Here is a 61,158-nt window from a genome sequence, read left to right as displayed (position 1 = left end):
TAAGTGAGTTAACAGTTGTGTTACTCCCCATTTGGCATCCACAGGTCTACATCGGCATTTTGTCACATTTAGCACATATGGTAATTCCACTACTGTAAATCGAGCAGTTTATGACCTTTAAATGGAGGGCTTACCTCCAGCAATATGCTGGAGGTCAGTCCTCCAATTAGATGCCAAACCTATAATATGGCATTGTGGTAAATCAATTCCCGGTCAGAAATGTGGCAGCATGAGAATTACTGCCACTTTTCTATGGCACAGCTAAACTCATATTTAGAACTATTGGGCCTTATTATGAGTTTGGCAGTCATTCCAGAGAAATTACCACCAATCTCGGTTACCATTATCTCCATGCGGGTCCGTAAATTTATTGCAGGATTATCAGTTGGTAGCAGGGCTGTTAGACCCCGTTTTCCATTGGACTCCATGGGGACTTATTTGGTTTACTGCGAGCGGTAATTCCGCCACAGTAAATCTGATGATTTTTTTATCTTGAAGTGAGAGATTTACCTCCAGAGTGTTTTTGGAGGTAAATCCTTCACTTCGCGTCAAACCTATAACTCGGCGGTGCGGTAATGGAAAATAGTGGCTTGGAACTGAAATACTGCCACTTTTTTACAGCAGCGCCAAAGGGTTGATGAGGCCTTTTTTTTCCTACCTCCCTGGGTTCCAAATGCCTTCCAAAGGCTTTGTCAGGAGTAAACCTGTGACAGTCCCTGTCTCAGATAGCTATGCTAAGACTGACTCCCTGCGCGGGAGAATGTTTGTGAACAGTGACGGGGCAACACTGCACCAGGAGGGATGGGGCACAGGGCACTCCCTACAACAGAAGCCCCCTGTCATAGGTGGCACTTGGCCTCTTCCCTGGACCAGTAAAGGAATCGTCAGATGTGTCTTCTCTCATCAGCTGCCAATAATTGTATCACCCTCTCTCCCTGCTCTCACTTAAGTAATACCCTTCATTGCCATAGGTCTCCCCCTTTCTGGATCACCACATCCAGCTACGGGAACAACCAAATTTACATTATTGCCTTCCTTACTTTTTTTTTAATGTTTAATTATTTTTATTAGAATGATAATACAATAGAATTTAAGAAAAACTTAAAATCATAAACATTCTTTTTATTCCTTTTTAACGGGAGCATCAGAATCTCCAGGCCGTTACCATGGGAATTATGTCATATATACTATTCGGGGTAATACTCACGAGGGTCACTCTTTACCATGCACCTCCCTGCAGTCCTGACCCTCAAATGTAAGTGGCAGAGCCCTGCAGCGGAATATATGCTTTAAACATTTACTTATAGTATCAAACGCCCTCAGTTATAACCCAAAAAAAAGTTAGTACCACGAGCCTCACAAGTTGAAAAAATTACTTCACTTTGATCTAATACCTGGTGTAAGAGATTTACTGTGCGTATATAATGACACTAGACCGCTGGAAAATGGGTGAGGGGATAGGCATCCTAAGCATGTCATCCAGATGAAAATTGAAATCAGTCATAGAATACATATGTTGCCTGCAGGCATCGAACTGGCACCCTCTGGCGGTGGCACCATATACAGCTGATTATTCATGAAGAGGTAACTGACCCACAAACACATGATCACAAGCACAGAGTCTTTTTTCTGGCCTATCAGACCTTTGGGCTGCTTTCAGGCATACATCACTAAGCCATTGTGATGCGTCTTCTCTCTTTCTATGCAACCTGGACCATGACCCTTTGCACCTCTGAATGTTATAGTCCGACAAACAAATCAGTTATTTTGGATTAAAAGAGCAGTGAAGAAACCTGGATCATTGTTTTTTTACCCTCATATTCATATCTCCTCCATAAATAATAGGTGTCTGGCCAAAGTTACACCATACCAAGTGGGCCTATGTTAAAAAGCCTGCACATTCTGGCGTCATAAATACTGTGTGGGGTGTCTTTAACTTTGTGCGCTTCGGCAGCACATGTACCAAATCGGAATGATACAAAGTAGATGAGCATGGCCCCTGCATAAGGATGACGTGCAAAATCGTGGAGTTCCGTACTTTTTATCACCTGCCAAGCGAGAATCATTCTTTACTTGTAAGTCTTATTGACCGAATAAACAGAACGCCATTCAATTCTATGTCTTGTGGCTCTAAAAAAGTAGTGTTTCAAAGGTATTTTTCTCTGATTATACCAAACTTAGTGCTATGGCCTTGTCTCCTTCTTGTTGCACATTTTCTATGTAGCACATCGCACTGCATTGCTGGCTGGCTTTAGGCAGTGTTATCAAACATTCCTTAATGCTACCTCTTTAAATAGTTCTAGGCCTTAATCCTGAATAAAGCTTAGCAATGTCTTGTATACTTTGCTTTTAGGTGTGTGATTTTCTTATTGATTTAACTATCCTTCAAACACTGCCTTATCAATTGCCACTTTCAAAACGCGCTTCAGGACTTAAAAGCTATGTGTAGCGCAGATGTCAGGCAGAGAGAGAGCATAGATACAATTAGGACATATGGGAACCCACATGCTTGCATGGAAAAGCTTTCAGGACGTTTTCTAAATGGAAAAAGGCTCAGTGTCTGGTGTCTGAGCATGGAAGTGATCCTTCACACGCATAGATTCTTGGATCTTGGTTGGTTGAGGAGGGGGGAGCTAGAAGCCCTGAAGTCATGTCAGTCACTGGCTCCATTCCTGAAGTTACTGAGACCCCACAGCCTTCCTCCCTGTGTCACAGTTTATGTGCCAGGGCCTGGGCTCTGCTGCTGCTTTGGTATGCAGCCAAGCACTACAGGTTTAGTTACTCAGAGTTGCCAGTTAACCATCCCACCTCCATCTCTATGCATTTGTAACAATCTTGCTATTGTAGAGTAAGCACGTCTAGGGCAGAGAGAGAGAGAGAGAGAGAGAGAGATGGGGCTCTGCCTATGCAAATCATTTGCCATTGTCTTCTGGGGAGCCCACTTTTTCAGCCGCTCGAAGCCCTGTTTGACTGCCAGCCTGTTGGAGAAGACCCAGATTCAGCCCACCAGCCAGAAAGATGAGGTTAAGCCTTTATCCGGTGTACAATTTGCCACCTGTCCATGAGTTACTGAGGTCCATAAAAAGCTCAACTGCAGCTCTCATAGAGAGGTCATTGGCCGATCAGGGACGTGAAGGGCAGAGGGCTAGAGAGAAGGGTGCTCATTGCCCTGCCCAGGGACAGACACATCAGCCCTGCTCGCTACCAGCTGTCAGGTGTGGCTGTGTATTTCAAAATGTTGCTGCCCTCGATGGCAGGATTTCTTTCCTGCCTGAATCATAGCCAAAAAATATTCTTTGCTATGCAGGTGGGGGCTGTGCCGGACAGTTGCCATAGTATATAAATGTGATATTTGTCTCCTGAACATAAGCCAAAGCCCAACTCGACTCCATTAGAGCACACATGCAGGGAAATAGAAACCATTTCTTACTTTTAGGGGCCATCTGGTGAGCCTTGATGTTGAGGCTTTAGAATGCTGCCTAGTCTTGCACTGCCATAGCATCAGCCCTGTTCATGAATGTTCACAGCATGTCCCACCCATATAATGAAGACTATATTGCAAACACTGAGATACACTGGACTAAACCTTAAAGCAATTAAACCAGAAGTCTGGAAAGATGTCAAATCGGATAGGGGTGCAAGATACAACCTCTAGTTTCACAGTCAGAGGAGGTTTACATTGCACCACTGGCTCCTGTACCTCTTGTGTAATCCTTCTACTGCCAGTTGAGGGACCCAAAGGTCTCCAAGGTGCCTTTCTTAAACAGGTGCTCTGATAATGTTTGCTGTACCTGATGTGGTAGCATACATGTGAAACCAACTTTTCCTGTTTCTAGGAGCTACCTCTGAAGTCTAACAGAAGGCTGGTTGCAGGGTTCATAACAGTGTTTTGATGCTAGCAAACTGCCCTCTCTGCTACCTAGTCACTGCCTATTGCAGGTGAACATATTTATGTGCTTCTCTTGATGAGTGCTTTGTGCTAGAGTGCCCTCACCCATGCCATTAATGTGGACAGCGGCCCATTAATGTAAATGGATGCATTGAATAGTCAGTTATATTAATTGCGTCAAATGAACCATGTAGTACATTAGACAAAGGCTTTATTGTGGTCACATTTTGTTTTTGTCCAGCTATAATTCTTACTACACAGGTTACTTAGAAGTGTACTTATCCCTCTGTCTTGCATATTGCTATAGGTCTCACCCTAGGGGAGACATCAATATTTTTTCCAACGCATGGTGTAGGGATCACCTTTATCCAAACCAAAGGATGTTTCAAATGTCAGGGAGAGATTTACCCTCCAGTCAGAAAAGTAAACCAGCAGTGTACAGACTTCTGTGGTAAGCTAAGGTGGACTGGCTCGAGGATCATGATGGGGAAATGGGCCAGGTGCATTCGGATCAGATTTGGCCTATCTACAACAGACTGTCCTTGGAAAGACGCAAAAGGGTCAATCAGTTCACTTCTCTCTATGTCTTACCATCCATTCTCCTTTCTCTATCTGGGATGGCATATATTACCAAACTAACCTGTTGGCCTTGCTGGGCTGCTGATTTCACTTTTAACAGTCTTCTGTTCATTCGTTGGGCCTTTACGAGTTTGGTGGTAATTCTTGAGGGATTACTGCCAAATTCTTTTACAGTTACCACCGCTCGGTCCCTCAAACTTATGGCAGGATTTTAAGTGAGTTAACAGTTGTGTTACTCCCCATTTGGCATCCACAGGTCTACATCGGCATTTTGTCACATTTAGCACATATGGTAATTCCACTACTGTAAATCGAGCAGTTTATGACCTTTAAATGGAGGGCTTACCTCCAGCAATATGCTGGAGGTCAGTCCTCCAATTAGATGCCAAACCTATAATATGGCATTGTGGTAAATCAATTCCCGGTCAGAAATGTGGCAGCATGAGAATTACTGCCACTTTTCTATGGCACAGCTAAACTCATATTTAGAACTATTGGGCCTTATTATGAGTTTGGCAGTCATTCCAGAGAAATTACCACCAATCTCGGTTACCATTATCTCCATGCGGGTCCGTAAATTTATTGCAGGATTATCAGTTGGTAGCAGGGCTGTTAGACCCCGTTTTCCATTGGACTCCATGGGGACTTATTTGGTTTACTGCGAGCGGTAATTCCGCCACAGTAAATCTGATGATTTTTTTATCTTGAAGTGAGAGATTTACCTCCAGAGTGTTTTTGGAGGTAAATCCTTCACTTCGCGTCAAACCTATAACTCGGCGGTGCGGTAATGGAAAATAGTGGCTTGGAACTGAAATACTGCCACTTGTTTACAGCAGCGCCAAAGGGTTTATGAGGCCTTTTTTTTCCTACCTCCCTGGGTTCCAAATGCCTTCCAAAGGCTTTGTCAGGAGTAAACCTGTGACAGTCCCTGTCTCAGATAGCTATGCTAAGACTGACTCCCTGCGCGGGAGAATGTTTGTGAACAGTGACGGGGCAACACTGCACCAGGAGGGATGGGGCACAGGGCACTCCCTACAACAGAAGCCCCCTGTCATAGGTGGCACTTGGCCTCTTACCTGGACCAGTAAAGGAATCGTCAGATGTGTCTTCTCTCATCAGCTGCCAATAATTGTATCACCCTCTCTCCCTGCTCTCACTTAAGTAATACCCTTCATTGCCATAGGTCTCCCCCTTTCTGGATCACCACATCCAGCTACGGGAACAACCAAATTTACATTATTGCCTTCCTTACTTTTTTTTTAATGTTTAATTATTTTTATTAGAATGATAATACAATAGAATTTAAGAAAAACTTAAAATCATAAACATTCTTTTTATTCCTTTTTAACGGGAGCATCAGAATCTCCAGGCCGTTACCATGGGAATTATGTCATATATACTATTCGGGGTAATACTCACGAGGGTCACTCTTTACCATGCGCCTCCCTGCAGTCCTGACCCTCAAATGTAAGTGGCAGAGCCCTGCAGCGGAATATATGCTTTAAACATTTACTTATAGTATCAAACGCCCTCAGTTATAACCCAAAAAAAAGTTAGTACCACGAGCCTCACAAGTTGAAAAAATTACTTCACTTTGATCTAATACCTGGTGTAAGAGATTTACTGTGCGTATATAATGACACTAGACCGCTGGAAAATGGGTGAGGGGATAGGCATCCTAAGCATGTCATCCAGATGAAAATTGAAATCAGTCATAGAATACATATGTTGCCTGCAGGCATCGAACTGGCACCCTCTGGCGGTGGCACCATATACAGCTGATTATTCATGAAGAGGTAACTGACCCACAAACACATGATCACAAGCACAGAGTCTTTTTTCTGGCCTATCAGACCTATGGGCTGCTTTCAGGCATACATCACTAAGCCATTGTGATGCGTCTTCTCTCTTTCTATGCAACCTGGACCATGACCCTTTGCACCTCTGAATGTTATAGTCCGACAAACAAATCAGTTATTTTGGATTAAAAGAGCAGTGAAGAAACCTGGATCATTGTTTTTTTACCCTCATATTCATATCTCCTCCATAAATAATAGGTGTCTGGCCAAAGTTACACCATACCAAGTGGGCCTATGTTAAAAAGCCTGCACATTCTGGCGTCATAAATACTGTGTGGGGTGTCTTTAACTTTGTGCGCTTCGGCAGCACATGTACCAAATCGGAATGATACAAAGTAGATGAGCATGGCCCCTGCATAAGGATGACGTGCAAAATCGTGGAGTTCCGTACTTTTTATCACCTGCCAAGCGAGAATCATTCTTTACTTGTAAGTCTTATTGACCGAATAAACAGAACGCCATTCAATTCTATGTCTTGAGGCTCTAAAAAAGTAGTGTTTCAAAGGTATTTTTCTCTGATTATACCAAACTTAGTGCTATGGCCTTGACTCCTTCTTGTTGCACATTTTCTATGTAGCACATCGCACTGCATTGCTGGCTGGCTTTAGGCAGTGTTATCAAACATTCCTTAATGCTACCTCTTTAAATAGTTCTAGGCCTTAATCCTGAATAAAGCTTAGCAATGTCTTGTAGACTTTGCTTTTAGGTGTGTGATTTTCTTATTGATTTAACTATCCTTCAAACACTGCCTTATCAATTGCCACTTTCAAAACGCGCTTCAGGACTTAAAAGCTATGTGTAGCGCAGAAGTCAGGCAGAGAGAGAGCATAGATACAATTAGGACATATGGGAACCCACGTGCTTGCATGGAAAAGCTTTCAGGACGTTTTCTAAATGGAAAAAGGCTCAGTGTCTGGTGTCTGAGCATGGAAGTGATCCTTCACACGCATAGATTCTTGGATCTTGGTTGGTTGAGGAGGGGGGAGCTAGAAGCCCTGAAGTCATGTCAGTCACTGGCTCCATTCCTGAAGTTACTGAGACCCCACAGCCTTCCTCCCTGTGTCACAGTTTATGTGCCAGGGCCTGGGCTCTGCTGCTGCTTTGGTATGCAGCCAAGCACTACAGGTTTAGTTACTCAGAGTTGCCAGTTAACCATCCCACCTCCATCTCTATGCATTTGTAACAATCTTGCTATTGTAGAGTAAGCACGTCTAGGGCAGAGAGAGAGAGAGAGAGAGAGAGAGAGAGAGAGAGAGAGAGAGAGAGAGATGGGGCTCTGCCTATGCAAATCATTTGCCATTGTCTTCTGGGGAGCCCACTTTTTCAGCCGCTCGAAGCCCTGTTTGACTGCCAGCCTGTTGGAGAAGACCCAGATTCAGCCCACCAGCCAGAAAGATGAGGTTAAGCCTTTATCCGGTGTACAATTTGCCACCTGTCCATGAGTTACTGAGGTCCATAAAAAGCTCAACTGCAGCTCTCATAGAGAGGTCATTGGCCGATCGTGGCCGATCAGGGACGTGAAGGGCAGAGGGCTAGAGAGAAGGGTGCTCATTGCCCTGCCCAGGGACAGACACATCAGCCCTGCTCGCTACCAGCTGTCAGGTGTGGCTGTGTATTTCAAAATGTTGCTGCCCTCGATGGCAGGATTTCTTTCCTGCCTGAATCATAGCCAAAATATATTCTTTGCTATGCAGGTGGGGGCTGTGCCGGACAGTTGCCATAGTATATAAATGTGATATTTGTCTCCTGAACATAAGCCAAAGCCCAACTCGACTCCATTAGAGCACACATGCAGGGAAATAGAAACCATTTCTTACTTTTAGGGGCCATCTGGTGAGCCTTGATGTTGAGGCTTTAGAATGCTGCCTAGTCTTGCACTGCCATAGAATCAGCCCTGTTCATGAATGTTCACAGCATGTCCCACCCATATAATGAAGACTATATTGCAAACACTGAGATACACTGGACTAAACCTTAAAGCAATTAAACCAGAAGTCTGGAAAGATGTCAAATCGGATAGGGGTGCAAGATACAACCTCTAGTTTCACAGTCAGAGGAGGTTTACATTGCACCACTGGCTCCTGTACCTCTTGTGTAATCCTTCTACTGCCAGTTGAGGGACCCAAAGGTCTCCAAGGTGCCTTTCTTAAACAGGTGCTCTGATAATGTTTGCTGTACCTGATGTGGTAGCATACATGTGAAACCAACTTTTCCTGTTTCTAGGAGCTACCTCTGAAGTCTAACAGAAGGCTGGTTGCAGGGTTCATAACAGTGTTTTGATGCTAGCAAACTGCCCTCTCTGCTACCTAGTCACTGCCTATTGCAGGTGAACATATTTATGTGCTTCTCTTGATGAGTGCTTTGTGCTAGAGTGCCCTCACCCATGCCATTAATGTGGACAGCGGCCCATTAATGTAAATGGATGCATTGAATAGTCAGTTATATTAATTGCGTCAAATGAACCATGTAGTACATTAGACAAAGGCTTTATTGTGGTCACATTTTGTTTTTGTCCAGCTATAATTCTTACTACACAGGTTACTTAGAAGTGTACTTATCCCTCTGTCTTGCATATTGCTATAGGTCTCACCCTAGGGGAGACATCAATATTTTTTCCAACGCATGGTGTAGGGATCACCTTTATCCAAACCAAAGGATGTTTCAAATGTCAGGGAGAGATTTACCCTCCAGTCAGAAAAGTAAACCAGCAGTGTACAGACTTCTGTGGTAAGCTAAGGTGGACTGGCTCGAGGATCATGATGGGGAAATGGGCCAGGTGCATTCGGATCAGATTTGGCCTATCTACAACAGACTGTCCTTGGAAAGACGCAAAAGGGTCAATCAGTTCACTTCTCTCTATGTCTTACCATCCATTCTCCTTTCTCTATCTGGGATGGCATATATTACCAAACTAACCTGTTGGCCTCGCTGGGCCGCTGATTTCACTTTTAACAGTCTTCTGTTCATTCGTTGGGCCTTTACGAGTTTGGTGGTAATTCTTGAGGGATTACTGCCAAATGCTTTTACAGTTACCACCGCTCGGTCCCTCAAACTTATGGCAGGATTTTAAGTGAGTTAACAGTTGTGTTACTCCCCATTTGGCATCCACAGGTCTACATCGGCATTTTGTCACATTTAGCACATATGGTAATTCCACTACTGTAAATCGAGCAGTTTATGACCTTTAAATGGAGGGCTTACCTCCAGCAATATGCTGGAGGTCAGTCCTCCAATTAGATGCCAAACCTATAATATGGCATTGTGGTAAATCAATTCCCGGTCAGAAATGTGGCAGCATGAGAATTACTGCCACTTTTCTATGGCACAGCTAAACTCATATTTAGAACTATTGGGCCTTATTATAAGTTTGGCAGTCATTCCAGAGAAATTACCACCAATCTCGGTTACCATTATCTCCATGCGGGTCCATAAATTTATTGCAGGATTATCAGTTGGTAGCAGGGCTGTTAGACCCCGTTTTCCATTGGACTCCATGGGGACTTATTTGGTTTACTGCGAGCGGTAATTCCGCCACAGTAAATCTGATGATTTTTTTATCTTGAAGTGAGAGATTTACCTCCAGAGTGTTTTTGGAGGTAAATCCTTCACTTCGCGTCAAACCTATAACTCGGCGGTGCGGTAATGGAAAATAGTGGCTTGGAACTGAAATACTGCCACTTTTTTACAGCAGCGCCAAAGGGTTGATGAGGCCTTTTTTTTCCTACCTCCCTGGGTTCCAAATGCCTTCCAAAGGCTTTGTCAGGAGTAAACCTGTGACAGTCCCTGTCTCAGATAGCTATGCTAAGACTGACTCCCTGCGCGGGAGAATGTTTGTGAACAGTGACGGGGCAACACTGCACCAGGAGGGATGGGGCACAGGGCACTCCCTACAACAGAAGCCCCCTGTCATAGGTGGCACTTGGCCTCTTACCTGGACCAGTAAAGGAATCGTCAGATGTGTCTTCTCTCATCAGCTGCCAATAATTGTATCACCCTCTCTCCCTGCTCTCACTTAAGTAATACCCTTCATTGCCATAGGTCTCCCCCTTTCTGGATCACCACATCCAGCTACGGGAACAACCAAATTTACATTATTGCCTTCCTTACTTTTTTTTTAATGTTTAATTATTTTTATTAGAATGATAATACAATAGAATTTAAGAAAAACTTAAAATCATAAACATTCTTTTTATTCCTTTTTAACGGGAGCATCAGAATCTCCAGGCCGTTACCATGGGAATTATGTCATATATACTATTCGGGGTAATACTCACGAGGGTCACTCTTTACCATGCGCCTCCCTGCAGTCCTGACCCTCAAATGTAAGTGGCAGAGCCCTGCAGCGGAATATATGCTTTAAACATTTACTTATAGTATCAAACGCCCTCAGTTATAACCCAAAAAAAAGTTAGTACCACGAGCCTCACAAGTTGAAAAAATTACTTCACTTTGATCTAATACCTGGTGTAAGAGATTTACTGTGCGTATATAATGACACTAGACCGCTGGAAAATGGGTGAGGGGATAGGCATCCTAAGCATGTCATCCAGATGAAAATTGAAATCAGTCATAGAATACATATGTTGCCTGCAGGCATCGAACTGGCACCCTCTGGCGGTGGCACCATATACAGCTGATTATTCATGAAGAGGTAACTGACCCACAAACACATGATCACAAGCACAGAGTCTTTTTTCTGGCCTATCAGACCTTTGGGCTGCTTTCAGGCATACATCACTAAGCCATTGTGATGCGTCTTCTCTCTTTCTATGCAACCTGGACCATGACCCTTTGCACCTCTGAATGTTATAGTCCGACAAACAAATCAGTTATTTTGGATTAAAAGAGCAGTGAAGAAACCTGGATCATTGTTTTTTTACCCTCATATTCATATCTCCTCCATAAATAATAGGTGTCTGGCCAAAGTTACACCATACCAAGTGGGCCTATGTTAAAAAGCCTGCACATTCTGGCGTCATAAATACTGTGTGGGGTGTCTTTAACTTTGTGCGCTTCGGCAGCACATGTACCAAATCGGAATGATACAAAGTAGATGAGCATGGCCCCTGCATAAGTCCGTACTTTTTATCACCTGCCAAGCGAGAATCATTCTTTACTTGTAAGTCTTATTGACCGAATAAACAGAACGCCATTCAATTCTATGTCTTGTGGCTCTAAAAAAGTAGTGTTTCAAAGGTATTTTTCTCTGATTATACCAAACTTAGTGCTATGGCCTTGTCTCCTTCTTGTTGCACATTTTCTATGTAGCACATCGCACTGCATTGCTGGCTGGCTTTAGGCAGTGTTATCAAACATTCCTTAATGCTACCTCTTTAAATAGTTCTAGGCCTTAATCCTGAATAAAGCTTAGCAATGTCTTGTATACTTTGCTTTTAGGTGTGTGATTTTCTTATTGATTTAACTATCCTTCAAACACTGCCTTATCAATTGCCACTTTCAAAACGCGCTTCAGGACTTAAAAGCTATGTGTAGCGCAGATGTCAGGCAGAGAGAGAGCATAGATACAATTAGGACATATGGGAACCCACGTGCTTGCATGGAAAAGCTTTCAGGACGTTTTCTAAATGGAAAAAGGCTCAGTGTCTGGTGTCTGAGCATGGAAGTGATCCTTCACACGCATAGATTCTTGGATCTTGGTTGGTTGAGGAGGGGGGAGCTAGAAGCCCTGAAGTCATGTCAGTCACTGGCTCCATTCCTGAAGTTACTGAGACCCCACAGCCTTCCTCCCTGTGTCACAGTTTATGTGCCAGGGCCTGGGCTCTGCTGCTGCTTTGGTATGCAGCCAAGCACTACAGGTTTAGTTACTCAGAGTTGCCAGTTAACCATCCCACCTCCATCTCTATGCATTTGTAACAATCTTGCTATTGTAGAGTAAGCACGTCTAGGGCAGAGAGAGAGAGAGAGAGAGAGAGAGAGAGAGAGATGGGGCTCTGCCTATGCAAATCATTTGCCATTGTCTTCTGGGGAGCCCACTTTTTCAGCCGCTCGAAGCCCTGTTTGACTGCCAGCCTGTTGGAGAAGACCCAGATTCAGCCCACCAGCCAGAAAGATGAGGTTAAGCCTTTATCCGGTGTACAATTTGCCACCTGTCCATGAGTTACTGAGGTCCATAAAAAGCTCAACTGCAGCTCTCATAGAGAGGTCATTGGCCGATCGTGGCCGATCAGGGACGTGAAGGGCAGAGGGCTAGAGAGAAGGGTGCTCATTGCCCTGTCCAGGGACAGACACATCAGCCCTGCTCGCTACCAGCTGTCAGGTGTGGCTGTGTATTTCAAAATGTTGCTGCCCTCGATGGCAGGATTTCTTTCCTGCCTGAATCATAGCCAAAAAATATTCTTTGCTATGCAGGTGGGGGCTGTGCCGGACAGTTGCCATAGTATATAAATGTGATATTTGTCTCCTGAACATAAGCCAAAGCCCAACTCGACTCCATTAGAGCACACATGCAGGGAAATAGAAACCATTTCTTACTTTTAGGGGCCATCTGGTGAGCCTTGATGTTGAGGCTTTAGAATGCTGCCTAGTCTTGCACTGCCATAGAATCAGCCCTGTTCATGAATGTTCACAGCATGTCCCACCCATATAATGAAGACTATATTGCAAACACTGAGATACACTGGACTAAACCTTAAAGCAATTAAACCAGAAGTCTGGAAAGATGTCAAATCGGATAGGGGTGCAAGATACAACCTCTAGTTTCACAGTCAGAGGAGGTTTACATTGCACCACTGGCTCCTGTACCTCTTGTGTAATCCTTCTACTGCCAGTTGAGGGACCCAAAGGTCTCCAAGGTGCCTTTCTTAAACAGGTGCTCTGATAATGTTTGCTGTACCTGATGTGGTAGCATACATGTGAAACCAACTTTTCCTGTTTCTAGGAGCTACCTCTGAAGTCTAACAGAAGGCTGGTTGCAGGGTTCATAACAGTGTTTTGATGCTAGCAAACTGCCCTCTCTGCTACCTAGTCACTGCCTATTGCAGGTGAACATATTTATGTGCTTCTCTTGATGAGTGCTTTGTGCTAGAGTGCCCTCACCCATGCCATTAATGTGGACAGCGGCCCATTAATGTAAATGGATGCATTGAATAGTCAGTTATATTAATTGCGTCAAATGAACCATGTAGTACATTAGACAAAGGCTTTATTGTGGTCACATTTTGTTTTTGTCCAGCTATAATTCTTACTACACAGGTTACTTAGAAGTGTACTTATCCCTCTGTCTTGCATATTGCTATAGGTCTCACCCTAGGGGAGACATCAATATTTTTTCCAACGCATGGTGTAGGGATCACCTTTATCCAAACCAAAGGATGTTTCAAATGTCAGGGAGAGATTTACCCTCCAGTCAGAAAAGTAAACCAGCAGTGTACAGACTTCTGTGGTAAGCTAAGGTGGACTGGCTCGAGGATCATGATGGGGAAATGGGCCAGGTGCATACGGATCAGATTTGGCCTATCTACAACAGACTGTCCTTGGAAAGACGCAAAAGGGTCAATCAGTTCACTTCTCTCTATGTCTTACCATCCATTCTCCTTTCTCTATCTGGGATGGCATATATTACCAAACTAACCTGTTGGCCTCGCTGGGCCGCTGATTTCACTTTTAACAGTCTTCTGTTCATTCGTTGGGCCTTTACGAGTTTGGTGGTAATTCTTGAGGGATTACTGCCAAATTCTTTTACAGTTACCACCGCTCGGTCCCTCAAACTTATGGCAGGATTTTAAGTGAGTTAACAGTTGTGTTACTCCCCATTTGGCATCCACAGGTCTACATCGGCATTTTGTCACATTTAGCACATATGGTAATTCCACTACTGTAAATCGAGCAGTTTATGACCTTTAAATGGAGGGCTTACCTCCAGCAATATGCTGGAGGTCAGTCCTCCAATTAGATGCCAAACCTATAATATGGCATTGTGGTAAATCAATTCCCGGTCAGAAATGTGGCAGCATGAGAATTACTGCCACTTTTCTATGGCACAGCTAAACTCATATTTAGAACTATTGGGCCTTATTATAAGTTTGGCAGTCATTCCAGAGAAATTACCACCAATCTCGGTTACCATTATCTCCATGCGGGTCCATAAATTTATTGCAGGATTATCAGTTGGTAGCAGGGCTGTTAGACCCCGTTTTCCATTGGACTCCATGGGGACTTATTTGGTTTACTGCGAGCGGTAATTCCGCCACAGTAAATCTGATGATTTTTTTATCTTGAAGTGAGAGATTTACCTCCAGAGTGTTTTTGGAGGTAAATCCTTCACTTCGCGTCAAACCTATAACTCGGCGGTGCGGTAATGGAAAATAGTGGCTTGGAACTGAAATACTGCCACTTTTTTACAGCAGCGCCAAAGGGTTGATGAGGCCTTTTTTTTCCTACCTCCCTGGGTTCCAAATGCCTTCCAAAGGCTTTGTCAGGAGTAAACCTGTGACAGTCACTGTCTCAGATAGCTATGCTAAGACTGACTCCCTGCGCGGGAGAATGTTTGTGAACAGTGACGGGGCAACACTGCACCAGGAGGGATGGGGCACAGGGCACTCCCTACAACAGAAGCCCCCTGTCATAGGTGGCACTTGGCCTCTTACCTGGACCAGTAAAGGAATCGTCAGATGTGTCTTCTCTCATCAGCTGCCAATAATTGTATCACCCTCTCTCCCTGCTCTCACTTAAGTAATACCCTTCATTGCCATAGGTCTCCCCCTTTCTGGATCACCACATCCAGCTACGGGAACAACCAAATTTACATTATTGCCTTCCTTACTTTTTTTTTAATGTTTAATTATTTTTATTAGAATGATAATACAATAGAATTTAAGAAAAACTTAAAATCATAAACATTCTTTTTATTCCTTTTTAACGGGAGCATCAGAATCTCCAGGCCGTTACCATGGGAATTATGTCATATATACTATTCGGGGTAATACTCACGAGGGTCACTCTTTACCATGCGCCTCCCTGCAGTCCTGACCCTCAAATGTAAGTGGCAGAGCCCTGCAGCGGAATATATGCTTTAAACATTTACTTATAGTATCAAACGCCCTCAGTTATAACCCAAAAAAAAGTTAGTACCACGAGCCTCACAAGTTGAAAAAATTACTTCACTTTGATCTAATACCTGGTGTAAGAGATTTACTGTGCGTATATAATGACACTAGACCGCTGGAAAATGGGTGAGGGGATAGGCATCCTAAGCATGTCATCCAGATGAAAATTGAAATCAGTCATAGAATACATATGTTGCCTGCAGGCATCGAACTGGCACCCTCTGGCGGTGGCACCATATACAGCTGATTATTCATGAAGAGGTAACTGACCCACAAACACATGATCACAAGCACAGAGTCTTTTTTCTGGCCTATCAGACCTTTGGGCTGCTTTCAGGCATACATCACTAAGCCATTGTGATGCGTCTTCTCTCTTTCTATGCAACCTGGACCATGACCCTTTGCACCTCTGAATGTTATATTCCGACAAACAAATCAGTTATTTTGGATTAAAAGAGCAGTGAAGAAACCTGGATCATTGTTTTTTTACCCTCATATTCATATCTCCTCCATAAATAATAGGTGTCTGGCCAAAGTTACACCATACCAAGTGGGCCTATGTTTAAAAGCCTGCACATTCTGGCGTCATAAATACTGTGTGGGGTGTCTTTAACTTTGTGCGCTTCGGCAGCACATGTACCAAATCGGAATGATACAAAGTAGATGAGCATGGCCCCTGCATAAGGATGACGTGCAAAATCGTGGAGTTCCGTACTTTTTATCACCTGCCAAGCGAGAATCATTCTTTACTTGTAAGTCTTATTGACCGAATAAACAGAACGCCATTCAATTCTATGTATTGAGGCTCTAAAAAAGTAGTGTTTCAAAGGTATTTTTCTCTGATTATACCAAACTTAGTGCTATGGCCTTGACTCCTTCTTGTTGCACATTTTCTATGTAGCACATCGCACTGCATTGCTGGCTGGCTTTAGGCAGTGTTATCAAACATTCCTTAATGCTACCTCTTTAAATAGTTCTAGGCCTTAATCCTGAATAAAGCTTAGCAATGTCTTGTAGACTTTGCTTTTAGGTGTGTGATTTTCTTATTGATTTAACTATCCTTCAAACACTGCCTTATCAATTGCCACTTTCAAAACGCGCTTCAGGACTTAAAAGCTATGTGTAGCGCAGAAGTCAGGCAGAGAGAGAGCATAGATACAATTAGGACATATGGGAACCCACGTGCTTGCATGGAAAAGCTTTCAGGACGTTTTCTAAATGGAAAAAGGCTCAGTGTCTGGTGTCTGAGCATGGAAGTGATCCTTCACACGCATAGATTCTTGGATCTTGGTTGGTTGAGGAGGGGGGAGCTAGAAGCCCTGAAGTCATGTCAGTCACTGGCTCCATTCCTGAAGTTACTGAGACCCCACAGCCTTCCTCCCTGTGTCACAGTTTATGTGCCAGGGCCTGGGCTCTGCTGCTGCTTTGGTACGCAGCCAAGCACTACAGGTTTAGTTACTCAGAGTTGCCAGTTAACCATCCCACCTCCATCTCTATGCATTTGTAACAATCTTGCTATTGTAGAGTAAGCACGTCTAGGGCAGAGAGAGAGAGAGAGAGAGAGAGAGAGAGAGAGAGAGAGAGAGAGAGAGAGAGAGAGAGAGAGATGGGGCTCTGCCTATGCAAATCATTTGCCATTGTCTTCTGGGGAGCCCACTTTTTCAGCCGCTCGAAGCCCTGTTTGACTGCCAGCCTGTTGGAGAAGACCCAGATTCAGCCCACCAGCCAGAAAGATGAGGTTAAGCCTTTATCCGGTGTACAATTTGCCACCTGTCCATGAGTTACTGAGGTCCATAAAAAGCTCAACTGCAGCTCTCATAGAGAGGTCATTGGCCGATCGTGGCCGATCAGGGACGTGAAGGGCAGAGGGCTAGAGAGAAGGGTGCTCATTGCCCTGCCCAGGGACAGACACATCAGCCCTGCTCGCTACCAGATGTCAGGTGTGGCTGTGTATTTCAAAATGTTGCTGCCCTCGATGGCAGGATTTCTTTCCTGCCTGAATCATAGCCAAAAAATATTCTTTGCTATGCAGGTGGGGGCTGTGCCGGACAGTTGCCATAGTATATAAATGTGATATTTGTCTCCTGAACATAAGCCAAAGCCCAACTCGACTCCATTAGAGCACACATGCAGGGAAATAGAAACCATTTCTTACTTTTAGGGGCCATCTGGTGAGCCTTGATGTTGAGGCTTTAGAACGCTGCCTAGTCTTGCACTGCCATAGAATCAGCCCTGTTCATGAATGTTCACAGCATGTCCCACCCATATAATGAAGACTATATTGCAAACACTGAGATGCACTGGACTAAACCTTAAAGCAATTAAACCAGAAGTCTGGAAAGATGTCAAATCGGATAGGGGTGCAAGATACAACCTCTAGTTTCACAGTCAGAGGAGGTTTACATTGCACCACTGGCTCCTGTACCTCTTGTGTAATCCTTCTACTGCCAGTTGAGGGACCCAAAGGTCTCCAAGGTGCCTTTCTTAAACAGGTGCTCTGATAATGTTTGCTGTACCTGATGTGGTAGCATACATGTGAAACCAACTTTTCCTGTTTCTAGGAGCTACCTCTGAAGTCTAACAGAAGGCTGGTTGCAGGGTTCATAACAGTGTTTTGGTGCTAGCAAACTGCCCTCTCTGCTACCTAGTCACTGCCTATTGCAGGTGAACATATTTATGTGCTTCTCTTGATGAGTGCTTTGTGCTAGAGTGCCCTCACCCATGCCATTAATGTGGACAGCGACCCATTAATGTAAATGGATGCATTGAATAGTCAGTTATATTAATTGCGTCAAATGAACCATGTAGTACATTAGACAAAGGCTTTATTGTGGTCACATTTTGTTTTTGTCCAGCTATAATTCTTACTACACAGGTTACTTAGAAGTGTACTTATCCCTCTGTCTTGCATATTGCTATAGGTCTCACCCTAGGGGAGACATCAATATTTTTTCCAACGCATGGTGTAGGGATCACCTTTATCCAAACCAAAGGATGTTTCAAATGTCAGGGAGAGATTTACCCTCCAGTCAGAAAAGTAAACCAGCAGTGTACAGACTTCTGTGGTAAGCTAAGGTGGACTGGCTCGAGGATCATGATGGGGAAATGGGCCAGGTGCATTTGGATCAGATTTGGCCTATCTACAACAGACTGTCCTTGGAAAGACGCAAAAGGGTCAATCAGTTCACTTCTCTCTATGTCTTACCATCCATTCTCCTTTCTCTATCTGGGATGGCATATATTACCAAACTAACCTGTTGGCCTCGCTGGGCCGCTGATTTCACTTTTAACAGTCTTCTGTTCATTCATTGGGCCTTTACGAGTTTGGTGGTAATTCTTGAGGGATTACTGCCAAATTCTTTTACAGTTACCACCGCTCGGTCCCTCAAACTTATGGCAGGATTTTAAGTGAGTTAACAGTTGTGTTACTCCCCATTTGGCATCCACAGGTCTACATCGGCATTTTGTCACATTTAGCACATATGGTAATTCCACTACTGTAAATCGAGCAGTTTATGACCTTTAAATGGAGGGCTTACCTCCAGCAATATGCTGGAGGTCAGTCCTCCAATTAGATGCCAAACCTATAATATGGCATTGTGGTAAATCAATTCCCGGTCAGAAATGTGGCAGCATGAGAATTACTGCCACTTTTCTATGGCACAGCTAAACTCATATTTAGAACTATTGGGCCTTATTATGAGTTTGGCAGTCATTCCAGAGAAATTACCACCAATCTCGGTTACCATTATCTCCATGCAGGTCCGTAAATTTATTGCAGGATTATCAGTTGGTAGCAGGGCTGTTAGACCCCGTTTTCCATTGGACTCCATGGGGACTTATTTGGTTTACTGCGAGCGGTAATTCCGCCACAGTAAATCTGATGATTTTTTTATCTTGAAGTGAGAGATTTACCTCCAGAGTGTTTTTGGAGGTAAATCCTTCACTTCGCGTCAAACCTATAACTCGGCGGTGCGGTAATGGAAAATAGTGGCTTGGAACTGAAATACTGCCACTTTTTTACAGCAGCGCCAAAGGGTTGATGAGGCCTTTTTTTTCCTACCTCCCTGGGTTCCAAATGCCTTCCAAAGGCTTTGTCAGGAGTAAACCTGTGACAGTCCCTGTCTCAGATAGCTATGCTAAGACTGACTCCCTGCGCGGGAGAATGTTTGTGAACAGTGACGGGGCAACACTGCACCAGGTGGGATGGGGCACAGGGCACTCCCTACAACAGAAGCCCCCTGTCATAGGTGGCACTTGGCCTCTTACCTGGACCAGTAAAGGAATCGTCAGATGTGTCTTCTCTCATCAGCTGCCAATAATTGTATCACCCTCTCTCCCTGCTCTCACTTAAGTAATACCCTTCATTGCCATAGGTCTCCCCCTTTCTGGATCACCACATCCAGCTACGGGAACAACCAAATTTACATTATTGCCTTCCTTACTTTTTTTTTAATGTTTAATTATTTTTATTAGAATGATAATACAATAGAATTTAAGAAAAACTTAAAATCATAAACATTCTTTTTATTCCTTTTTAACGGGAGCATCAGAATCTCCAGGCCGTTACCATGGGAATTATGTCATATATACTATTCGGGGTAATACTCACGAGGGTCACTCTTTACCATGCGCCTCCCTGCAGTCCTGACCCTCAAATGTAAGTGGCAGAGCCCTGCAGCGGAATATATGCTTTAAACATTTACTTATAGTATCAAACGCCCTCAGTTATAACCCAAAAAAAAGTTAGTACCACGAGCCTCACAAGTTGAAAAAATTACTTCACTTTGATCTAATACCTGGTGTAAGAGATTTACTGTGCGTATATAATGACACTAGACCGCTGGAAAATGGGTGAGGGGATAGGCATCCTAAGCATGTCATCCAGATGAAAATTGAAATCAGTCATAGAATACATATGTTGCCTGCAGGCATCGAACTGGCACCCTCTGGCGGTGGCACCATATACAGCTGATTATTCATGAAGAGGTAACTGACCCACAAACACATGATCACAAGCACAGAGTCTTTTTTCTGGCCTATCAGACCTTTGGGCTGCTTTCAGGCATACATCACTAAGCCATTGTGATGCGTCTTCTCTCTTTCTATGCAACCTGGACCATGACCCTTTGCACCTCTGAATGTTATAGTCCGACAAACAAATCAGTTATTTTGGATTAAAAGAGCAGTGAAGAAACCTGGAACATTGTTTTTTTACCCTCATATTCATATCTCCTCCATAAATAATAGGTGTCTGGCCAAAGTTACACCATACCAAGTGGGCCTATGTTTAAAAGCCTGCACATTCTGGCGTCATAAATACTGTGTGGGGTGTCTTTAACTTTGTGCGCTTCGGCAGCACATGTACCAAATCGGAATGATACAAAGTAGATGAGCATGGCCCCTGCATAAGGATGACCTGGCAGGCAGGTACTTTTTATCACCTGCCAAGCGAGAATCATTCTTTACTTGTAAGTCTTATTGACCGAATAAACAGAACGCCATTCAATTCTATGTATTGAGGCTCTAAAAAAGTAGTGTTTCAAAGGTATTTTTCTCTGATTATACCAAACTTAGTGCTATGGCCTTGACTCCTTCTTGTTGCACATTTTCTATGTAGCACATCGCACTGCATTGCTGGCTGGCTTTAGGCAGTGTTATCAAACATTCCTTAATGCTACCTCTTTAAATAGTTCTAGGCCTTAATCCTGAATAAAGCTTAGCAATGTCTTGTAGACTTTGCTTTTAGGTGTGTGATTTTCTTATTGATTTAACTATCCTTCAAACACTGCCTTATCAATTGCCACTTTCAAAACGCGCTTCAGGACTTAAAAGCTATGTGTAGCGCAGAAGTCAGGCAGAGAGAGAGCATAGATACAATTAGGACATATGGGAACCCACGTGCTTGCATGGAAAAGCTTTCAGGACGTTTTCTAAATGGAAAAAGGCTCAGTGTCTGGTGTCTGAGCATGGAAGTGATCCTTCACACGCATAGATTCTTGGATCTTGGTTGGTTGAGGAGGGGGGAGCTAGAAGCCCTGAAGTCATGTCAGTCACTGGCTCCATTCCTGAAGTTACTGAGACCCCACAGCCTTCCTCCCTGTGTCACAGTTTATGTGCCAGGGCCTGGGCTCTGCTGCTGCTTTGGTATGCAGCCAAGCACTACAGGTTTAGTTACTCAGAGTTGCCAGTTAACCATCCCACCTCCATCTCTATGCATTTGTAACAATCTTGCTATTGTAGAGTAAGCACGTCTAGGGCAGAGAGAGAGAGAGAGAGAGAGAGAGAGAGAGATGGGGCTCTGCCTATGCAAATCATTTGCCATTGTCTTCTGGGGAGCCCACTTTTTCAGCCGCTCGAAGCCCTGTTTGACTGCCAGCCTGTTGGAGAAGACCCAGATTCAGCCCACCAGCCAGAAAGATGAGGTTAAGCCTTTATCCGGTGTACAATTTGCCACCTGTCCATGAGTTACTGAGGTCCATAAAAAGCTCAACTGCAGCTCTCATAGAGAGGTCATTGGCCGATCGTGGCCGATCAGGGACGTGAAGGGCAGAGGGCTAGAGAGAAGGGTGCTCATTGCCCTGCCCAGGGACAGACACATCAGCCCTGCTCGCTACCAGCTGTCAGGTGTGGCTGTGTATTTCAAAATGTTGCTGCCCTCGATGGCAGGATTTCTTTCCTGCCTGAATCATAGCCAAAAAATATTCTTTGCTATGCAGGTGGGGGCTGTGCCGGACAGTTGCCATAGTATATAAATGTGATATTTCTCTCCTGAACATAAGCCAAAGCCCAACTCGACTCCATTAGAGCACACATGCAGGGAAATAGAAACCATTTCTTACTTTTAGGGGCCATCTGGTGAGCCTTGATGTTGAGGCTTTAGAATGCTGCCTAGTCTTGCACTGCCATAGAATCAGCCCTGTTCATGAATGTTCACAGCATGTCCCACCCATATAATGAAGACTATATTGCAAACACTGAGATACACTGGACTAAACCTTAAAGCAATTAAACCAGAAGTCTGGAAAGATGTCAAATCGGATAGGGGTGCAAGATACAACCTCTAGTTTCACAGTCAGAGGAGGTTTACATTGCACCACTGGCTCCTGTACCTCTTGTGTAATCCTTCTACTGCCAGTTGAGGGACCCAAAGGTCTCCAAGGTGCCTTTCTTAAACAGGTGCTCTGATAATGTTTGCTGTACCTGATGTGGTAGCATACATGTGAAACCAACTTTTCCTGTTTCTAGGAGCTACCTCTGAAGTCTAACAGAAGGCTGGTTGCAGGGTTCATAACAGTGTTTTGGTGCTAGCAAACTGCCCTCTCTGCTACCTAGTCACTGCCTATTGCAGGTGAACATATTTATGTGCTTCTCTTGATGAGTGCTTTGTGCTAGAGTGCCCTCACCCATGCCATTAATGTGGACAGCGACCCATTAATGTAAATGGATGCATTGAATAGTCAGTTATATTAATTGCGTCAAATGAACCATGTAGTACATTAGACAAAGGCTTTATTGTGGTCACATTTTGTTTTTGTCCAGCTATTTTTTATTTTATTTATTTATTTGCATTTATAAAGCGCACAGAACTGCCCTGGGGCATCGTGGCGCTGTTACAGCAGACTTAGTCATGAACACAAGCATAGGAATGTGTTTACAGATGTAACCGAGTTACATAGTACATTTCACATTGGTAATAAACATTGAGCTTAAAGGTTATGCTATGCTGTGGATACAATGCAAGCATGAGAGTGAATGTGGCAGACTTTAGCGGAATAGGAGGGTTTTGAGGTTTTTACGGAAGGTATGGTATGATTTTTCGTTCCTTAGTGAGGTAGGTAGGGAGTTCCAGTTTTTTGGTGCGAGGTGTTGGAAGCTGGTTCCTCCCGCCCTGGATCTTTGAAACGTGGGGACATCAATCATGTTGGTGCGGTGAGCTCTGGTGGGTCTGATGGAGGCTTTCGGTGTGATTCTTTCTGCGAGATAGGGTGGGGCATCCAGGGATAGGCATCTGTGTGTGATGGTCATGGCTTTGAACAGTATGCGTTCCTTCACAGGTAGCCAGTGGGCATCTCTCCTTGCTTGCGAGATGTGTTCTCTTTTTGGAATGGACAGTGCTGCCCGGAGCGCATTGTTTTGCGTGATTTGGAGTTTTTTTAGGTTGTGGGCGGAGGTGCCTAGGAACAGTGCATTGCAGTAGTCTAGTTTTGTACCTATAGTGGCTCTGGCGATGGACAGGCAGTTTTTGGCGGAGAGAAACGGCTTGACAGCATTTATCATCTTGGTGGTAAGTGCTGAGGAAGAGGCAATGGCGTTGACTTGGCGAGACATAGATAGTGAGGCATCTAGGTGAACGCCTAAGGTTTTAACAGACTTGGAGACTGAGATGGTGGAGTTGTCAATGTTGAAGGATTTGTATTGGGGGGGGAGTTTGTTGAGAATTTCATTGGTCCCTACTATGAGGATTTCGGTTTTGTCCCCGTTTAGGCAGAGGCCGTTGGCCGCCATCCAGGTTTGGATGGCTGTGTAGATTTTGGTTAATGCAGTAGCATCTTCTTCGTAGGTCCCAGTTAGAGGGAGTAGTACCTGCGTATCGTCTGCGTAGTTGGTGTACGCTATGTTACGACAGTCGAGGTCCTTGAAGAGAGGAAGGGTGAATATATTGTAGAGAGTGGGGGCGGTGCAGGAGCCTTGTGGGACGCCGCAGTGGATGGTGGTAGGGGTTGCCGAGGCAGTGTCTGAGAAGACTTTCATGAGTCTGCCATTTAGGAATGAGGCAACCCATGCAATGGCTTCCGGGGAGAAGTGTGCTTCATTTTTTAGGTGCATGCCTAGGATATCGTGGTTGACAAGGTCAAAGGCGGCAGATAGATCCAGTAGGAGAAGGAGTGCCGGTTTGCCTTTATCCATAGTGTCTGCAAGCTGTATTTTCAGATCAAGTAGGGCTGACTCTGTTCCGTGACCTGGTCGGAAGCCTGACTGTCTTTTTCCTAGGATATGGTTGGTTTCGAGATAATCCTGGATTTGTGTGTAGGCCATTTTATCCAGAATCTTGAGCAGGAAAGGCACAGTGGTGATGGGCCTGTAGTTGGTAGCTACTTCAGGGTCGAGGGTGGTTTTTTTTAGAAGCGGGCGCACCCAGGCTTCTTTTAGACTGTCAGGGACAGTGTTGGCTTTGAAAGAGGCATTGATGAATGATTTAAGGAAAGGGGCGAGTGTTTCAGTGCAGTCTTTGATCAGGCTGGCGGGGCAGGGGTCTCCTTTACAATTGGATGGTTTGATCTTGTTCATTATCTCAATAACTTCGTGTTCTGTGACTTCCCTGAATTTGAACGGGGTAGTGGGGGCTTTGGTGGATGTGGTTCCCGAGCTAGGGGTGGGCATGTGGCTCGTGGTGGTGTGAGATTTGAGGTGCAGTGATAGGTTTTTGTGGTGCTATAATTCTTACTACACAGGTTACTTAGAAGTGTACTTATCCCTCTGTCTTGCATATTGCTATAGGTCTCACCCTAGGGGAGACATCAATATTTTTTCCAACGCATGGTGTAGGGATCACCTTTATCCAAACCAAAGGATGTTTCAAATGTCAGGGAGAGATTTACCCTCCAGTCAGAAAAGTAAACCAGCAGTGTACAGACTTCTGTGGTAAGCTAAGGTGGACTGGCTCGAGGATCATGATGGGGAAATGGGCCAGGTGCATTCGGATCAGATTTGGCCTATCTACAACAGACTGTCCTTGGAAAGACGCAAAAGGGTCAATCAGTTCACTTCTCTCTATGTCTTACCATCCATTCTCCTTTCTCTATCTGGGATGGCATATATTACCAAACTAACCTGTTGGCCTCGCTGGGCCGCTGATTTCACTTTTAACAGTCTTCTGTTCATTCATTGGGCCTTTACGAGTTTGGTGGTAATTCTTGAGGGATTACTGCCAAATTCTTTTACAGTTACCACCGCTCGGTCCCTCAAACTTATGGCAGGATTTTAAGTGAGTTAACAGTTGTGTTACTCCCCATTTGGCATCCACAGGTCTACATCGGCATTTTGTCACATTTAGCACATATGGTAATTCCACTACTGTAAATCGAGCAGTTTATGACCTTTAAATGGAGGGCTTACCTCCAGCAATATGCTGGAGGTCAGTCCTCCAATTAGATGCCAAACCTATAATATGGCATTGTGGTAAATCAATTCCCGGTCAGAAATGTGGCAGCATGAGAATTACTGCCACTTTTCTATGGCACAGCTAAACTCATATTTAGAACTATTGGGCCTTATTATGAGTTTGGCAGTCATTCCAGAGAAATTACCACCAATCTCGGTTACCATTATCTCCATGCGGGTCCGTAAATTTATTGCAGGATTATCAGTTGGTAGCAGGGCTGTTAGACCCCGTTTTCCATTGGACTCCATGGGGACTTATTTGGTTTACTGCGAGCGGTAATTCCGCCACAGTAAATCTGATGATTTTTTTATCTTGAAGTGAGAGATTTACCTCCAGAGTGTTTTTGGAGGTAAATCCTTCACTTCGCGTCAAACCTATAACTCGGCGGTGCGGTAATGGAAAATAGTGGCTTGGAACTGAAATACTGCCACTTTTTTACAGCAGCGCCAAAGGGTTGATGAGGCCTTTTTTTTCCTACCTCCCTGGGTTCCAAATGCCTTCCAAAGGCTTTGTCAGGAGTAAACCTGTGACAGTCCCTGTCTCAGATAGCTATGCTAAGACTGACTCCCTGCGCGGGAGAATGTTTGTGAACAGTGACGGGGCAACACTGCACCAGGAGGGATGGGGCACAGGGCACTCCCTACAACAGAAGCCCCCTGTCATAGGTGGCACTTGGCCTCTTACCTGGACCAGTAAAGGAATCGTCAGATGTGTCTTCTCTCATCAGCTGCCAATAATTGTATCACCCTCTCTCCCTGCTCTCACTTAAGTAATACCCTTCATTGCCATAGGTCTCCCCCTTTCTGGATCACCACATCCAGCTACGGGAACAACCAAATTTACATTATTGCCTTCCTTACTTTTTTTTAAATGTTTAATTATTTTTATTAGAATGATAATACAATAGAATTTAAGAAAAACTTAAAATCATAAACATTCTTTTTATTCCTTTTTAACGGGAGCATCAGAATCTCCAGGCCGTTACCATGGGAATTATGTCATATATACTATTCGGGGTAATACTCACGAGGGTCACTCTTTACCATGCGCCTCCCTGCAGTCCTGACCCTCAAATGTAAGTGGCAGAGCCCTGCAGCGGAATATATGCTTTAAACATTTACTTATAGTATCAAACGCCCTCAGTTATAACCCAAAAAAAAGTTAGTACCACGAGCCTCACAAGTTGAAAAAATTACTTCACTTTGATCTAATACCTGGTGTAAGAGATTTACTGTGCGTATATAATGACACTAGACCGCTGGAAAATGGGTGAGGGGATAGGCATCCTAAGCATGTCATCCAGATGAAAATTGAAATCAGTCATAGAATACATATGTTGCCTGCAGGCATCGAACTGGCACCCTCTGGCGGTGGCACCATATACAGCTGATTATTCATGAAGAGGTAACTGACCCACAAACACATGATCACAAGCACAGAGTCTTTTTTCTGGCCTATCAGACCTTTGGGCTGCTTTCAGGCATACATCACTAAGCCATTGTGATGCGTCTTCTCTCTTTCTATGCAACCTGGACCATGACCCTTTGCACCTCTGAATGTTATAGTCCGACAAACAAATCAGTTATTTTGGATTAAAAGAGCAGTGAAGAAACCTGGATCATTGTTTTTTTACCCTCATATTCATATCTCCTCCATAAATAATAGGAGTCTGGCCAAAGTTACACCATACCAAGTGGGCCTATGTTAAAAAGCCTGCACATTCTGGCGTCATAAATACTGTGTGGGGTGTCTTTAACTTTGTGCGCTTCGGCAGCACATGTACCAAATCGGAATGATACAAAGTAGATGAGCATGGCCCCTGCATAAGGATGACGTGCAAAATCGTGGAGTTCCGTACTTTTTATCACCTGCCAAGCGAGAATCATTCTTTACTTGTAAGTCTTATTGACCGAATAAACAGAACGCCATTCAATTCTATGTCTTGTGGCTCTAAAAAAGTAGTGTTTCAAAGGTATTTTTCTCTGATCATACCAAACTTAGTGCTATGGCCTTGTCTCCTTCTTGTTGCACATTTTCTATGTAGCACATGGCACTGCATTGCTGGCTGGCTTTAGGCAGTGTTATCAAACATTCCTTAATGCTACCTCTTTAAATAGTTCTAGGCCTTAATCCTGAATAAAGCTTAGCAATGTCTTGTAGACTTTGCTTTTAGGTGTGTGATTTTCTTATTGATTTAACTATCCTTCAAACACTGCCTTATCAATTGCCACTTTCAAAACGCGCTTCAGGACTTAAAAGCTATGTGTAGCGCAGAAGTCAGGCAGAGAGAGAGCATAGATACAATTAGGACATATGGGAACCCACGTGCTTGCATGGAAAAGCTTTCAGGACGTTTTCTAAATGGAAAAAGGCTCAGTGTCTGGTGTCTGAGCATGGAAGTGATCCTTCACACGCATAGATTCTTGGATCTTGGTTGGTTGAGGAGGGGGGGAGCTAGAAGCCCTGAAGTCATGTCAGTCACTGGCTCCATTCCTGAAGTTACTGAGACCCCACAGCCTTCCTCCCTGTGTCACAGTTTATGTGCCAGGGCTTGGGCTCTGCTGCTGCTTTGGTATGCAGCCAAGCACTACAGGTTTAGTTACTCAGAGTTGCCAGTTAACCATCCCACCTCCATCTCTATGCATTTGTAACAATCTTGCTATTGTAGAGTAAGCACGTCTAGGGCAGAGAGAGAGAGAGAGAGAGATGGAGCTCTGCCTATGCAAATCATTTGCCGTTGTCTTCTGGGGAGCCCACTTTTTCAGCCGCCCGAAGCCCTGTTTGACTGCCAGCCTGTTGGAGAAGACCCAGATTCAGCCCACCAGCCAGAAAGATGAGGTTAAGCCTTTATCCGGTGTACAATTTGCCACCTGTCCATGAGTTACTGAGGTCCATAAAAAGCTCAACTGCAGCTCTCATAGAGAGGTCATTGGCCGATCGTGGCCGATCAGGGACGTGAAGGGCAGAGGGCTAGAGAGAAGGGTGCTCATTGCCCTGCCCAGGGACAGACACATCAGCCCTGCTCGCTACCAGCTGTCAGGTGTGGCTGTGTATTTCAAAATGTTGCTGCCCTCGATGGCAGGATTTCTTTCCTGCCTGAATCATAGCCAAAAAATATTCTTTGCTCTGCAGGTGGGGGCTGTGCCGGACAGTTGCCATAGTATATAAATGTGATATTTGTCTCCTGAACATAAGCCAAAGCCCAACTCGACTCCATTAGAGCACACATGCAGGGAAATAGAAACCATTTCTTACTTTTAGGGGCCATCTGGTGAGCCTTGATGTTGAGGCTTTAGAATGCTGCCTAGTCTTGCACTGCCATAGAATCAGCCCTGTTCATGAATGTTCACAACATGTCCCACCCATATAATGAAGACTATATTGCAAACACTGAGATACACTGGACTAAACCTTAAAGCAATTAAACCAGAAGTCTGGAAAGATGTCAAATCGGATAGGGGTGCAAGATACAACCTCTAGTTTCACAGTCAGAGGAGGTTTACATTGCACCACTGGCTCCTGTACCTCTTGTGTAATCCTTCTATTGCCAGTTGAGGGACCCAAAGGTCTCCAAGGTGCCTTTCTTAAACAGGTGCTCTGATAATGTTTGCTGTACCTGATGTGGTAGCATACATGTGAAACCAACTTTTCCTGTTTCTAGGAGCTACCTCTGAAGTCTAACAGAAGGCTGGTTGCAGGGTTCATAACAGTGTTTTGGTGCTAGCAAACTGCCCTCTCTGCTACCTAGTCACTGCCTATTGCAGGTGAACATATTTATGTGCTTCTCTTGATGAGTGCTTTGTGCTAGAGTGCCCTCACCCATGCCATTAATGTGGACAGCGACCCATTAATGTAAATGGATGCATTGAATAGTCAGTTATATTAATTGCGTCAAATGAACCATGTAGTACATTAGACAAAGGCTTTATTGTGGTCACATTTTGTTTTTGTCCAGCTATAATTCTTACTACACAGGTTACTTAGAAGTGTACTTATCCCTCTGTCTTGCATATTGCTATAGGTCTCACCCTAGGGGAGACATCAATATTTTTTCCAACGCTTGGTGTAGGGATCACCTTTATCCAAACCAAAGGATGTTTCAAATGTCAGGGAGAGATTTACCCTCCAGTCAGAAAAGTAAACCAGCAGTGTACAGACTTCTGTGGTAAGCTAAGGTGGACTGGCTCGAGGATCATGATGGGGAAATGGGCCAGGTGCATTCGGATCAGATTTGGCCTATCTACAACAGACTGTCCTTGGAAAGACGCAAAAGGGTCAATCAGTTCACTTCTCTCTATGTCTTACCATCCATTCTCCTTTCTCTATCTGGGATGGCATATATTACCAAACTAACCTGTTGGCCTCGCTGGGCCGCTGATTTCACTTTTAACAGTCTTCTGTTCATTCATTGGGCCTTTACGAGTTTGGTGGTAATTCTTGAGGGATTACTGCCAAATTCTTTTACAGTTACCACCGCTCGGTCCCTCAAACTTATGGCAGGATTTTAAGTGAGTTAACAGTTGTGTTACTCCCCATTTGGCATCCACAGGTCTACATCGGCATTTTGCCACATTTAGCACATATGGTAATTCCACTACTGTAAATCGAGCAGTTTATGACCTTTAAATGGAGGGCTTACCTCCAGCAATATGCTGGAGGTCAGTCCTCCAATTAGATGCCAAACCTATAATATGGCATTGTGGTAAATCAATTCCCGGTCAGAAATGTGGCAGCATGAGAATTACTGCCACTTTTCTATGGCACAGCTAAACTCATATTTAGAACTATTGGGCCTTATTATGAGTTTGGCAGTCATTCCAGAGAAATTACCACCAATCTCGGTTACCATTATCTCCATGCGGGTCCGTAAATTTATTGCAGGATTATCAGTTGGTAGCAGGGCTGTTAGACCCCGTTTTCCATTGGACTCCATGGGGACTTATTTGGTTTACTGCGAGCGGTAATTCCGCCACAGTAAATCTGATGATTTTTTTATCTTGAAGTGAGAGATTTACCTCCAGAGTGTTTTTGGAGGTAAATCCTTCACTTCGCGTCAAACCTATAACTCGGCGGTGCGGTAATGGAAAATAGTGGCTTGGAACTGAAATACTGCCACTTTTTTACAGCAGCGCCAGAGGGTTGATGAGGCCTTTTTTTCCTACCTCCCTGGGTTCCAAATGCCTTCCAAAGGCTTTGTCAGGAGTAAACCTGTGACAGTCCCTGTCTCAGATAGCTATGCTAAGACTGACTCCCTGCGCGGGAGAATGTTTGTGAACAGTGACGGGGCAACACTGCACCAGGAGGGATGGGGCACAGGGCACTCCCTACAACAGAAGCCCCCTGTCATAGGTGGCACTTGGCCTCTTACCTGGACCAGTAAAGGAATCGTCAGATGTGTCTTCTCTCATCAGCTGCCAATAATTGTATCACCCTCTCTCCCTGCTCTCACTTAAGTAATACCCTTCATTGCCATAGGTCTCCCCCTTTCTGGATCACCACATCCAGCTACGGGAACAACCAAATTTACATTATTGCCTTCCTTACTTTTTTTTAAATGTTTAATTATTTTTATTAGAATGATAATACAATAGAATTTAAGAAAAACTTAAAATCATAAACATTCTTTTTATTCCTTTTTAACGGGAGCATCAGAATCTCCAGGCCGTTACCATGGGAATTATGTCATATATACTATTCGGGGTAATACTCACGAGGGTCACTCTTTACCATGCGCCTCCCTGCAGTCCTGACCCTCAAATGTAAGTGGCAGAGCCCTGCAGCGGAATATATGCTTTAAACATTTACTTATAGTATCAAACGCCCTCAGTTATAACCCAAAAAAAAGTTAGTACCACGAGCCTCACAAGTTGAAAAAATTACTTCACTTTGATCTAATACCTGGTGTAAGAGATTTACTGTGCGTATATAATGACACTAGACCGCTGGAAAATGGGTGAGGGGATAGGCATCCTAAGCATGTCATCCAGATGAAAATTGAAATCAGTCATAGAATACATATGTTGCCTGCAGGCATCGAACTGGCACCCTCTGGCGGTGGCACCATATACAGCTGATTATTCATGAAGAGGTAACTGACCCACAAACACATGATCACAAGCACAGAGTCTTTTTTCTGGCCTATCAGACCTTTGGGCTGCTTTCAGGCATACATCACTAAGCCATTGTGATGCGTCTTCTCTCTTTCTATGCAACCTGGACCATGACCCTTTGCACCTCTGAATGTTATAGTCCGACAAACAAATCAGTTATTTTGGATTAAAAGAGCAGTGAAGAAACCTGGATCATTGTTTTTTAACCCTCATATTCATATCTCCTCCATAAATAATAGGTGTCTGGCCAAAGTTACACCATACCAAGTGGGCCTATGTTTAAAAGCCTGCACATTCTGGCGTCATAAATACTGTGTGGGGTGTCTTTAACTTTGTGCGCTTCGGCAGCACATGTACCAAATCGGAATGATACAAAGTAGATGAGCATGGCCCCTGCATAAGGATGACGTGCAAAATCGTGGAGTTCCGTACTTTTTATCACCTGCCAAGCGAGAATCATTCTTTACTTGTAAGTCTTATTGACCGAATAAACAGAACGCCATTCAATTCTATGTCTTGTGGCTCTAAAAAAGTAGTGTTTCAAAGGTATTTTTCTCTGATTATACCAAACTTAGTGCTATGGCCTTGACTCCTTCTTGTTGCACATTTTCTATGTAGCCCATGGCACTGCATTGCTGGCTGGCTTTAGGCAGTGTTATCAAACATTGCTTAATGCTACCTCTTTAAATAGTTCTAGGCCTTAATCCTGAATAAATCTTAGCAATGTTTTGTAGACTTTGCTTTTAGGTGTGTGATTTTCTTATTGATTTAACTATCCTTCAAACACTGCCTTATCAATTGCCACTTTCAAAACGCGCTTCAGGACTTAAAAGCTATGTGTAGCGCAGAAGTCAGGCAAAGAGAGAGCATAGATACAATTAGGACATATGGGAACCCACGTGCTTGCATGGAAAAGCTTTCAGGACGTTTTCTAAATGGAAAAAGGCTCAGTGTCTGGTGTCTGAGCATGGAAGTGATCCTTCACACGCATAGATTCTTGGATCTTGGTTGGTTGAGGAGGGGGGAGCTAGAAGCCCTGAAGTCATGTCAGTCACTGGCTCCATTCCTGAAGTTACTGAGACCCCACAGCCTTCCTCCCTGTGTCACAGTTTATGTGCCAGGGCCTGGGCTCTGCTGCTGCTTTGGTATGCAGCCAAGCACTACAGGTTTAGTTACTCAGAGTTGCCAGTTAACCATCCCACCTCCATCTCTATGCATTTGTAACAATCTTGCTATTGTAGAGTAAGCACGTCTAGGGCAGAGAGAGAGAGAGAGAGAGAGAGAGAGAGAGAGAGAGAGAGAGAGAGAGAGATGGAGCTCTGCCTATGCAAATCATTTGCCGTTGTCTTCTGGGGAGCCCACTTTTTCAGCCGCTCGAAGCCCTGTTTGACTGCCAGCCTGTTGGAGAAGACCCAGATTCAGCCCACCAGCCAGAAAGATGAGGTTAAGCCTTTATCCGGTGTACAATTTGCCACCTGTCCATGAGTTACTGAGGTCCATAAAAAGCTCAACTGCAGCTCTCATAGAGAGGTCATTGGCCGATCGTGGCCGATCAGGGACGTGAAGGGCAGAGGGCTAGAGAGAAGGGTGCTCATTGCCCTGCCCAGGGACAGACACATCAGCCCTGCTCGCTACCAGCTGTCAGGTGTGGCTGTGTATTTCAAAATGTTGCTGCCCTCGATGGCAGGATTTCTTTCCTGCCTGAATCATAGCCAAAAAATATTCTTTGCTCTGCAGGTGGGGGCTGTGCCGGACAGTTGCCATAGTATATAAATGTGATATTTGTCTCCTGAACATAAGCCAAAGCCCAACTCGACTCCATTAGAGCACACATGCAGGGAAATAGAAACCATTTCTTACTTTTAGGGGCCATCTGGTGAGCCTTGATGTTGAGGCTTTAGAATGCTGCCTAGTCTTGTACTGCCATAGAATCAGCCCTGTTCATGAATGTTCACAGCATGTCCCACCCATATAATGAAGACTATATTGCAAACACTGAGATACACTGGACTGAACCTTAAAGCAATTAAACCAGAAGTCTGGAAAGATGTCAAATCGGATAGGGGTGCAAGATACAACCTCTAGTTTCACAGTCAGAGGAGGTTTACATTGCACCACTGGCTCCTGTACCTCTTGTGTAATCCTTCTACTGCCAGTTGAGGGACCCAAAGGTCTCCAAGGTGCCTTTCTTAAACAGGTGCTCTGATAATGTTTGCTGTACCTGATGTGGTAGCATACATGTGAAACCAACTTTTCCTGTTTCTAGGAGCTACCTCTGAAGTCTAACAGAAGGCTGGTTGCAGGGTTCATAACAGTGTTTTGGTGCTAGCAAACTGCCCTCTCTGCTACCTAGTCACTGCCTATTGCAGGTGAACATATTTATGTGCTTCTCTTGATGAGTGCTTTGTGCTAGAGTGCCCTCACCCATGCCATTAATGTGGACAGCGACCCATTAATGTAAATGGATGCATTGAATAGTCAGTTATATTAATTGCGTCAAATGAACCATGTAGTACATTAGACAAAGGCTTTATTGTGGTCACATTTTGTTTTTGTCCAGCTATAATTCTTACTACACAGGTTACTTAGAAGTGTACTTATCCCTCTGTCTTGCATATTGCTATAGGTCTCACCCTAGGGGAGACATCAATATTTTTTCCAACGCATGGTGTAGGGATCACCTTTATCCAAACCAAAGGATGTTTCAAATGTCAGGGAGAGATTTACCCTCCAGTCAGAAAAGTAAACCAGCAGTGTACAGACTTCTGTGGTAAGCTAAGGTGGACTGGCTCGAGGATCATGATGGGGAAATGGGCCAGGTGCATTCGGATCAGATTTGGCCTATCTACAACAGACTGTCCTTGGAAAGACGCAAAAGGGTCAATCAGTTCACTTCTCTCTATGTCTTACCATCCATTCTCCTTTCTCTATCTGGGATGGCATATATTACCAAACTAACCTGTTGGCCTCGCTGGGCCGCTGATTTCACTTTTAACAGTCTTCTGTTCATTCATTGGGCCTTTACGAGTTTGGTGGTAATTCTTGAGGGATTACTGCCAAATTCTTTTACAGTTACCACCGCTCGGTCCCTCAAACTTATGGCAGGATTTTAAGTGAGTTAACAGTTGTGTTACTCCCCATTTGGCATCCACAGGTCTACATCGGCATTTTGTCACATTTAGCACATATGGTAATTCCACTACTGTAAATCGAGCAGTTTATGACCTTTAAATGGAGGGCTTACCTCCAGCAATATGCTGGAGGTCAGTCCTCCAATTAGATGCCAAACCTATATTATGGCATTGTGGTTAATCAATTCCCGGTCAGAAATGTGGCAGCATGAGAATTACTGCCACTTTTCTATGGCACAGCTAAACTCATATTTAGAACTATTGGGCCTTATTATGAGTTTGGCAGTCATTCCAGAGAAATTACCACCAATCTCGGTTACCATTATCTCCATGCGGGTCCGTAAATTTATTGCAGGATTATCAGTTGGTAGCAGGGCTGTTAGACCCCGTTTTCCATTGGACTCCATGGGGACTTATTTGGTTTACTGCGAGCGGTAATTCCGCCACAGTAAATCTGATGATTTTTTTATCTTGAAGTGAGAGATTTACCTCCAGAGTGTTTTTGGAGGTAAATCCTTCACTTCGCGTCAAACCTATAACTCGGCGGTGCGGTAATGGAAAATAGTGGCTTGGAACTGAAATACTGCCACTTTTTTACAGCAGCGCCAAAGGGTTGATGAGGCCTTTTTTTTCCTACCTCCCTGGGTTCCAAATGCCTTCCAAAGGCTTTGTCAGGAGTAAACCTGTGACAGTCCCTGTCTCAGATAGCTATGCTAAGACTGACTCCCTGCGCGGGAGAATGTTTGTGAACAGTGACGGGGCAACACTGCACCAGGAGGGATGGGGCACAGGGCACTCCCTACAACAGAAGCCCCCTGTCATAGGTGGCACTTGGCCTCTTACCTGGACCAGTAAAGGAATCGTCAGATGTGTCTTCTCTCATCAGCTGCCAATAATTGTATCACCCTCTCTCCCTGCTCTCACTTAAGTAATACCCTTCATTGCCATAGGTCTCCCCCTTTCTGGATCACCACATCCAGCTACGGGAACAACCAAATTTACATTATTGCCTTCCTTACTTTTTTTTAATGTTTAATTATTTTTATTAGAATGATAATACAATAGAATTTAAGAAAAACTTAAAATCATAAACATTCTTTTTATTCCTTTTTAACGGGAGCATCAGAATCTCCAGGCCGTTACCATGGGAATTATGTCATATATACTATTCGGGGTAATACTCACGAGGGTCACTCTTTACCATGCGCCTCCCTGCAGTCCTGACCCTCAAATGTAAGTGGCAGAGCCCTGCAGCGGAATATATGCTTTAAACATTTACTTATAGTATCAAACGCCCTCAGTTATAACCCAAAAAAAAGTTAGTACCGCGAGCCTCACAAGTTGAAAAAATTACTTCACTTTGATCTAATACCTGGTGTAAGAGATTTACTGTGCGTATATAATGACACTAGACCGCTGGAAAATGGGTGAGGGGATAGGCATCCTAAGCATGTCATCCAGATGAAAATTGAAATCAGTCATAGAATACATATGTTGCCTGCAGGCATCGAACTGGCACCCTCTGGCGGTGGCACCATATACAGCTGATTATTCATGAAGAGGTAACTGACCCACAAACACATGATCACAAGCACAGAGTCTTTTTTCTGGCCTATCAGACCTTTGGGCTGCTTTCAGGCATACATCACTAAGCCATTGTGATGCGTCTTCTCTCTTTCTATGCAACCTGGACCATGACCCTTTGCACCTCTGAATGTTATAGTCCGACAAACAAATCAGTTATTTTGGATTAAAAGAGCAGTGAAGAAACCTGGATCATTGTTTTTTTACCCTCATATTCATATCTCCTCCATAAATAATAGGTGTCTGGCCAAAGTTACACCATACCAAGTGGGCCTATGTTTAAAAGCCTGCACATTCTGGCGTCATAAATACTGTGTGGGGTGTCTTTAACTTTGTGCGCTTCGGCAGCACATGTACCAAATCGGAATGATACAAAGTAGATGAGCATGGCCCCTGCATAAGGATGACGTGCAAAATCCTGGAGTTCCGTACTTTTTATCACCTGCCAAGCGAGAATCATTCTTTACTTGTAAGTCTTATTGACCGAATAAACAGAACGCCATTCAATTCTATGTCTTGTGGCTCTAAAAAAGTAGTGTTTCAAAGGTATTTTTCTCTGATTATACCAAACTTAGTGCTATGGCCTTGACTCCTTCTTGTTGCACATTTTCTATGTAGCCCATGGCACTGCATTGCTGGCTGGCTTTAGGCAGTGTTATCAAACATTCCTTAATGCTACCTCTTTAAATAGTTCTAGGCCTTAATCCTGAATAAAGCTTAGCAATGTCTTGTAGACTTTGCTTTTAGGTGTGTGATTTTCTTATTGATTTAACTATCCTTCAAACACTGCCTTATCAATTGCCACTTTCAAAACGCGCTTCAGGACTTAAAAGCTAAGTGTAGCGCAGAAGTCAGGCAGAGAGAGAGCATAGATACAATTAGGACATATGGGAACCCACGTGCTTGCATGGAAAAGCTTTCAGGACGTTTTCTAAATGGAAAAAGGCTCAGTGTCTGGTGTCTGAGCATGGAAGTGATCCTTCACACGCATAGATTCTTGGATCTTGGTTGGTTGAGGAGGGGGGAGCTAGAAGCCCTGAAGTCATGTCAGTCACTGGCTCCATTCCTGAAGTTACTGAGACCCCACAGCCTTCCTCCCTGTGTCACAGTTTATGTGCCAGGGCCTGGGCTCTGCTGCTGCTTTGGTATGCAGCCAAGCACTACAGGTTTAGTTACTCAGAGTTGCCAGTTAACCATCCCACCTCCATCTCTATGCATTTGTAACAATCTTGCTATTGTAGAGTAAGCACGTCTAGGGCAGAGAGAGAGAGAGAGAGAGAGAGAGAGAGAGAGAGAGAGAGAGATGGAGCTCTGCCTATGCAAATCATTTGCCGTTGTCTTCTGGGGAGCCCACTTTTTCAGCCGCTCGAAGCCCTGTTTGACTGCCAGCCTGTTGGAGAAGACCCAGATTCAGCCCACCAGCCAGAAAGATGAGGTTAAGCCTTTATCCGGTGTACAATTTGCCACCTGTCCATGAGTTACTGAGGTCCATAAAAAGCTCAACTGCAGCTCTCATAGAGAGGTCATTGGCCGATCGTGGCCGATCAGGGACGTGAAGGGCAGAGGGCTAGAGAGAAGGGTGCTCATTGCCCTGCCCAGGGACAGACACATCAGCCCTGCTCGCTACCAGCTGTCAGGTGTGGCTGTGTATTTCAAAATGTTGCTGCCCTCGATGGCAGGATTTCTTTCCTGCCTGAATCATAGCCAAAAAATATTCTTTGCTCTGCAGGTGGGGGCTGTGCCGGACAGTTGCCATAGTATATAAATGTGATATTTGTCTCCTGAACATAAGCCAAAGCCCAACTCGACTCCATTAGAGCACACATGCAGGGAAATAGAAACCATTTCTTACTTTTAGGGGCCATCTGGTGAGCCTTGATGTTGAGGCTTTAGAATGCTGCCTAGTCTTGTACTGCCATAGAATCAGCCCTGTTCATGAATGTTCACAGCATGTCCCACCCATATAATGAAGACTATATTGCAAACACTGAGATACACTGGACTGAACCTTAAAGCAATTAAACCAGAAGTCTGGAAAGATGTCAAATCGGATAGGGGTGCAAGATACAACCTCTGGTTTCACAGTCAGAGGAGGTTTACATTGCACCACTGGCTCCTGTACCTCTTGTGTAATCCTTCTACTGCCAGTTGAGGGACCCAAAGGTCTCCAAGGTGCCTTTCTTAAACAGGTGCTCTGATAATGTTTGCTGTACCTGATGTGGTAGCATACATGTGAAACCAACTTTTCCTGTTTCTAGGAGCTACCTCTGAAGTCTAACAGAAGGCTGGTTGCAGGGTTCATAACAGTGTTTTGGTGCTAGCAAACTGCCCTCTCTGCTACCTAGTCACTGCCTATTGCAGGTGAACATATTTATGTGCTTCTCTTGATGAGTGCTTTGTGCTAGAGTGCCCTCACCCATGCCATTAATGTGGACAGTGACCCATTAATGTAAATGGATGCATTGAATAGTCAGTTATATTAATTGCGTCAAATGAACCATGTAGTACATTAGACAAAGGCTTTATTGTGGTCACATTTTGTTTTTGTCCAGCTATAATTCTTACTACACAGGTTACTTAGAAGTGTACTTATCCCTCTGTCTTGCATATTGCTATAGGTCTCACCCTAGGGGAGACATCAATATTTTTTCCAACGCATGGTGTAGGGATCACCTTTATCCAAACCAAAGGATGTTTCAAATGTCAGGCATAGATTTACCCTCCAGTCAGAAAAGTAAACCAGCAGTGTACAGACTTCTGTGGTAAGCTAAGGTGGACTGGCTCGAGGATCATGATGGGGAAATGGGCCAGGTGCATTCGGATCAGATTTGGCCTATCTACAACAGACTGTCCTTGGAAAGACGCAAAAGGGTCAATCAGTTCACTTCTCTCTATGTCTTACCATCCATTCTCCTTTCTCTATCTAGGATGGCATATATTACCAAACTAACCTGTTGGCCTCGCTGGGCCGCTGATTTCACTTTTAACAGTCTTCTGTTCATTCATTGGGCCTTTACGAGTTTGGTGGTAATTCTTGAGGGATTACTGCCAAATTCTTTTACAGTTACCACCGCTCGGTCCCTCAAACTTATGGCAGGATTTTAAGTGAGTTAACAGTTGTGTTACTCCCCATTTGGCATCCACAGGTCTACATCAGCATTTTGTCACATTTAGCACATATGGTAATTCCACTACTGTAAATCGAGCAGTTTATGACCTTTAAATGGAGGGCTTACCTCCAGCAATATGCTGGAGGTCAGTCCTCCAATTAGATGCCAAACCTATATTATGGCATTGTGGTAAATCAATTCCCGGTCAGAAATGTGGCAGCATGAGAATTACTGCCACTTTTCTATGGCACAGCTAAACTCATATTTAGAACTATTGGGCCTTATTATGAGTTTGGCAGTCATTCCAGAGAAATTACCACCAATCTCGGTTACCATTATCTCCATGCGGGTCCGTAAATTTATTGCAGGATTATCAGTTGGTAGCAGGGCTGTTAGACCCCGTTTTCCATTGGACTCCATGGGGACTTATTTGGTTTACTGCGAGCGGTAATTCCGCCACAGTAAATCTGATGATTTTTTTATCTTGAAGTGAGAGATTTACCTCCAGAGTGTTTTTGGAGGTAAATCCTTCACTTCGCGTCAAACCTATAACTCGGCGGTGCGGTAATGGAAAATAGTGGCTTGGAACTGAAATACTGCCACTTTTTTACAGCAGCGCCAAAGGGTTGATGAGGCCTTTTTTTTCCTACCTCCCTGGGTTCCAAATGCCTTCCAAAGGCTTTGTCAGGAGTAAACCTGTGACAGTCCCTGTCTCAGATAGCTATGCTAAGACTGACTCCCTGCGCGGGAGAATGTTTGTGAACAGTGACGGGGCAACACTGCACCAGGAGGGATGGGGCACAGGGCACTCCCTACAACAGAAGCCCCCTGTCATAGGTGGCACTTGGCCTCTTACCTGGACCAGTAAAGGAATCGTCAGATGTGTCTTCTCTCATCAGCTGCCAATAATTGTATCACCCTCTCTCCCTGCTCTCACTTAAGTAATACCCTTCATTGCCATAGGTCTCCCCCTTTCTGGATCACCACATCCAGCTACGGGAACAACCAAATTTACATTATTGCCTTCCTTACTTTTTTTTTAATGTTTAATTATTTTTATTAGAATGATAATACAATAGAATTTAAGAAAAACTTAAAATCATAAACATTCTTTTTATTCCTTTTTAACGGGAGCATCAGAATCTCCAGGCCGTTACCATGGGAATTATGTCATATATACTATTCGGGGTAATACTCACGAGGGTCACTCTTTACCATGCGCCTCCCTGCAGTCCTGACCCTCAAATGTAAGTGGCAGAGCCCTGCAGCGGAATATATGCTTTAAACATTTACTTATAGTATCAAACGCCCTCAGTTATAACCCAAAAAAAAGTTAGTACCACGAGCCTCACAAGTTGAAAAAATTACTTCACTTTGATCTAATACCTGGTGTAAGAGATTTACTGTGCGTATATAATGACACTAGACCGCTGGAAAATGGGTGAGGGGATAGGCATCCTAAGCATGTCATCCAGATGAAAATTGAAATCAGTCATAGAATACATATGTTGCCTGCAGGCATCGAACTGGCACCCTCTGGCGGTGGCACCATATACAGCTGATTATTCATGAAGAGGTAACTGACCCACAAACACATGATCACAAGCACAGAGTCTTTTTTCTGGCCTATCAGACCTTTGGGCTGCTTTCAGGCATACATCACTAAGCCATTGTGATGCGTCTTCTCTCTTTCTATGCAACCTGGACCATGACCCTTTGCACCTCTGAATGTTATAGTCCGACAAACAAATCAGTTATTTTGGATTAAAAGAGCAGTGAAGAAACCTGGATCATTGTTTTTTTACCCTCATATTCATATCTCCTCCATAAATAATAGGTGTCTGGCCAAAGTTACACCATACCAAGTGGGCCTATGTTTAAAAGCCTGCACATTCTGGCGTCATAAATACTGTGTGGGGTGTCTTTAACTTTGTGCGCTTCGGCAGCACATGTACCAAATCGGAATGATACAAAGTAGATGAGCATGTCCCCTGCATAAGGATGACCTGGCAGGCAGGTACTTTTTATCACCTGCCAAGCGAGAATCATTCTTTACTTGTAAGTCTTATTGACCGAATAAACAGAACGCCATTCAATTCTATGTATTGAGGCTCTAAAAAAGTAGTGTTTCAAAGGTATTTTTCTCTGATTATACCAAACTTAGTGCTATGGCCTTGACTCCTTCTTGTTGCACATTTTCTATGTAGCACATCGCACTGCATTGCTGGCTGGCTTTAGGCAGTGTTATCAAACATTCCTTAATGCTACCTCTTTAAATAGTTCTAGGCCTTAATCCTGAATAAAGCTTAGCAATGTCTTGTAGACTTTGCTTTTAGGTGTGTGATTTTCTTATTGATTTAACTATCCTTCAAACACTGCCTTATCAATTGCCACTTTCAAAACGCGCTTCAGGACTTAAAAGCTAAGTGTAGCGCAGAAGTCAGGCAGAGAGAGAGCATAGATACAATTAGGACATATGGGAACCCACGTGCTTGCATGGAAAAGCTTTCAGGACGTTTTCTAAATGGAAAAAGGCTCAGTGTCTGGTGTCTGAGCATGGAAGTGATCCTTCACACGCATAGATTCTTGGATCTTGGTTGGTTGAGGAGGGGGGAGCTAGAAGCCCTGAAGTCATGTCAGTCACTGGCTCCATTCTTGAAGTTACTGAGACCCCACAGCCTTCCTCCCTGTGTCGCAGTTTATGTGCCAGGGCCTGGGCTCTGCTGCTGCTTTGGTATGCAGCCAAGCACTACAGGTTTAGTTACTCAGAGTTGCCAGTTAACCATCCCACCTCCATCTCTATGCATTTGTAACAATCTTGCTATTGTAGAGTAAGCACGTCTAGGGCAGAGAGAGAGAGAGAGAGAGAGAGAGAGAGAGAGATGGAGCTCTGCCTATGCAAATCATTTGCCGTTGTCTTCTGGGGAGCCCACTTTTTCAGCCGCTCGAAGCCCTGTTTGACTGCCAGCCTGTTGGAGAAGACCCAGATTCAGCCCACCAGCCAGAAAGATGAGGTTAAGCCTTTATCCGGTGTACAATTTGCCACCTGTCCATGAGTTACTGAGGTCCATAAAAAGCTCAACTGCAGCTCTCATAGAGAGGTCATTGGCCGATCGTGGCCGATCAGGGACGTGAAGGGCAGAGGGCTAGAGAGAAGGGTGCTCATTGCCCTGCCCAGGGACAGACACATCAGCCCTGCTCGCTACCAGCTGTCAGGTGTGGCTGTGTATTTCAAAATGTTGCTGCCCTCGATGGCAGGATTTCTTTCCTGCCTGAATCATAGCCAAAAAATATTCTTTGCTCTGCAGGTGGGGGCTGTGCCGGACAGTTGCCATAGTATATAAATGTGATATTTGTCTCCTGAACATAAGCCAAAGCCCAACTCGACTCCATTAGAGCACACATGCAGGGAAATAGAAACCATTTCTTACTTTTAGGGGCCATCTGGTGAGCCTTGATGTTGAGGCTTTAGAATGCTGCCTAGTCTTGTACTGCCATAGAATCAGCCCTGTTCATGAATGTTCACAGCATGTCCCACCCATATAATGAAGACTATATTGCAAACACTGAGATACACTGGACTGAACCTTAAAGCAATTAAACCAGAAGTCTGGAAAGGTGTCAAATCGGATAGGGGTGCAAGATACAACCTCTGGTTTCACAGTCAGAGGAGGTTTACATTGCACCACTGGCTCCTGTACCTCTTGTGTAATCCTTCTACTGCCAGTTGAGGGACCCAAAGGTCTCCAAGGTGCCTTTCTTAAACAGGTGCTCTGATAATGTTTGCTGTACCTGATGTGGTAGCATACATGTGAAACCAACTTTTCCTGTTTCTAGGAGCTACCTCTGAAGTCTAACAGAAGGCTGGTTGCAGGGTTCATAACAGTGTTTTGGTGCTAGCAAACTGCCCTCTCTGCTACCTAGTCACTGCCTATTGCAGGTGAACATATTTATGTGCTTCTCTTGATGAGTGCTTTGTGCTAGAGTGCCCTCACCCATGCCATTAATGTGGACAGCGACCCATTAATGTAAATGGATGCATTGAATAGTCAGTTATATTAATTGCGTCAAATGAACCATGTAGTACATTAGACAAAGGCTTTATTGTGGTCACATTTTGTTTTTGTCCAGCTATAATTCTTACTACACAGGTTACTTAGAAGTGTACTTATCCCTCTGTCTTGCATATTGCTATAGGTCTCACCCTAGGGGAGACATCAATATTTTTTCCAACGCATGGTGTAGGGATCACCTTTATCCAAACCAAAGGATGTTTCAAATGTCAGGCAGAGATTTACCCTCCAGTCAGAAAAGTAAACCAGCAGTGTACAGACTTCTGTGGTAAGCTAAGGTGGACTGGCTCGAGGATCATGATGGGGAAATGGGCCAGGTGCATTCGGATCAGATTTGGCCTATCTACAACAGACTGTCCTTGGAAAGACGCAAAAGGGTCAATCAGTTCACTTCTCTCTATGTCTTACCATCCATTCTCCTTTCTCTATCTAGGATGGCATATATTACCAAACTAACCTGTTGGCCTCGCTGGGCCGCTGATTTCACTTTTAACAGTCTTCTGTTCATTCATTGGGCCTTTACGAGTTTGGTGGTAATTCTTGAGGGATTACTGCCAAATTCTTTTACAGTTACCACCGCTCGGTCCCTCAAACTTATGGCAGGATTTTAAGTGAGTTAACAGTTGTGTTACTCCCCATTTGGCATCCACAGGTCTACATCGGCATTTTGTCACATTTAGCACATATGGTAATTCCACTACTGTAAATCGAGCAGTTTATGACCTTTAAATGGAGGGCTTACCTCCAGCAATATGCTGGAGGTCAGTCCTCCAATTAGATGCCAAACCTATATTATGGCATTGTGGTAAATCAATTCCCGGTCAGAAATGTGGCAGCATGAGAATTACTGCCACTTTTCTATGGCACAGCTAAACTCATATTTAGAACTATTGGGCCTTATTATGAGTTTGGCAGTCATTCCAGAGAAATTACCACCAATCTCGGTTACCATTATCTCCATGCGGGTCCGTAAATTTATTGCAGGATTATCAGTTGGTAGCAGGGCTGTTAGACCCCGTTTTCCATTGGACTCCATGGGGACTTATTTGGTTTACTGCGAGCGGTAATTCCGCCACAGTAAATCTGATGATTTTTTTATCTTGAAGTGAGAGATTTACCTCCAGAGTGTTTTTGGAGGTAAATCCTTCACTTCGCGTCAAACCTATAACTCGGCGGTGCGGTAATGGAAAATAGTGGCTTGGAACTGAAATACTGCCACTTTTTTACAGCAGCGCCAAAGGGTTGATGAGGCCTTTTTTTTCCTACCTCCCTGGGTTCCAAATGCCTTCCAAAGGCTTTGTCAGGAGTAAACCTGTGACAGTCCCTGTCTCAGATAGCTATGCTAAGACTGACTCCCTGCGCGGGAGAATGTTTGTGAACAGTGACGGGGCAACACTGCACCAGGAGGGATGGGGCACAGGGCACTCCCTACAACAGAAGCCCCCTGTCATAGGTGGCACTTGGCCTCTTACCTGGACCAGTAAAGGAATCGTCAGATGTGTCTTCTCTCATCAGCTGCCAATAATTGTATCACCCTCTCTCCCTGCTCTCACTTAAGTAATACCCTTCATTGCCATAGGTCTCCCCCTTTCTGGATCACCACATCCAGCTACGGGAACAACCAAATTTACATTATTGCCTTCCTTACTTTTTTTTTAATGTTTAATTATTTTTATTAGAATGATAATACAATAGAATTTAAGAAAAACTTAAAATCATAAACATTCTTTTTATTCCTTTTTAACGGGAGCATCAGAATCTCCAGGCCGTTACCATGGGAATTATGTCATATATACTATTCGGGGTAATACTCACGAGGGTCACTCTTTACCATGCGCCTCCCTGCAGTCCTGACCCTCAAATGTAAGTGGCAGAGCCCTGCAGCGGAATATATGCTTTAAACATTTACTTATAGTATCAAACGCCCTCAGTTATAACCCAAAAAAAAGTTAGTACCACGAGCCTCACAAGTTGAAAAAATTACTTCACTTTGATCTAATACCTGGTGTAAGAGATTTACTGTGCGTATATAATGACACTAGACCGCTGGAAAATGGGTGAGGGGATAGGCATCCTAAGCATGTCATCCAGATGAAAATTGAAATCAGTCATAGAATACATATGTTGCCTGCAGGCATCGAACTGGCACCCTCTGGCGGTGGCACCATATACAGCTGATTATTCATGAAGAGGTAACTGACCCACAAACACATGATCACAAGCACAAAGTCTTTTTTCTGGCCTATCAGACCTTTGGGCTGCTTTCAGGCATACATCACTAAGCCATTGTGATGCGTCTTCTCTCTTTCTATGCAACCTGGACCATGACCCTTTGCACCTCTGAATGTTATAGTCCGACAAACAAATCAGTTATTTTGGATTAAAAGAGCAGTGAAGAAACCTGGATCATTGTTTTTTTACCCTCATATTCATATCTCCTCCATAAATAATAGGTGTCTGGCCAAAGTTACACCATACCAAGTGGGCCTATGTTTAAAAGCCTGCACATTCTGGCGTCATAAATACTGTGTGGGGTGTCTTTAACTTTGTGCGCTTCGGCAGCACATGTACCAAATCGGAATGATACAAAGTAGATGAGCATGGCCCCTGCATAAGGATGACCTGGCAGGCAGGTACTTTTTATCACCTGCCAAGCGAGAATCATTCTTTACTTGTAAGTCTTATTGACCGAATAAACAGAACGCCATTCAATTCTATGTATTGAGGCTCTAAAAAAGTAGTGTTTCAAAGGTATTTTTCTCTGATTATACCAAACTTAGTGCTATGGCCTTGACTCCTTCTTGTTGCACATTTTCTATGTAGCACATCGCACTGCATTGCTGGCTGGCTTTAGGCAGTGTTATCAAACATTCCTTAATGCTACCTCTTTAAATAGTTCTAGGCCTTAATCCTGAATAAAGCTTAGCAATGTCTTGTAGACTTTGCTTTTAGGTGTGTGATTTTCTTATTGATTTAACTATCCTTCAAACACTGCCTTATCAATTGCCACTTTCAAAACGCGCTTCAGGACTTAAAAGCTAAGTGTAGCGCAGAAGTCAGGCAGAGAGAGAGCATAGATACAATTAGGACATATGGGAACCCACGTGCTTGCATGGAAAAGCTTTCAGGACGTTTTCTAAATGGAAAAAGGCTCAGTGTCTGGTGTCTGAGCATGGAAGTGATCCTTCACACGCATAGATTCTTGGATCTTGGTTGGTTGAGGAGGGGGGAGCAAGAAGCCCTGAAGTCATGTCAGTCACTGGCTCCATTCCTGAAGTTACTGAGACCCCACAGCCTTCCTCCCTGTGTCACAGTTTATGTGCCAGGGCCTGGGCTCTGCTGCTGCTTTGGTATGCAGCCAAGCACTACAGGTTTAGTTACTCAGAGTTGCCAGTTAACCATCCCACCTCCATCTCTATGCATTTGTAACAATCTTGCTATTGTAGAGTAAGCACGTCTAGGGCAGAGAGAGAGAGAGAGAGAGAGAGAGAGAGAGAGAGAGAGATGGAGCTCTGCCTATGCAAATCATTTGCCGTTGTCTTCTGGGGAGCCCACTTTTTCAGCCGCTCGAAGCCCTGTTTGACTGCCAGCCTGTTGGAGAAGACCCAGATTCAGCCCACCAGCCAGAAAGATGAGGTTAAGCCTTTATCCGGTGTACAATTTGCCACCTGTCCATGAGTTACTGAGGTCCATAAAAAGCTCAACTGCAGCTCTCATAGAGAGGTCATTGGCCGATCGTGGCCGATCAGGGACATGAAGGGCAGAGGGCTAGAGAGAAGGGTGCTCATTGCCCTGCCCAGGGACAGACACATCAGCCCTGCTCGCTACCAGCTGTCAGGTGTGGCTGTGTATTTCAAAATGTTGCTGCCCTCGATGGCAGGATTTCTTTCCTGCCTGAATCATAGCCAAAAAATATTCTTTGCTCTGCAGGTGGGGGCTGTGCCGGACAGTTGCCATAGTATATAAATGTGATATTTGTCTCCTGAACATAAGCCAAAGCCCAACTCGACTCCATTAGAGCACACATGCAGGGAAATAGAAACCATTTCTTACTTTTAGGGGCCATCTGGTGAGCCTTGATGTTGAGGCTTTAGAATGCTGCCTAGTCTTGTACTGCCATAGAATCAGCCCTGTTCATGAATGTTCACAGCATGTCCCACCCATATAATGAAGACTATATTGCAAACACTGAGATACACTGGACTGAACCTTAAAGCAATTAAACCAGAAGTCTGGAAAGGTGTCAAATCGGATAGGGGTGCAAGATACAACCTCTGGTTTCACAGTCAGAGGAGGTTTACATTGCACCACTGGCTCCTGTACCTCTTGTGTAATCCTTCTACTGCCAGTTGAGGGACCCAAAGGTCTCCAAGGTGCCTTTCTTAAACAGGTGCTCTGATAATGTTTGCTGTACCTGATGTGGTAGCATACATGTGAAACCAACTTTTCCTGTTTCTAGGAGCTACCTCTGAAGTCTAACAGAAGGCTGGTTGCAGGGTTCATAACAGTGTTTTGGTGCTAGCAAACTGCCCTCTCTGCTACCTAGTCACTGCCTATTGCAGGTGAACATATTTATGTGCTTCTCTTGATGAGTGCTTTGTGCTAGAGTGCCCTCACCCATGCCATTAATGTGGACAGCGACCCATTAATGTAAATGGATGCATTGAATAGTCAGTTATATTAATTGCGTCAAATGAACCATGTAGTACATTAGACAAAGGCTTTATTGTGGTCACATTTTGTTTTTGTCCAGCTATAATTCTTACTACACAGGTTACTTAGAAGTGTACTTATCCCTCTGTCTTGCATATTGCTATAGGTCTCACCCTAGGGGAGACATCAATATTTTTTCCAACGCATGGTGTAGGGATCACCTTTATCCAAACCAAAGGATGTTTCAAATGTCAGGCAGAGATTTACCCTCCAGTCAGAAAAGTAAACCAGCAGTGTACAGACTTCTGTGGTAAGCTAAGGTGGACTGGCTCGAGGATCATGATGGGGAAATGGGCCAGGTGCATTCGGATCAGATTTGGCCTATCTACAACAGACTGTCCTTGGAAAGACGCAAAAGGGTCAATCAGTTCACTTCTCTCTATGTCTTACCATCCATTCTCCTTTCTCTATCTAGGATGGCATATATTACCAAACTAACCTGTTGGCCTCGCTGGGCCGCTGATTTCACTTTTAACAGTCTTCTGTTCATTCATTGGGCCTTTACGAGTTTGGTGGTAATTCTTGAGGGATTACTGCCAAATTCTTTTACAGTTACCACCGCTCGGTCCCTCAAACTTATGGCAGGATTTTAAGTGAGTTAACAGTTGTGTTACTCCCCATTTGGCATCCACAGGTCTACATCGGCATTTTGTCACATTTAGCACATATGGTAATTCCACTACTGTAAATCGAGCAGTTTATGACCTTTAAATGGAGGGCTTACCTCCAGCAATATGCTGGAGGTCAGTCCTCCAATTAGATGCCAAACCTATATTATGGCATTGTGGTAAATCAATTCCCGGTCAGAAATGTGGCAGCATGAGAATTACTGCCACTTTTCTATGGCACAGCTAAACTCATATTTAGAACTATTGGGCCTTATTATGAGTTTGGCAGTCATTCCAGAGAAATTACCACCAATCTCGGTTACCATTATCTCCATGCGGGTCCGTAAATTTATTGCAGGATTATCAGTTGGTAGCAGGGCTGTTAGACCCCGTTTTCCATTGGACTCCATGGGGACTTATTTGGTTTACTGCGAGCGGTAATTCCGCCACAGTAAATCTGATGATTTTTTTATCTTGAAGTGAGAGATTTACCTCCAGAGTGTTTTTGGAGGTAAATCCTTCACTTCGCGTCAAACCTATAACTCGGCGGTGCGGTAATGGAAAATAGTGGCTTGGAACTGAAATACTGCCACTTTTTTACAGCAGCGCCAAAGGGTTGATGAGGCCTTTTTTTTCCTACCTCCCTGGGTTCCAAATGCCTTCCAAAGGCTTTGTCAGGAGTAAACCTGTGACAGTCCCTGTCTCAGATAGCTATGCTAAGACTGACTCCCTGCGCGGGAGAATGTTTGTGAACAGTGACGGGGCAACACTGCACCAGGAGGGATGGGGCACAGGGCACTCCCTACAACAGAAGCCCCCTGTCATAGGTGGCACTTGGCCTCTTACCTGGACCAGTAAAGGAATCGTCAGATGTGTCTTCTCTCATCAGCTGCCAATAATTGTATCACCCTCTCTCCCTGCTCTCACTTAAGTAATACCCTTCATTGCCATAGGTCTCCCCCTTTCTGGATCACCACATCCAGCTACGGGAACAACCAAATTTACATTATTGCCTTCCTTACTTTTTTTTTAATGTTTAATTATTTTTATTAGAATGATAATACAATAGAATTTAAGAAAAACTTAAAATCATAAACATTCTTTTTATTCCTTTTTAACGGGAGCATCAGAATCTCCAGGCCGTTACCATGGGAATTATGTCATATATACTATTCGGGGTAATACTCACGAGGGTCACTCTTTACCATGCGCCTCCCTGCAGTCCTGACCCTCAAATGTAAGTGGCAGAGCCCTGCAGCGGAATATATGCTTTAAACATTTACTTATAGTATCAAACGCCCTCAGTTATAACCCAAAAAAAAGTTAGTACCACGAGCCTCACAAGTTGAAAAAATTACTTCACTTTGATCTAATACCTGGTGTAAGAGATTTACTGTGCGTATATAATGACACTAGACCGCTGGAAAATGGGTGAGGGGATAGGCATCCTAAGCATGTCATCCAGATGAAAATTGAAATCAGTCATAGAATACATATGTTGCCTGCAGGCATCGAACTGGCACCCTCTGGCGGTGGCACCATATACAGCTGATTATTCATGAAGAGGTAACTGACCCACAAACACATGATCACAAGCACAGAGTCTTTTTTCTGGCCTATCAGACCTTTGGGCTGCTTTCAGGCATACATCACTAAGCCATTGTGATGCGGCTTCTCTCTTTCTATGCAACCTGGACCATGACCCTTTGCACCTCTGAATGTTATAGTCCGACAAACAAATCAGTTATTTTGGATTAAAAGAGCAGTGAAGAAACCTGGATCATTGTTTTTTTACCCTCATATTCATATCTCCTCCATAAATAATAGGTGTCTGGACAAAGTTACACCATACCAAGTGGGCCTATGTTTAAAAGCCTGCACATTCTGGCGTCATAAATACTGTGTGGGGTGTCTTTAACTTTGTGCGCTTCGGCAGCACATGTACCAAATCGGAATGATACAAAGTAGATGAGCATGGCCCCTGCATAAGGATGACCTGGCAGGCAGGTACTTTTTATCACCTGCCAAGCGAGAATCATTCTTTACTTGTAAGTCTTATTGACCGAATAAACAGAACGCCATTCAATTCTATGTATTGAGGCTCTAAAAAAGTAGTGTTTCAAAGGTATTTTTCTCTGATTATACCAAACTTAGTGCTATGGCCTTGACTCCTTCTTGTTGCACATTTTCTATGTAGCACATCGCACTGCATTGCTGGCTGGCTTTAGGCAGTGTTATCAAACATTCCTTAATGCTACCTCTTTAAATAGTTCTAGGCCTTAATCCTGAATAAAGCTTAGCAATGTCTTGTAGACTTTGCTTTTAGGTGTGTGATTTTCTTATTGATTTAACTATCCTTCAAACACTGCCTTATCAATTGCCACTTTCAAAACGCGCTTCAGGACTTAAAAGCTATGTGTAGCGCAGAAGTCAGGCAGAGAGAGAGCATAGATACAATTAGGACATATGGGAACCCACGTGCTTGCATGGAAAAGCTTTCAGGACGTTTTCTAAATGGAAAAAGGCTCAGTGTCTGGTGTCTGAGCATGGAAGTGATCCTTCACACGCATAGATTCTTGGATCTTGGTTGGTTGAGGAGGGGGGAGCTAGAAGCCCTGAAGTCATGTCAGTCACTGGCTCCATTCCTGAAGTTACTGAGACCCCACAGCCTTCCTCTCTGTGTCACAGTTTATGTGCCAGGGCCTGGGCTCTGCTGCTGCTTTGGTATGCAGCCAAGCACTACAGGTTTAGTTACTCAGAGTTGCCAGTTAACCATCCCACCTCCATCTCTATGCATTTGTAACAATCTTGCTATTGTAGAGTAAGCACGTCTAGGGCAGAGAGAGAGAGAGAGAGAGAGAGAGAGAGATGGGGCTCTGTCTATGCAAATCATTTGCCATTGTCTTCTGGGGAGCCCACTTTTTCAGCCGCTCGAAGCCCTGTTTGACTGCCAGCCTGTTGGAGAAGACCCAGATTCAGCCCACCAGCCAGAAAGATGAGGTTAAGCCTTTATCCGGTGTACAATTTGCCACCTGTCCATGAGTTACTGAGGTCCATAAAAAGCTCAACTGCAGCTCTCATAGAGAGGTCATTGGCCGATCGTGGCCGATCAGGGACGTGAAGGGCAGAGGGCTAGAGAGAAGGGTGCTCATTGCCCTGCCCAGGGACAGACACATCAGCCCTGCTCGCTACCAGCTGTCAGGTGTGGCTGTGTATTTCAAAATGTTGCTGCCCTCGATGGCAGGATTTCTTTCCTGCCTGAATCATAGCCAAAAAATATTCTTTGCTCTGCAGGTGGGGGCTGTGCCGGACAGTTGCCATAGTATATAAATGTGATATTTGTCTCCTGAACATAAGCCAAAGCCCAACTCGACTCCATTAGAGCACACATGCAGGGAAATAGAAACCATTTCTTACTTTTAGGGGCCATCTGGTGAGCCTTGATGTTGAGGCTTTAGAATGCTGCCTAGTCTTGTACTGCCATAGAATCAGCCCTGTTCATGAATGTTCACAGCATGTCCCACCCATATAATGAAGACTATATTGCAAACACTGAGATACACTGGACTGAACCTTAAAGCAATTAAACCAGAAGTCTGGAAAGATGTCAAATCGGATAGGGGTGCAAGATACAACCTCTGGTTTCACAGTCAGAGGAGGTTTACATTGCACCACTGGCTCCTGTACCTCTTGTGTAATCCTTCTACTGCCAGTTGAGGGACCCAAAGGTCTCCAAGGTGCCTTTCTTAAACAGGTGCTCTGATAATGTTTGCTGTACCTGATGTGGTAGCATACATGTGAAACCAACTTTTCCTGTTTCTAGGAGCTACCTCTGAAGTCTAACAGAAGGCTGGTTGCAGGGTTCATAACAGTGTTTTGGTGCTAGCAAACTGCCCTCTCTGCTACCTAGTCACTGCCTATTGCAGGTGAACATATTTATGTGCTTCTCTTGATGAGTGCTTTGTGCTAGAGTGCCCTCACCCATGCCATTAATGTGGACAGCGACCCATTAATGTAAATGGATGCATTGAATAGTCAGTTATATTAATTGCGTCAAATGAACCATGTAGTACATTAGACAAAGGCTTTATTGTGGTCACATTTTGTTTTTGTCCAGCTATAATTCTTACTACACAGGTTACTTAGAAGTGTACTTATCCCTCTGTCTTGCATATTGCTATAGGTCTCACCCTAGGGGAGACATCAATATTTTTTCCAACGCATGGTGTAGGGATCACCTTTATCCAAACCAAAGGATGTTTCAAATGTCAGGCAGAGATTTACCCTCCAGTCAGAAAAGTAAACCAGCAGTGTACAGACTTCTGTGGTAAGCTAAGGTGGACTGGCTCGAGGATCATGATGGGGAAATGGGCCAGGTGCATTCGGATCAGATTTGGCCTATCTACAACAGACTGTCCTTGGAAAGACGCAAAAGGGTCAATCAGTTCACTTCTCTCTATGTCTTACCATCCATTCTCCTTTCTCTATCTAGGATGGCATATATTACCAAACTAACCTGTTGGCCTCGCTGGGCCGCTGATTTCACTTTTAACAGTCTTCTGTTCATTCATTGGGCCTTTACGAGTTTGGTGGTAATTCTTGAGGGATTACTGCCAAATTCTTTTACAGTTACCACCGCTCGGTCCCTCAAACTTATGGCAGGATTTTAAGTGAGTTAACAGTTGTGTTACTCCCCATTTGGCATCCACAGGTCTACATCGGCATTTTGTCACATTTAGCACATATGGTAATTCCACTACTGTAAATCGAGCAGTTTATGACCTTTAAATGGAGGGCTTACCTCCAGCAATATGCTGGAGGTCAGTCCTCCAATTAGATGCCAAACCTATATTATGGCATTGTGGTAAATCAATTCCCGGTCAGAAATGTGGCAGCATGAGAATTACTGCCACTTTTCTATGGCACAGCTAAACTCATATTTAGAACTATTGGGCCTTATTATGAGTTTGGCAGTCATTCCAGAGAAATTACCACCAATCTCGGTTACCATTATCTCCATGCGGGTCCGTAAATTTATTGCAGGATTATCAGTTGGTAGCAGGGCTGTTAGACCCCGTTTTCCATTGGACTCCATGGGGACTTATTTGGTTTACTGCGAGCGGTAATTCCGCCACAGTAAATCTGATGATTTTTTTATCTTGAAGTGAGAGATTTACCTCCAGAGTGTTTTTGGAGGTAAATCCTTCACTTCGCGTCAAACCTATAACTCGGCGGTGCGGTAATGGAAAATAGTGGCTTGGAACTGAAATACTGCCACTTTTTTACAGCAGCGCCAAAGGGTTGATGAGGCCTTTTTTTTCCTACCTCCCTGGGTTCCAAATGCCTTCCAAAGGCTTTGTCAGGAGTAAACCGTGACAGTCCCTGTCTCAGATAGCTATGCTAAGACTGACTCCCTGCGCGGGAGAATGTTTGTGAACAGTGACGGGGCAACACTACACCAGGAGGGATGGGGCACAGGGCACTCCCTACAACAGAAGCCCCCTGTCATAGGTGGCACTTGGCCTCTTACCTGGACCAGTAAAGGAATCGTCAGATGTGTCTTCTCTCATCAGCTGCCAATAATTGTATCACCCTCTCTCCCTGCTCTCACTTAAGTAATACCCTTCATTGCCATAGGTCTCCCCCTTTCTGGATCACCACATCCAGCTACGGGAACAACCAAATTTACATTATTGCCTTCCTTACTTTTTTTTTAATGTTTAATTATTTTTATTAGAATGATAATACAATAGAATTTAAGAAAAACTTAAAATCATAAACATTCTTTTTATTCCTTTTTAACGGGAGCATCAGAATCTCCAGGCCGTTACCATGGGAATTATGTCATATATACTATTCGGGGTAATACTCACGAGGGTCACTCTTTACCATGCGCCTCCCTGCAGTCCTGACCCTCAAATGTAAGTGGCAGAGCCCTGCAGCGGAATATATGCTTTAAACATTTACTTATAGTATCAAACGCCCTCAGTTATAACCCAAAAAAAAGTTAGTACCACGAGCCTCACAAGTTGAAAAAATTACTTCACTTTGATCTAATACCTGGTGTAAGAGATTTACTGTGCGTATATAATGACACTAGACCGCTGGAAAATGGGTGAGGGGATAGGCATCCTAAGCATGTCATCCAGATGAAAATTGAAATCAGTCATAGAATACATATGTTGCCTGCAGGCATCGAACTGGCACCCTCTGGCGGTGGCACCATATACAGCTGATTATTCATGAAGAGGTAACTGACCCACAAACACATGATCACAAGCACAGAGTCTTTTTTCTGGCCTATCAGACCTTTGGGCTGCTTTCAGGCATACATCACTAAGCCATTGTGATGCGTCTTCTCTCTTTCTATGCAACCTGGACCATGACCCTTTGCACCTCTGAATGTTATAGTCCGACAAACAAATCAGTTATTTTGGATTAAAAGAGCAGTGAAGAAACCTGGATCATTGTTTTTTTACCCTCATATTCATATCTCCTCCATAAATAATAGGTGTCTGGCCAAAGTTACACCATACCAAGTGGGCCTATGTTAAAAAGCCTGCACATTCTGGCGTCATAAATACTGTGTGGGGTGTCTTTAACTTTGTGCGCTTCGGCAGCACATGTACCAAATCGGAATGATACAAAGTAGATGAGCATGGCCCCTGCATAAGGATGACGTGCAAAATCGTGGAGTTCCGTACTTTTTATCACCTGCCAAGCGAGAATCATTCTTTACTTGTAAGTCTTATTGACCGAATAAACAGAACGCCATTCAATTCTATGTCTTGTGGCTCTAAAAAAGTAGTGTTTCAAAGGTATTTTTCTCTGATTATACCAAACTTAGTGCTATGGCCTTGTCTCCTTCTTGTTGCACATTTTCTATGTAGCACATCGCACTGCATTGCTGGCTGGCTTTAGGCAGTGTTATCAAACATTCCTTAATGCTACCTCTTTAAATAGTTCTAGGCCTTAATCCTGAATAAAGCTTAGCAATGTCTTGTAGACTTTGCTTTTAGGTGTGTGATTTTCTTATTGATTTAACTATCCGTCAAACACTGCCTTATCAATTGCCACTTTCAAAACGCGCTTCAGGACTTAAAAGCTATGTGTAGCGCAGAAGTCAGGCAGAGAGAGAGCATAGATACAATTAGGACATATGGGAACCCACGTGCTTGCATGGAAAAGCTTTCAGGACGTTTTCTAAATGGAAAAAGGCTCAGTGTCTGGTGTCTGAGCATGGAAGTGATCCTTCACACGCATAGATTCTTGGATCTTGGTTGGTTGAGGAGGGGGGAGCTAGAAGCCCTGAAGTCATGTCAGTCACTGGCTCCATTCCTGAAGTTACTGAGACCCCACAGCCTTCCTCCCTGTGTCACAGTTTATGTGCCAGGGCCTGGGCTCTGCTGCTGCTTTGGTATGCAGCCAAGCACTACAGGTTTAGTTACTCAGAGTTGCCAGTTAACCATCCCACCTCCATCTCTATGCATTTGTAACAATCTTGCTATTGTAGAGTAAGCACGTCTAGGGCAGAGAGAGAGAGAGAGAGAGAGAGAGAGAGAGAGATGGGGCTCTGCCTATGCAAATCATTTGCCATTGTCTTCTGGGGAGCCCACTTTTTCAGCCGCTCGAAGCCCTGTTTGACTGCCAGCCTGTTGGAGAAGACCCAGATTCAGGCCACCAGCCAGAAAGATGAGGTTAAGCCTTTATCCGGTGTACAATTTGCCACCTGTCCATGAGTTACTGAGGTAAATAAAAAGCTCAACTGCAGCTCTCATAGAGAGGTCATTGGCCGATCGTGGCCGATCAGGGACGTGATGGGCAGAGGGCTAGAGAGAAGGGTGCTCATTGCCCTGCCCAGGGACAGACACATCAGCCCTGCTCGCTACCAGCTGTCAGGTGTGGCTGTGTATTTCAAAATGTTGCTGCCCTCGATGGCAGGATTTCTTTCCTGCCTGAATCATAGCCAAAAAATATTCTTTGCTCTGCAGGTGGGGGCTGTGCCGGACAGTTGCCATAGTATATAAATGTGATATTTGTCTCCTGAACATAAGCCAAAGCCCAACTCGACTCCATTAGTGCACACATGCAGGGAAATAGAAACCATTTCTTACTTTTAGGGGCCATCTGGTGAGCCTTGATGTTGAGGCTTTAGAATGCTGCCTAGTCTTGCACTGCCATAGAATCAGCCCTGTTCATGAATGTGCACAGCATGTCCCACCCATATAATGAAGACTATATTGCAAACACTGAGATACACTGGACTAAACCTTAAAGCAATTAAACCAGAAGTCTGGAAAGATGTCAAATCGGATAGGGGTGCAAGATACAACCTCTAGTTTCACAGTCAGAGGATGTTTACATTGCACCACTGGCTCCTGTACCTCTTGTGTAATCCTTCTACTGCCAGTTGAGGGACCCAAAGGTCTCCAAGGTGCCTTTCTTAAACAGGTGCTCTGATAATGTTTGCTGTACCTGATGTGGTAGCATACATGTGAAACCAACTTTTCCTGTTTCTAGGAGCTACCTCTGAAGTCTAACAGAAGGCTGGTTGCAGGGTTTATAACAGTGTTTTGGTGCTAGCAAACTGCCCTCTCTGCTACCTAGTCACTGCCTATTGCAGGTGAACATATTTATGTGCTTCTCTTGATGAGTGATTTGTGCTAGAGTGCCCTCACCCATGCCATTAATGTGGACAGCGACCCATTAATGTAAATGGATGCATTGAATAGTCAGTTATATTAATTGCGTCAAATGAACCATGTAGTACATTAGACAAAGGCTTTATTGTGGTCACATTTTGTTTTTGTCCAGCTATAATTCTTACTACACAGGTTACTTAGAAGTGTACTTATCCCTCTGTCTTGCATATTGCTATAGGTCTCACCCTAGGGGAGACATCAATATTTTTTCCAACGCATGGTGTAGGGATCACCTTTATCCAAACCAAAGGATGTTTCAAATGTCAGGGAGAGATTTACCCTCCAGTCAGAAAAGTAAACCAGCAGTGTACAGACTTCTGTGGTAAGCTAAGGTGGACTGGCTCGAGGATCATGATGGGGAAATGGGCCAGGTGCATTCGGATCAGATTTGGCCTATCTACAACAGACTGTCCTTGGAAAGACGCAAAAGGGTCAATCAGTTCACTTCTCTCTATGTCTTACCATCCATTCTCCTTTCTCTATCTGGGATGGCATATATTACCAAACTAACCTGTTGGCCTCGCTGGGCCGCTGATTTCACTTTTAACAGTCTTCTGTTCATTCATTGGGCCTTTACGAGTTTGGTGGTAATTCTTGAGGGATTACTGCCAAATTCTTTAACAGTTACCACCGCTCGGTCCCTCAAACTTATGGCAGGATTTTAAGTGAGTTAACAGTTGTGTTACTCCCCATTTGGCATCCACAGGTCTACATCGGCATTTTGTCACATTTAGCACATATGGTAATTCCAATACTGTAAATAGAGCAGTTTATGACCTTTAAATGGAGGGCTTACCTCCAGCAATATGCTGGAGGTCAGTCCTCCAATTAGATGCCAAACCTATAATATGGCATTGTGGTAAATCAATTCCCGGTCAGAAATGTGGCAGCATGAGAATTACTGCCACTTTTCTATGGCACAGCTAAACTCATATTTAGAACTATTGGGCCTTATTATGAGTTTGGCAGTCATTCCAGAGAAATTACCACCAATCTCGGTTACCATTATCTCCATGCGGGTCCGTAAATTTATTGCAGGATTATCAGTTGGTAGCAGGGCTGTTAGACCCCGTTTTCCATTGGACTCCATGGGGACTTATTTGGTTTACTGCGAGCGGTAATTCCGCCACAGTAAATCTGATGATTTTTTTATCTTGAAGTGAGAGATTTACCTCCAGAGTGTTTTTGGAGGTAAATCCTTCACTTCGCGTCAAACCTATAACTCGGCGGTGCGGTAATGGAAAATAGTGGCTTGGAACTGAAATACTGCCACTTTTTTACAGCAGCGCCAAAGGGTTGATGAGGCCTTTTTTTTCCTACCTCCCTGGGTTCCAAATGCCTTCCAAAGGCTTTGTCAGGAGTAAACCTGTGACAGTCCCTGTCTCAGATAGCTATGCTAAGACTGACTCCCTGCGCGGGAGAATGTTTGTGAACAGTGACGGGGCAACACTGCACCAGGTGGGATGGGGCACAGGGCACTCCCTACAACAGAAGCCCCCTGTCATAGGTGGCACTTGGCCTCTTACCTGGACCAGTAAAGGAATCGTCAGATGTGTCGTCTCTCATCAGCTGCCAATAATTGTATCACCCTCTCTCCCTGCTCTCACTTAAGTAATACCCTTCATTGCCATAGGTCTCCCCCTTTCTGGATCACCACATCCAGCTACGGGAACAACCAAATTTACATTATTGCCTTCCTTACTTTTTTTTTAATGTTTAATTATTTTTATTAGAATGATAATACAATAGAATTTAAGAAAAACTTAAAATCATAAACATTCTTTTTATTCCTTTTTAACGGGAGCATCAGAATCGCCAGGCCGTTACCATGGGAATTATGTCATATATACTATTCGGGGTAATACTCACGAGGGTCACTCTTTACCATGCGCCTCCCTGCAGTCCTGACCCTCAAATGTAAGTGGCAGAGCCCTGCAGCGGAATATATGCTTTAAACATTTACTTATAGTATCAAACGCCCTCAGTTATAACCCAAAAAAAGTTAGTACCACGAGCCTCACAAGTTGAAAAAATTACTTCACTTTGATCTAATACCTGGTGTAAGAGATTTACTGTGCGTATATAATGACACTAGACCGCTGGAAAATGGGTGAGGGGATAGGCATCCTAAGCATGTCATCCAGATGAAAATTGAAATCAGTCATAGAATACATATGTTGCCTGCAGGCATCGAACTGGCACCCTCTGGCGGTGGCACCATATACAGCTGATTATTCATGAAGAGGTAACTGACCCACAAACACATGATCACAAGCACAGAGTCTTTTTTCTGGCCTATCAGACCTTTGGGCTGCTTTCAGGCATACATCACTAAGCCATTGTGATGCGTCTTCTCTCTTTCTATGCAACCTGGACCATGACCCTTTGCACCTCTGAATGTTATAGTCCGACAAACAAATCAGTTATTTTGGATTAAAAGAGCAGTGAAGAAACCTGGATCATTGTTTTTTTACCCTCATATTCATATCTCCTCCATAAATAATAGGTGTCTGGCCAAAGTTACACCATACCAAGTAGGTCCATGTTTAAAAGCCTGCACATTATGGCGTCATAAATACTGTGTGGGGTGTCTTTAACTTTGTGCGCTTCGGCAGCACATGTACCAAATCGGAATGATACAAAGTAGATGAGCATGGCTCCTGCATAAGGATGACGTGCAAAATCGTGGAGTTCCGTACTTTTTATCACCTGCCAAGCGAGAATCATTCTTTACTTGTAAGTCTTATTGACCGAATAAACAGAACGCCATTCAATTCTATGTCTTGAGGCTCTAAAAAAGTAGTGTTTCAAAGGTATTTTTCTCTGATTATACCAAACTTAGTGCTATGGCCTTGACTCCTTCTTGTTGCACATTTTCTATGTAGCACATCGCACTGCATTGCTGGCTGGCTTTAGGCAGTGTTATCAAACATTCCTTAATGCTACCTCTTTAAATAGTTCTAGGCCTTAATCCTGAATAAAGCTTAGCAATGTCTTGTAGACTTTGCTTTTAGGTGTGTGATTTTCTTATTGATTTAACTATCCTTCAAACACTGCCTTATCAATTGCCACTTTCAAAACGCGCTTCAGGACTTAAAAGCTATGTGTAGCGCAGAAGTCAGGCAGAGAGAGAGCATAGATACAATTAGGACATATGGGAACCCACGTGCTTGCATGGAAAAGCTTTCAGGACGTTTTCTAAATGGAAAAAGGCTCAGTGTCTGGTGTCTGAGCATGGAAGTGATCCTTCACACGCATAGATTCTTGGATCTTGGTTGGTTGAGGAGGGGGGAGCTAGAAGCCCTGAAGTCATGTCAGTCACTGGCTCCATTCCTGAAGTTACTGAGACCCCACAGCCTTCCTCCCTGTGTCACAGTTTATGTGCCAGGGCCTGGGCTCTGCTGCTGCTTTGGTACGCAGCCAAGCACTACAGGATTAGTTACTCAGAGTTGCCAGTTAACCATCCCACCTCCATCTCTATGCATTTGTAACAATCTTGCTATTGTAGAGTAAGCACGTCTAGGGGAGAGAGAGAGAGAGAGATGGAGCTCTGCCTATGCAAATCATTTG

General features: G+C 44.1%; 9 non-coding genes and 4 pseudogenes across 9 annotated transcripts; all 13 read left to right on the top strand.

Annotated features, from left to right (window-relative positions):
- The first annotated feature begins 1,940 nt into the window (after positions 1-1,940).
- On the top strand, positions 1,941-2,044 carry LOC138468625 (U6 spliceosomal RNA). The gene has a single exon (XR_011268375.1). It is a non-coding gene; the product is annotated as a U6 spliceosomal RNA (small nuclear RNA).
- Positions 2,045-6,620: 4,576 nt separating this feature from the next.
- LOC138468624 (U6 spliceosomal RNA) lies at positions 6,621-6,724 on the top strand. The gene has a single exon (XR_011268374.1). It is a non-coding gene; the product is annotated as a U6 spliceosomal RNA (small nuclear RNA).
- Positions 6,725-11,334: 4,610 nt separating this feature from the next.
- LOC138468667 (U6 spliceosomal RNA) lies at positions 11,335-11,441 on the top strand. Its single transcript, XR_011268407.1, has one exon. It is a non-coding gene; the product is annotated as a U6 spliceosomal RNA (small nuclear RNA).
- A 4,568-nt stretch (positions 11,442-16,009) lies between these two features.
- LOC138468623 (U6 spliceosomal RNA) lies at positions 16,010-16,113 on the top strand. Its single transcript, XR_011268373.1, has one exon. It is a non-coding gene; the product is annotated as a U6 spliceosomal RNA (small nuclear RNA).
- A 4,624-nt stretch (positions 16,114-20,737) lies between these two features.
- Positions 20,738-20,833, top strand: LOC138468663 (U6 spliceosomal RNA; annotated as a pseudogene).
- Positions 20,834-27,317: 6,484 nt separating this feature from the next.
- On the top strand, positions 27,318-27,421 carry LOC138468622 (U6 spliceosomal RNA). The gene has a single exon (XR_011268372.1). It is a non-coding gene; the product is annotated as a U6 spliceosomal RNA (small nuclear RNA).
- A 4,580-nt stretch (positions 27,422-32,001) lies between these two features.
- LOC138468621 (U6 spliceosomal RNA) lies at positions 32,002-32,105 on the top strand. The gene has a single exon (XR_011268371.1). It is a non-coding gene; the product is annotated as a U6 spliceosomal RNA (small nuclear RNA).
- A 4,611-nt stretch (positions 32,106-36,716) lies between these two features.
- Positions 36,717-36,820, top strand: LOC138468647 (U6 spliceosomal RNA). Its single transcript, XR_011268394.1, has one exon. It is a non-coding gene; the product is annotated as a U6 spliceosomal RNA (small nuclear RNA).
- A 4,604-nt stretch (positions 36,821-41,424) lies between these two features.
- LOC138468665 (U6 spliceosomal RNA) lies at positions 41,425-41,520 on the top strand (annotated as a pseudogene).
- Positions 41,521-46,113: 4,593 nt separating this feature from the next.
- On the top strand, positions 46,114-46,209 carry LOC138468661 (U6 spliceosomal RNA; annotated as a pseudogene).
- A 4,599-nt stretch (positions 46,210-50,808) lies between these two features.
- LOC138468660 (U6 spliceosomal RNA) lies at positions 50,809-50,904 on the top strand (annotated as a pseudogene).
- Positions 50,905-55,492: 4,588 nt separating this feature from the next.
- LOC138468620 (U6 spliceosomal RNA) lies at positions 55,493-55,596 on the top strand. The gene has a single exon (XR_011268370.1). It is a non-coding gene; the product is annotated as a U6 spliceosomal RNA (small nuclear RNA).
- A 4,593-nt stretch (positions 55,597-60,189) lies between these two features.
- LOC138468657 (U6 spliceosomal RNA) lies at positions 60,190-60,293 on the top strand. The gene has a single exon (XR_011268403.1). It is a non-coding gene; the product is annotated as a U6 spliceosomal RNA (small nuclear RNA).
- The last annotated feature ends 865 nt before the right edge of the window (positions 60,294-61,158 follow it).

This window comes from Ambystoma mexicanum, chromosome 4q (assembly GCF_040938575.1).
Source record: "Ambystoma mexicanum isolate Mex_15411 chromosome 4q, UKY_AmexF1_1, whole genome shotgun sequence".
Taxonomy (NCBI): Eukaryota; Metazoa; Chordata; class Amphibia; order Caudata; family Ambystomatidae; genus Ambystoma; species Ambystoma mexicanum.
The sequence above is the reverse complement of the archived record's forward strand: the minus strand, read 5'-3'. Positions and strand labels throughout refer to the sequence as shown.